Raw genomic sequence first — 72,089 nt, 5'->3', positions numbered from 1 at the left:
GACAAGTTTCTCATAGTTAACAGCTTCAAGCACAGCTTAATAGTGGTTGCAGTAAGCAAGTCTCAGTTTCAACTGTGAAGAGTGGAATTCGATCTGCAGCTTTGACACAATGAGTTACAACAAGAAATCCATTACTAAGACGTCAGAATAAGACAAAGAGGCTTGCCTGGGCCATGAAACACCGCCATTGAAGACTGGAAGAAGGTATTGTAGACTGTTGAATCAAAGTTTGAAATCTTCCATTCCTCACGCAGGATCTTTGTATGTCGTCAAGTAGGTGAAAGAATGGTTCCACAGTGTGAGGCATAAACTGTCAAATACGGAGGAGGAAGTCTGATGGCCTGGAGCTGTTTTGCTTGATCCAGGGTCGGTGACTTGTAAAGAGTTAGAGGCACCCTGATACAATGAGCTGGTTTGAGATGAACTGGAAAGAAGAGTGAAAGCAAAGCAACCTAGAAGTGCCACACATTTATGGGAACTTCTGCAACAGATAGGGGAAGAACTTTCTGAATATTTGGTTTCCATTGTAGAAAGAATGTTTCAGGTGTGTTCAGCTGTTGTATCTGCCAAAGGTGGCTACTTTGATGAGTCAAAAGTTTAGAATCCATTTTGGTCTATGAGTTGATGCCATGCACTCATTCATGCATTTTTTTTTAACTCAAATTGTTTATTTGAACAATGTATTTGAAATTCTCATTCCCACTGTGTCACACTTGGCTGCAAACCATTCCATTCCCACCAGCTGAAGCCAACAGAACCACATCATCTGCAAAAAGTGGAGATAAGATTTTGAAATCACCCAAGTGAAAGCTTTCTATCACCTAGAAATTCTGTCCTTAAAAATTACGAACAGAATCGGTGACAGAGGGCAGCCCTGGCGGAGTCCAACACCTACCGGAATTGAGTCTGACTTATTGCTGGCTATGCAGCCTAAGCTCTCGCAATAGTTGTATAAAGATTGAATGGCCTGTAACAATGGGCCAGACACCCTTTACTCCCAATGCACCTCCCACAGGACTCTCCGAGGGACATGGTTGAATACTCCAAGTCCACAAAACACATATAGACTGGTTGGGCAAACTCACATGCATCATCAACTATCCTTGAGAGTGTAAAAGACCTGTTTCAGTGTTCTTTGACAAAAACCACATTGTTCCTCCTGTTCGAGGTTCAAATAACAGACAGACTCTCTTTTCCAGCACCCTGGTATAGACTTTCCCAGTTGAGAAGCGTGATCCCCCTATAGTTGGAACAGCTGTATAAATGTGCGCTGTAGCAGCAAATAGTTTTTTGACTGTGACATCATGATGTGGTAACTTTGTTTGTATGTACAACCCAGTAATAAAACTGGACAGCTCACATTAAGAAGTGGAAGAATTAGTTCTCAAAGATTGGAACAGAAATTCACAACTGCACTATATTTAAAGTTGTATTAAGAAATCTCATTCATAGATTTATTTGTAGCTATTGTGGGTTTAACAAGAAAAAGATTTGGTACAAATATGGTGGAGACATTTGTACAGCTGTGTTTTTGTAGAAAAAGCATTTGTTCATATATTTTATTTTCCTTATGTTTAATATTTATTTTGCATGATTTTCTTTTTTTTCTTTTCATTTTGGACCAGTGAGTCTAATATTAAGATACTAAAAATATAATGTGTGTAATGTAAAAAATGCAGTTTCACCAAATAATTACTATCTTTTTATATTATTAGCTGATCTCGAGAAAAAAACTAAAAAAACAAAGGAATATTTTTACTGTGATATTTTGAATCCTAACATCTCTGTACTTTGTCTCTTCACTGCATGTTGTTTTCAGATGTTAATTCAGCAGCGTCTCTCACAGTGAGTCCTGACAGAGTGCAACACTTCATCTCTGACTTTGTCTCACTGACCTGTGAGGGAAACTTCACTGAGTGGAGAGTGAGGACTGTTCCACAGGGCGATCCTTCATATTATAATAACTGTTGGATAATGAGTGGATCCACATGTTTAATCTACATATTAAAGTCAGATACTGCAGTGTACTGGTGTGAGTCGTCTGGATCAGGAGTGTTCAGCAGTGCAGTCAACATCACTGCTGTACAGAGTATGTTATTATACATTTTCTTCTTCGATTTTTATGATTTAGACGTCACATTAAAATTTGTCCCAGCTTTGCTGTATGTGAAGTAATTTTATGTGGGAAGACAAACAAAAATGAAAATTTCAGAAGATTTTAGGCACCATAGTATCAAAATATTCTTAAATTATGTTGGTCTCATTTCACTCGATTTTTTCATAATTCAATTTGTCAAAAGTTGTTTATATTTTCTCTCTTCTATTTAAACAACTAAAAAGCTCAGTATGTTTGCCATCAAAGTGTTATTCTTAAAGATCATCATGTAAAAAGGTGCAGTTGTATCAAAGGTTGTGCTGTGTCTGAGTTCCCCTCAGTTCAGAGCCAGTCAGGGAGTTCAAACTTTATTTATTTTACTTGCACTGTGCACAGTGTTGGGTCACAAATTTTGTACCCAGCATGATAACCTTTATCCCACCAATGAGATCGAGCTTTTCAGATTCAATTAAAATCAAATCACTCATAATGATTCTCTGGAAAAGAGTTTAATTCTTAGAACAGAGTTTATTAACTATTTAAGACCTACCACAGAACCAAGTCCGCCAGAGCTTATCTTTATATTTTTACATGCTGTAGCGCCATTTTTTAGAGTATTTCAAGCTGCTATACATCATTACAATCATTGGAAGGGAGGACGAGCAAATACTGGCTGGCCATGACCAGTGTTGGGTAAGTTACTTTAAATTAGTAACTTAGTTACATTACTAGTTACTTCTCTAAAAAAGTAACTCAGTTACTTCAAGTTACTTGTTACTTTCAGAGTAACTAGTTACTAGGGAAAGTAACTTTGGTTTTACTCAGAATTCTCTTGTTAATGTGTTGCTTCCGTAACTGGATACCCAGCAAGACTGCCAGTCTTCTAGCTTGCTTACTTGCCACAAGTGCACTGTGCCACCTACCAATAGAAAGGAAAAAATAATGTGCACATTTCCACTAGAGAAATCCCACGCCTGGACCGTCGTTGACCGCCACCATGATTCTAGCCTGCTTTTTACATCCAACACAAAAACTGCAGTCGTGGTGCTTTTGATTGTACTCAGAACTTGGAAATTCTGCCTTCTGAATAGGAAGATGTAGGTAACACCAGACTGCAGATGAACTGCATACAGAGCTGGACTGGGACAAAAAAATCGTCCCGGGCATTTTGACTAGAGACCGGCCCACCATTATAGGAAAAATCATAAAGCCTTTGAATGAAAATAAACACTGTTGTGACAGTGATGTACACTGTTCTGATGGTATATATGTATCAATCTATCAATTGTTTGTTGTAAGACTCAGATAATTATTTTTTTTTTAAAGCGAGACATTTTAAATGAGAATAATAAAGAAAAGTATTTCTTTGTGCCCCCCCCTTTCCCTGTTAATGCCCTACCTGCCCCCCTGGCAACACTTTGCTAGATCCACCCCTGCACAGTTACCAGCTGTCAGCTACATAGAAAAGGATCCTGGTGTTATTTGTCTCTCAGAAACAGCTCATAACTTCCTTCAACTCATTCATGTCACCTAAAAGGTAAACCTGTTTCTCCATCACCTGTTCAGCTCTGATGATTCAGTAAGGACATCTCCTGGTTTCATCTTCATGTTTCCTCTCACCAGATAACCAAACCGATATCAAGACCAGCAGCTTTACAGCTGTGGCTCCAGCAAACATCAGCTGATACTAGCAATTAATATTAAATAAATTCTAACAACAGCTGATCAAGCTTAAACGTGCTGCTGTTGTTTAACGCGACATCCGCTGGTTTCCTCTTTCTGGCGCAAAGTGGGCGATAAATAAACAAGAGAGAAAAGCCGATCAGCTGATCATTGATCAGTTTCGTGATTGAAGTAGAAACAGGAGAGGAGAGAATGAGAGAAGAAGAGGCAGCTGTGCAGCTTCAGCTTTGTGTCTTTTCATTGTAGCTGAAGTCCGGGACAAACTGTGTTCCTTTTCACCTCAGTACGAAACGCGTAATATTTTCTCTGAATACCAGACGATTCTGTTTTTTTACGGGACGGTTGGCAACTCTAATAATTAACCGTATGAACAAAATAAAGTTCAACATCAGTAACATAGCACCCACCCAGCTGTATAGAAACTCCGTCATGCAAGCTAGCACGCAGTACGAAAAAGTCATCATACCGAAAATAAACTCCACCTAAACTTGGTTTATATCTGACCCAGATAGACTGCAGGTCATAACTTCTTACCTGAAGTTCAGTTCACCTGACACGCGCGGACCCGGCGGCCGCTCGGGTCTCTCCTCTTGCCTCCCTTTTCCTTCATCCACCTGCTGGCCTCCACCACTTGCTAATGTTACTGAATCTGTGGAGCGCCGCGATATCCACCACACCAAGTAACGAGTAACGAGCCTATCTAAATCCCAGTAACGAGTAACGCGTTCCTGGTTTTGGCATAATAACTAGTTACCGTGCTCGTTACCACAATAATAACATAGTTACTGTAACGCGTTACTTAATAACGCGTTAGTCCCAACACTGGCCATGACAGACACTGAGACAGTGCTTCATGGTGCGTGTTTCCGATTGATGTGCTGCCTCCGTTGACCTCCGTTGACTGAGCTCCCAGCAGCATGCAGCGATGCCTAAAATGCCAGCTAAGATACTGAAGTAAAACGGAGTCACCCTGCTAGAGCCCTACCTCTCACAAGTCCAGCTAGCAGCAAGGCACAGTGGTAGGAGTGATGAGGAGGCCGCCACGCAGCTGGTGCTAGCATTATAGGGAGATGAATTGCAAGTACCTTTGGCAAGTACAGCTAGCCAGAAGTGCTGTACTGCTAGAACTACAGCGAGCAGTTCGCGTTGGGTCTTGCTGTAGTTCCTCTCGGCTCAGCCCAGTGCACGGCTTATTTCCAACCCCCAAATTGCTGGCATCTGTGTCCTCAATGGAAGGCTGCTGAGCTTTGGGGTAGGCCAGAACTGGGGCTTTTGTGAGGGCCTCTGTTAGTTGGACAAAGGCCGCTTTGCAGGGGTCACCCCAGCTGAAGGACTGGCTCTTATCTGTCAAGCGGTGGAGGGGGCTGTCGATGGTCGCAAACGCTTTGATGAACCTGCGGTAGTATGAGGCCAGGCCCAAGAAGCTCTGCAGCTCTCTGACGTTCGAAGGTGTTGACCAGACTCTGCAGCACATCAATCGGAAACACTGCACCATGAAGCGCTGTCTCAGCGTCTGTCATGGCCAGCTGGTATTTGCTCGTCCTCCCTTCCAATGGTTGTAATGATGTATATCAGCTTGAAATACTCCCAAAATGGCACTACAGCATGTAAAAATATAAAGATAAGCTCTGGCGGACTTGGTTCTGTGGTAGGTCTTAAATAGTTAACAATTTTTAAAAGTTGACAATTTTGTCGGGTGTGCATTCCAGACATAAACTGCTATTTATGCTAAAAAAGGTTTTTCCTGCGTTCAGGCAACTGAAGCTAGGACCAAAATCTCAGGTGCATACCCAGCTAGGGCTGTTTTCTGTACAGGCATTGAAAGGCCTGGAGACAACATGGGCGTGGGACGGTACAGATAAACACAAATGAATGCTGAGTCAGTGTTGCCAACTCCTCAGTAAGGAAAATCGCTATTGGCTGTCCTAAAAGTCGCTAGAAGTCGCTAAATGACGTCATCACCTAATTTGCATAATTGGTCACGCTAATATAATTGTAACCTATGTTGTTGGAGAGAGAAATAACATCATGGAAGAGACATAAAGTGAGTAAAAAACGTCCTAAATGCATTTAGAGTTTATTTAGAACTACAAATTAAATTTCTTTTAGCAATTATTGTTTTTTTAATGTCACAATTCCAACCCTGCTCCTTTACCCGGGCTTGGACCGGCAAAAGTGACCCAAAATAGGCACTCTGGTGGAGTTACTTTGTGTGTGTGTGTTTATAAGTAGTTTTAAACCTTGTGATCCACAAAACAGCATAAGAGTAAAAGAAGAACTGACTGCGTTACAGCACCAGCTGCTTGTTGAGAGTAAAAGCGATCTGGCGCTTTTCACGTTTTTTAGCGACTTTTTATAGAAAAAAAGTCGCTAGGGGGTCTGAAAACTCGCTAAATATAGCGACAAAGTCGCTAAGTTGGCAACACTGTGCTGAGTAAGGGTCCTATGTGCATACTCTAAAAGTGCTGCGCTGCATTAACCTTATGTTGGACTAGTCACTGTTGGCCATAACAGAATCAAAGGTTACTTATTGGTCCTAATTATTACATTTTCAAACAATATTGATCAACATGTGTTCATACAAAAGGTGGCACAAACTTTTTCACTGATATGATGGTAGATATATTTGTCCTAAATATATGGGCTGTGTGATTTAAACATTCAGGTTAAATGCTTAACACAGTGACTCCTCTATATAAATCGCTTCATTCTAAGTGTGCACAGCATATATGAGGATATATAATTACACAAGATTCATGTGAGTAAATATGACTACATGTCTAGTGTATAAAAGTATATATGTCATAATAAAATCCACAACAGCAGCTCCATGAACTATTCTGCCCCACTTCTCCTCCTGCAGCTGTGTTGAAACATCACATCACTACTACACCAGTCACATATAAACATCATCTGACTGAATAAATTGTATTTTCTTTTCACAGAATATTATAATTATTATCCTTACGATTATGTTCCTATCCTGGTGAGTCCTGTTCATCCTGTGACTGAGGGAGCTTCTGTTAGTCTGAGCTGCAGTTTGACAACACAAAAAATACTTTCCAATGTGTTTTTCTATCACAATGACAAACTAATTCAAAATGATACCCGAGGGGAGCTGAACATCTCTGCAGTGTCAAAGTCTGATGAAGGTTTCTACAAGTGTCAGTACTCAGGAAGAGAGTCAGCACAGAGCTGGATGTCAGTTAAAGGTGAGCAGGATCAAAACAGTGTGTGTTTCAGTAAATGTCTTATTAAGGTTCTCAGTGATCCAGGTTATCATAGTCTAAGGAGCTTGGAAAGAAAAGCGTCTAGACTCTTCTTCTGTTCTAAGGTCAAATGGTGGAGAGCTCACCCGAAAACCTTGGCTGATTGTGACCCACACCCGTTTTCATACCTTGGCTCGTGTGATTAGGTAGAGAATCATTAGGGGCACACTCCCACAGGGCTTAAATCTGGGACTCTCCACCATTTGACCTTAGAACTGAAGAAGCTTCTCAGATAAGAGGTGAAATGTCTACAAGAAACAAAGTCCAGACGCTTTTCTTTCCTCATTATTATAAGGAACATTAAATTGTTTGTTTTAACTTTTGAAGTCAACTTGGTTTATTTTATGAGAACCTCTGTAAAATATAATTATATTTTATTAATACTTAATAATTGTCATTAATCATTACAGTAACTGTGTCAGGAGCTGACAGCTCTTCATCTCCTGTGTGGTTGATGGTTGGACTGGTTTGTGGAGTCTCTCTCATTATTATTCTCCTGCTCTTGTTGTATCGCTGCAGACAGTCCAAGTGTAAGAGCCTCTTCTTTTCATGCTGTATTAGAGAGTTTATTTACTACATACACTTTAATTATTCACACATATACATGTATTCTGATCTCATGACACAAAATATCAGTGGAACAATTTATACATGACAAACATGTGTAATAACATTTGTCTCTTTCACAGATTCCTGCTTCACCAGGTTGGTAAAATACTTTTTATTATTATTTTAAACAAACATCAGTTACTTTTGACTTTATTGTGTTTATTTCCTGTTTCAGGTCGATCCAGTCTGAGAGTCACAGTCCGGGCTCCTCCACAAATCATGGAGTCAACCAGGATGAAACTCATGTGTACGACTCTCCTCAACATGGTCAGTATTTAAACCAATCTTTATTATCATCATTATTAATATTGATCTTCATTAAACATCTCATCTTTTGTGTAACTGTAATAAAATGATTAATGTAACCCTGGCTTATATTTTTCTTTAGGTACTGCTGACGTCTATGAATCAATCAAACAAGTCAAAAACAGAAATGGTACAGTATATGTGCTGAAAAGCACAGAGCAGTTTGAGATGAAATTTATTTTTGATTTAATGAAACTAATTCCATGCGACATGTTTTTACAATCCTGTAAATAAAAATATGAACATTTGAGGACCACATAAATATGAGAATGTCACCTCCTCTCTTATTGATTAAAGATCTTAGAACAAACAGTGATTGCAGAGTGATCAGAAAGTTTTTTAAGTATAAATTCTTTTTTGTGGATTCAATTGATCATTTTAACAGGGGAGCATCATAAACCAGAGGGGAGTGCTTTTTACATCAATGTACAGATGTGAGCTGCAGGTACAGTCACAATAATTTCAGTCAGTGTTTGTACTGAAATGTGTCACTTCATTATGTTTTAGGTAATTATAGGTCAACATGGAAATTAGTTATTCACTTACCAAACTTAGCTACTACATACTACCACTACACCAGAGTTGAATCTTATACACATCGAAGGCCATTCAGAGTTTAGTGAAAGTTTGTCTGCTTCATAAGCAGAATGATATTGTATCATATTGTCCATCTATATGTGACAAAATAAAGAGTGTTGTCATATTTTTACGCTGAAGAAATGTTCTTGCCATCATTTAGAATGTTTTGTTACACCTTCTACATACCTGAGGTATATTTGTTTAACATGAATTGCAAAATCCCACCCTATTGTTGGTTTTTGGCCAGGCCTGGTGTTTCTTATGTATGAAAACAAAGCGATGTGTGTAAATCTATTATTTTATTCTTTTCATCTTAATTAAATCACAGTATATAGTGTATTTAGTGAGATGGCAAAAATAGTTAAACATCAAACAAATGAAATATAAAAACATATATCCATCGTTCGCACTCATTTTATTTGAGTTAAATCCTTCACTTGTCAGCCCTTTCCTCTGGTTGCAGGCGTGCCCCAGGGATCTGTCATGGGGCCCCTTCTTTCCATTATCTACCTTCTTCCTCTTGGAGACGTTTTTCGTAAATATAATATTCAGTGTCACTTTTATGCTGATGACACCCTGTCACGATTCGCTGTGCGCAGGCAGGAAGACGACCCAAAATGCAGGACTCCCAACACACAGAAATGAACTCAGAAAAATGCAGCTTTAGTAGCAGACTCAGGGAAATGATGCAGAACTAAACTAGACTGAGAAAACAAAAGAGCCACAGAAGGGATCACACAGCATGAGGGAGGACACAACACTGACACAGAGAAACACAAGGCTTAAATACACTGGGGAATAACGAGGGGAATGAGACACAGGAGGAGAGCGCAGCTGGGAGAAATCAAACATGACAATACCAAAGGGAAGCAAAACTCAACACATTCACCTAGCACACAGACTTGCAAAGTAAAGTAAAACAGGAAACATGACAGGCACAGACTAGACACTGAACTAAACCTACGAACAAACTCTTAACCAGAATAACACTGAAACCTAGGATTATTCAAAAACGGACAACTAAAGAATCAGAAAATAAACCATAATACAGAAAAATACCAACATACAAGAAACTGAAAATGCTGGGTCAAAATGACCCAGAACCGTGACCAACCCACACTGTAAAATATAACTTGTTGTTTCAACTTAAAAATATGAGGTAAAGGGCTGCCTTAAAATTTTAAGTTAAGTCAAGAAATAGAGTTTGTTCTTATAACGCAACCAATTGTTATCTTAATGAAAAATCACATGTTGTCTAAACTTTCATCTTAGTTTAGTTGACTGAGATTTGTTAGTCAGTTCAACTCCTTTAATTGTCATCTTTACTTGGGAAAACCCTTTCAGCTAAATTAAAATAATCTATTGTTTAAACTCTTGTCCTAGTTCAGTTGACTTGGGTTTTTTAGTTAATTCAAATACTTTAGTAGTTCTTTTAACTTAGGAATCTATTTTAGCTTAACTAACATAATCTGTTAGCTAAGCTGATTTAAGTTTATTAATTAACTGAGCTCCTTAAGGTAGCTGAGTGAACTTGTAAATCAGTTTCATTTTAATTATCAGAGTTGATTGACTGGATGTAAAGAAAATGTGTATTAAACATCTTAAGTTTTGTTTTGTTTTTTAGCTTTCTAACATCCATTTCAGCAAAACTACCTGTTAGGTTTATCTTAGATCTCAGGTTTAAATATCTACATTCCTTTAAATTAATTTTCTGTTGTTTACAGAAAAAAATAAAACCCCACAGATTCCATTAAAGTCTATCTGATCATTTCATACAGAAAGTTTGTTTTAAGAACATGACAAGACATTTACTCATGAGCACCCAACATTCACCATTTATTGTGCCATCTTAGTCATCTGAGAAACAGAAAAATCAGTGACGTAGCTCATCAGGCTCACAATCCATCAAAACTCAAAGGCTGCTCCTGTGAAACAATAAATTTGAACTTGGTCTTGAGCCCAGTTTGGGTGAAGATTAAATTCTGACCAATACTCTAGGAGCAGTAGTGATTCTTGTGAAGTAACAACATAAAGTCTGCATTAATGTAATGTAACACACACTTGCTATTTTAGAAAAGTTATTCTTTACATTTACAAAATTTTTAAACTTCATTGTGCTCAGTCACACCTGTTAGCATAAAACTTGAAATATTAAAATAGTACAAAACCTTTGATAAGTGACAGTAAAGATCAGTTTATAACAAGTAAGACATCAAACTCTTGTATTTGTCTTCGTTTACAATTGCAACAAATTCCACAGAACCAATATCTCTGAAAATGAGTGCATGCTTCTGAAACATTTGATAATATGAATATTTCAGAAACATCAGTTTGAGTCTGCTCAATTGCAAAACAAAAGGAAAACTACTGACTTGCATGAGATAAGCATCTGCAGAGTCCACCATTATATTGTTGTTCACATAAGTTTCTTAAACCATGAACAAATGAGTAATTGTCTAATCTGGAATGTAAAGTGTAGTCATTTAGTGACATACAAAAGTGAGAATGAGAACTTGCAAGAATAAAAAAGCAAACAGTAAAATAAAACTGTCCTTAACACTAAAGCAATTGTATGCTGTGAGCATACAATTACAGTTCTGCATGGCTTTCTGCAAGAGTCTGTTTCTTAAACCATGCACTAGTGAGATGCACTGCCTTCCACCAATGTTCATTAGGATGTTCTGAATGACTTCAAAGATGTCCTTAAGTTCCTTTGGATAGTCTATGTTGAGGGCAAAAAGAAGGCCCATCAGCATGGAAATGGCACTTGAGACATCCCTCAGATTTAGACAGGATTACTGCCGCCTCAAGGACAACCAACACATCGATGATGTCTTCTTCTTTCACCATCGCAATGCCAACTTTCATCCTCTTAGAAAACGTGTCTTCAACACCTGTCGGCTATAAAAGGGTTCAAAGACAAAAAAAAAAAAAAAAAAAATTACACAATTACAATTACACAATATCCCTTGTGCTTAAGAATTCATGTCTTTCCAAAGAAGAGCCATACTGATGCTTTGGATGATGGTGATTGGCTTTGGGTAACACTTATTAGTTGTTAAAGTTTTTCAGAATGAGATATGCACCCCATGTTACAAATCCATTTCTTGCTTTAAACAAAGACCATGTTCATAAATAACTGAGCATGTCTTCAATTGCAGAATTCAAACAAAATTTTCAATTTAAATGGTAAATGGCCTGTATTTGTATAGCGCTTTACTAGTCCTCTAAGGACTCCAAAGTGCTTTACACATTCAGTCATTCACACACATGGGTGGATGACTGAATCGTGACTCAAGAGTTGACAGTTCGTCTTATAATTGGAAGGTTGCGGTTCGAGCCCCAGCTCCGACAGTTTCAGTCGTTGTGTCCTTGGGCAAGACACTTCACCTGTTGCCTACTGGTGGTGGCCAGAGGGCCCGGTGGTGCCAGTGTCCGGCAGCCTCGCCTCTGTCAGTGAGCCCCAGGGCGGCTGTGGCTACAATGTAGCTTGCCATCACCAGTGTGTGAATTTAAATCTACTTATGCTAAATATTGGCTGTGCTCTAAACCAAATCTGGCTGAGAATACATGAAATGTGCAAACTGAAGCTACACTACAGGATCAGATTGTGGCTCCATAGACAATGCTTCTTTAATCAGTTTATTGATTAAAGTTTATTTTTCCCCTATATTAACAGCATGAAAAAGAGCATATAGACATGGCTGAACAGGTTGCATAATTGGCACTGAATGTCAACATCCACCTTTACCCAGCTGCCCAATGACTCTCGGCCAGTAACCTTTAATTGCTTACCCAGTCTACACAGTCTCTTTTCCAGGGTCCAGGACATTTCACCAAAGTATTGCCCCCACAGCTGTAGCAGCCACTGCAGCCCCTTAAATATCCTAATATCTCTGCCATTACAATATACAATGTGAGAAATCAAACATAAAGCTGAAGTGAACAGTACAGCAGCGAAATGTCAAAGACCCTGGTGAAGACATGAATAAACACAAGACACTAATAATATCAATGCTAGCTTGCCAGTTAGTTTCTCTGAAACCCAGACCAAATCCAGTGTCAAAGATCTTGTAATAATACATTTGGTGAGGAAAAAGTACACATGTTATCATGTGGCATCTGTTGTTTCATAGATGCCACATGTTTCATTTAAAATCCATTGTGGTGCTGTCATTATTAAATTTACTAAAAGAAACAATGCTAACCTTCACAGTCTTGAAAGTGTGTGAGGGATCTTCCTTTAGAAAATGAGGTCCTCTGTCCTCTTCCTTTGTGTAGGGCTCTGGTCAAAGAAGTCAAAAGAAAACAAAAACACTTTTTAAACAGTGTTTATGAAGCATGTAGACAGCTCCAAATTCACAGCTTTTTGATACATAATTCCATCAATATATGATTATCATTGGAGATTTTGAATCAGGCTTATCAGGACATTCAAGTAGAATATGATATCCAACCTACCACCAATATACACAGATTCTGTAAAAGGTACCACACTAAATGTCCAGTTGTGAAATATGATCACAGACTTTACTTATCAGCTTTCTTTCAATGAGTTCATCAGTTGAACTGGATAACCTAAAACTTAAACAAAGGATTAGATTTCGCAGTTGAACACTTACATCATCACCGAAGCATCTTATGAGCCTAGTTAGCCCTCCTATGCCGCTCTTGATTTTGTACAGCTCCACGAACCTCTCCATAATGGTCAAGCACAGCAAAAGGAACCCTTTCAGGTCAACAGATGTAAGACGGGCAAATTCTGCTTCAACCTGAGCAACAGAGGAAGAGGGGTGGAGAGTACAGGCAGAATAAAAAAAAAAGATTCTTTGAGACCCAAATTTAAGCAAACAGTCATCTGAGGCCCATTAGAGAAAACACAAACACACAAAAGCAATCAAACAAAAGATGCACTTTACCTGCCGTTCAGCAAACAAGGAAGTTCAGAGAACAATAAGCTCTGTCTTGAAATCTTTTAAAGTAGAATGATTGTGAAAATGACTTATGTGATGTAAAACTTTAGTAAACGTGCGATTAAAAGAACACTGAGTATAAGGACAAGTAACAGTTTCCTTATTCCTCAGATGTTTACCTTGATGAGCAATACTGTTTTAGTCCAACTGCCTCATTAAAGTTACACAACAGGCTTTTTACATTAAAGCCAGCAAGTCCATTACATACTCCCTTTTGAGATCTGAAATACTGTGCACATTCTGTGTATATGTAGTGGACAGCAATTTACCCAAAAGAGCGCAAAGTTTGCAAGTCCACCTCATTTAAATGACAAAGACAGATGTGATCATCTAGACCTGTGAAAATAAATTAATGACAAACTTGCAGTTATGGATGTTATTACAACCACAAGAACCTAAACAGTCTGCTCCATTGCTTTTGTTAATGAATCACTTGTTGGTAACACGTCTGAATATTTAGTTTATGCCACCTGCATGTGATCATCAATAGTGCCATATTACTTCTTAAGAAGTACCCTGACACTACAATCTTTATATCATTTGTTCTACAGAGCTATTAAATTACAATATAATCTGTGGTGTTTCCAGTATGACAAAATGCACAAATTGTAACTTACCATTTGACTCCACTGACAAAAATAAATCCCCAGCATCAAGTTTGGCTTCACAGACCTAAAATAAGTAAAATAAAAATATATGTTATAATTATATTGTTTTCGCCATTTATTCATGTTTGCTAATTTTCTGACATATAAACAATGTTAGTTTTGTTACAATACAGAGAATGCAGTTTAATTAAAAGGTAAATTATGCACAAAAAAAAAAAAAACTTCTGCAGTATACCATGCCAAAATCAGTGTCTCTGATGCCAATTATTTTATCACTACAGCTCTTTTAGTATGGAAACTCACACAAACTAGTCATACTGATCACAAGAGTTCAAAAATAAGTCAAAATAGTGAGCTGTTGTTAAGCATAAAGCATTTCAGGGTAACAAATAACTGCACAATAGAATTAAAGCAAAAAATAAACACACTGGAGGACTATCTGATAAAAACTAATATAATGCTGGTTTGAAGACCATATTTGTCTCAGTCCTCAGTGCACTCTTGCAGCTTAGCATGCAGCAGTTAATAACAACTTAAGTGATTACATAGGGGTAAACAGATGACAACAAGCATCGGAGTCCTGCCAAAAGTTCTTTTGAACCCAGTCAGTTATTGGAAATATTGCCAAAATGAACTTCCACCAAAATACAACAGCCTGTGAACTTGAAAGAAATTTACAAGTACAGAGACAATATGAAATAAGCTTTATTAATTAGCTGAGTTAGCTTGCTAATATCGCAACAGTGGTTGAGTGCACAACCTTAAAGCTAGCGGCACAATACTTGTGATTTGGTCAGTGCCACATTAAACCCATAAAAAGGCCATATGTCAGTTTATTAGGTCAAGTTTGGTCATGACATACAAGCTGGACCTTGTCGGCTAAAGTTACATTAGCTAAAGCAAACATTTCGGTAAAAGAGAAAACACACATCATGCCATAAATTCAAAACATGTTCCAACTTTTGTAGCTCTCTTTCCTTATAGTTATAACCAATGTTACTCACCTTGAAAGCATATTCCAAAGAAGACGATTAGAAAACGTCCAAGTAAAGTGAGCATGTCGTTAACCGCCAATTCCCCATGATGCACCTCGGTAGCAGTCACGTGAGGCAGTTTTGAATCCTGCTGTGTTCAACTTACCCACATTGTCAAGTTCACATAAGTTGCTGATTTAGCTGGACATGAGTTTTCAAGTTAGCTTTTTTTGGTGTAATTGGGACGTTTTTAACTTGTAATTCTATGTTATAACAACAACTTCAGTCATCTATCGTCAAACTGATATAGAATAATATGTTGAAATAACAAACAGCTAGAATTACATTTTACAGTGCAGCTTTATTTGTCCACTAAACCTGATTCTGCTCTACCCCCATCCTCACCCTCTGTTTAGCTGAACTAAATTCATGGTTCTCTTCCAATTTTCTCAAACTCAATAGTAACAAATCTGAGCTTCTCCTGGTAGGCACTAAATAAACACTATCCAGAACTAATAGCTTTTCTATTACAATCAATAACTCGCCGGTCTCTGTTTCCCCATGTGTGAAAAGTCTGGGTGTCATCCTTGATAGTACTCTATCTTTTAACTCACACATCAATAACATCACTCGGTCTACATATTTCCAACTCCGTAACATTAATCGTCTCCGTCCTTTTCTCTCCCCACATGCCACTGCCATTCTTGTTCATAGCCTGGTCACTTCCTGGATCGATTACTGCAACTCTCTTCTTTTTGGTCTTAGTCAAAAATCTATCCATAATTACAAGCCAAAGTAATCTATTACAGGCACTATTAGCATCACTGTTTGAATAACTAGATATGCCTGACAACATATTGCATTGATCTTAGAGTGCCACTGCACTAAAAACCATATATTAGTCTGGACCAAAGCCGAGTTAACAATAAAGCTGTATTTTACTCTAATTACTTCCTTCAATATTATACATGCAAAATTCCCACTCATACATTTCTGATTAAATAACAACAAAGCATGAGCTCATCTCTGTCTGACAGTCAGTTTCATTTAGTCGAGTAACGGCATTGCAGCACAAAACACAGCATTGCTTCAAGTATCCCAGGTGAAGGTAATTTAAAACCACACAAAAAGGAAAAAGTATTAATGATTTTTTACTGATATAGAAGAAGATAGAGAAGTGTTTCAGCTTCACGTTTTCCACAAAAAATGTTCACAACACAGAACGAATTACAAATAATAAGATGTCTGAGACCAGATGTTCACATGAAAGTAAAACCAGACGATATTCTCCTCCACACAGGTACAAAGTCTGTCTGCACCTTCTAAACAAAGCCTGTAAGGATACAGGTAACTTTACACTCTCTGTAAAGACTCAATCACATAAAACAGAACTTCACTTTACATCGAGGGCAGACGATGTTTGTTTTTAAATTAAACTTTATTGTTCTCCAACAGGAAGTCACAGACACCAGGGGCAGTCGGTGACCCCTCACACATCCTTAAAGCTGATATCCACCAGCTTCTCATGTATTCATCCAGCAATGAGCATGATTCCTCATTCCCTCAAACACAAGTATAAACCTTTTTTTTTCTCTCACCACAGAACATCTACAGCTGGGACATAAAAAATATCAAGTTCATTCATGCTGTATATAAAACAGGTTCATATGTGAAATGTATGCAATTATATTTGTGACTTAAGATGAACATTTGTTTTTCTCACCAACAGTTCTACTCAGTAACTGATTTTTTGCATGTTCTCCATCCTTTGTCTTCCAGTTTTACTGATTTGCTTTACGTCTGATTTGTAACTCTCAACAACCCGACATTAATACTTTTATTAAACTTACCAAACTATTTTTAATATGCACTCTAGTTACAGCCTTTTCCACCTCACTTTACATTCAGCTTGTGGTTAATCAACTATCTCAGCTATTAATCCACATTTTTTTGTCTTTATAGTTTTAACAGCTTGTCACTATTTTTAGTCATTATTATTTTTTGTCTGTGATGCCTCCAGAAATCTATGTTTAACTTTAGTCATTTTAACACATTTTTAACATTTCAGCCATAGTTTCAGTGAAATATTCCAACTTTTATCTCCCCTTTTAACCCTTACTTATTTATTATATTCATTTATTTGGACTGTTTCTATTTCTACTGCGTATTATTATTTTAAGCCTCTTCAGCTGCTTAAACTGTGATTTCTGTTCTCAGATCAGTTTAATATTTCCTTGTACTTCCTGTATAACAGAATTACTGTCTGTGGTACTTGTGAATACAAGGACCTGCTCTCCTGTTGCTGTCTCAGGTTGTCTGTATCAAGTATATAAAAAAACTGATGACGACCGAACTTACAAATAAGACTTAACACATAAATAAAGTGTGAATTTTATTTTCTTTTGTGTGTAAAATGTCTCATTTCACACCCAGAGTTAGGAGAAAAACACACATACATATAATGCTTTACAGTGAAACATAAAAAACTGTTTGTAATAATAGAAACTGATCTGACATCAAGCAGATTTTTTGCCAAATGTCGAGTTTCATTTTCTCAGCATGACTGTCCACAGATAAACCTGCTCACCTGTTTTAGAAAGAAAGCCTGTGATCAAAAAATCTGAAATACTGATAAAACTCAGAGTTGTAACCTAATAGATAGAAGCACAGAAGAAGTTTCTGACTGCACTGATTTTGTTTATATTTTTCTGCTTAATAATTTGCATGTCGTCACTTTATTATCGAGTAACAGTGTAATAAATAAAAGTAGAACCATTTACTTGTATGCTCTGTGTCTCTGTTACTTTCTTTTATCAAAATAATTCGCTGCTATGAATATTTGTATTGGCTACACTTGTTTCTGATCTTAGTAAAGACAGTGTAAAGTCATCGAGGATGAGGATGAGGCTCAACAGTACAATAATCAAATATATGGTGATAAATCTTCCAGTTTGATCTGTATTTTTATTGTTTCACCATTTGAGCACCATAAAGCAATTCTTACTTTAAATCTCACATTTTTAGGAGAAATAATTTAGAAATAATCTCACCCAAAAAACAGAAGAAATATTTCCACATTTCCACATATAGGTCACAACATTACTTAAAAAAAAACACACAAAACAAACAAACAAACAAACAAACAAACATGGAGAGGCAAGATTTTAGCTGCAAGTTAAGAAGTTTGTGCTTCTGTGACCAAACATGAACATGAATGAATAAAACTTTGTGGCCTTTTGAAAGTCAGTCTGTACGTGGTTTGGTTCACAAACCATGAAGTATAACTGAAAGTTCTCACACAGCTACAGGCTTATCTGCACCATCTCTGCACTTAAAAAACCCCTCAGTGATATCATGTTTTTCTCCATCAGCCTTTAGAACTGAAATAGTAAGAACAATTCAATTTATTATAGACACTGTGCTTTCATTTCTGCATTATTAACTGGCGAAAAAATCAGATGACACAACTTCCACAGAGTTGAAACTTGATGTCTCTTAAAAACACTTTAGCTCTGGTGTGAGTGTGTTGTCATTTTATTCTTGTTATCTAACCTCAGCATGTGTAAAGAGGAACTGGAAGTTAGATCCAGTTATGAGTGAAATGTTTAACACAACGAAGCAACATGTGGTTTGTTGCAATGCTCTGTGAATTTACTAAGTATGAATTCAAATTTTAAAGTTACTATGGCAACATGAGTAAAAATATAAAAATAAAATTTTTTAAGGAATAATTATTATAACACAATTAGATACACAACAAAACATCCTGGCATCTCACATAATTACAATCCACAGCAAAAATGAAAACAATGAATAAGTGTTGGTAATGGTAGAGTTCATTCACTCATATTGTAGGGACAGGGTAATATCTTCTGACATATCAGTGTACACTGATATGTTTGGCTGTACTTCTGTCAAACCATAGAGTGTATTATTCTGATTTACTTATTTATGTTTACTGAAGGGTGTAAGTTGGGTCATCACAAGTTCTTCATATGGAAGAATTTGTGATGACTCACAGGTTAGTCTCCTGTGTTTGGGTCTCAACCAAACCTAAAACCAGAATTTAACCACAAGGTAAAAACATTCATAGGTCTATGCTGAGCTCAAAAGAACCTTTTTCACCACAGTACTGTATGATGATCTTTCAGCTAACAGTCAAATAAAATCTACATGTTTTTATGCAGCATGAAATAAGAATTTCAACATAGTTTCTCATAATTTTCTTCATTTAAAAGACTGAATATTAAAATACAGCCTGCAAAGCAGAAAAGGTGTTTTGGTACGTCCTCTCCCAGTGACTCCCAGTCTGCTGCAAGTGGAATATTGCAGCGTGATAATGATACACAGGACGCTGCAAAAACTTGTCAGAGTTTAAATGATAAAAAAACTTGACCTGGTCAAATATGTTGACTTCAAGTAAAAGAACACATTTGTATATTATAGAGAAAGGAAACAACACAACGCAAGAAACAAACATCTATGTTTGCAATGCACAGGAAATTAAACATGTCGCACAAGTGCTGCGGTCAAAGCCACAGGCACTGTTTGAGTTTTGTGGAAAAGGGAAGGAAGCACAGAGACACCAATCAGAAGAAAAAACTGTAAAAAAAATACTCTTGTCTTATCTGTACGATACACAACTCTTTTCTGTCTTTCTTTTTCCTGCAGAGTAAAACTGTTTGAGATTATCTGTGGATCAGAGAGCAGCAGGCTGGATGTGACGATGGGGCACTCTTTGCTCTGCATGATGGGCTTTTTCTGTAAGTACACATCTGACATTGTTTGAATGGCAGTGATTAATGAAAATATTTCTGATCTGTGAGAATTACAGTGTGTCACTGCTTTAACCTGTTTACCTGAGAGCTGGAACAAAGCAGACTTGTGAGTTTTTTTTACTGAATGTTGGATGCTGGATCATTTATAGTTACACACTGTGTTACAATTATTTTAGTTATATTGTTTAGTTTGACAAGTAGGAGCACAGAAATTTGATGATTACGATTCATCTTTAAAAAAAGCCTTAATTTATATTGATTTTGATTTCGTCAGTTGTTTAATGTCTGATGAAGTTCTATTCATTATTTTAGTGCTCAGTACAGTCATCCATGGAATGGCTGAAGGTAAGAAATTGTTTTATATCACATATATCACTTGCGACTTTGCAGATGGTTTTCACCTGTCTTTCATTTCCAGTCATGCCCAAATCGTTCCTTTTTTCCTTGTCAGTGTACTTGTTTTGTTCTTTTGTTATCCCTTTTTAAAGACCGATCAGCTGGTAGAGCTCCTTATTATTTATGTAATTTTGTCTCCTGCATTGGGCTTACACCTCTTCACAGATTTGTACAGTGGCACATATTTACATGTCTATGGGCTCTACTGGAAAAAGGACAAAAAATACTTTTTTCCTGTCATTTGGTGTTTGAATGATAGTGACTTTTTGTGTGCGTATTTCAATCTGTGTATAATCAATAAGTAATTTTTATTTAGAGTGATGAAATTTGTTTCTTAAATTGGTAAAAATAAATTACATTTTATATTTTTTTATAATGGCAAAAAAGAAAAATTTAAATCTTGACTAAATGTGTAAATTAATCTGTAAGCATGCATAATGTCTGAACAGTCTTAAAATTTTGCTTAAAGCATTGAAAATACAGGCAAGTAATCAAATTACAACTCATCAGCTTTTCAGCTGTCTGTCTATTTAAACCTGACTTTTGCTGCACTTCTGCTGTGGCAGATTTGCAAATGTGTGTGGAGCTGTACTTAATTCATGCAAGTTCATGCAAGGTGGGCTCATCTGGTCATTCTCAGGTATTCACCTAGTTTTGAAGTCAAGGTTGCAGAAGAAGGGGAGAAATAAACCTGCAGCTGGAATATGTGTGTGACAGATGTGGTGGGTTTGCAGACTTTCTTTGTTCCACTGAGCTCAGAGGCTGTGATCACTATTTCTGATGGAGGCATCTACAAGACTTACTTAACAAACCATGCTTTGTTTTATTTTTGCTCTAAACCCAAGAGCATTAAACTCACAGCCACACTGAGAGTAGAAAGGATAATCATAGCAGCAGTTATACACTGTTCATCTTTAAACTGCAACTACTGTCTGTGGCAGTCCCGTATTATCTAATAAAATCCCCTGTCTTTGTTAGAAATTCTTTTAACTGACCTTTTCCTCTATTTGTCACTTTATTCTACTTTATTCTGTTGCTCCTATAGAGCACTTTAAAATATGGACTTTGAAAAGTGCTTTATAAATGTGTGATTACATTTACATCTTATGTCCTGTCATTGAAGCTGAGATCCAACATGAAAACGCATCAGTTATCCCCAAGTCACAAGGGGGCACAGAAACAACATTTAAATAAAGAATAGATGTTTTGATTATTCCACAGATTTACTAACAGAGGACTTAACCCAAAATGAGAAACACACAGAACTGTCTACTGTAAACTGAGATTACAAACCCAAAAGAAATTAACCAAAAAAACAATAGTTAACCTCCCAAGACTGACCACAAGAGGAGAAAACAGTTTGAAAATAAATGGCAGCTCACTGCTGCTTACGTCTTCAAGACGCAGATCAAACGTTAAAAGTTACAACATAACACTTATGCAACTGGTTGGGCAAATTTTCCTCTGTAAGTGGAAAGCCATTCGCTCTTTATACTGAGGTCCTCTGGCTCGAGCCAGTCACAGCCAGGCACTTACACAGTCCAGTTAACGTGTATTATTTTTATTATTATTATTGTTATATGCACTCTGTGTCTTGCTACCTCATCGTAGCAGAGGGTTGTGTATCCCAGGAACACCAGGTAATCCCTGTTGCTGAGGGTGGTGCACTGAGCTGTGGCTGAAAGGTGGTTGGTGCCTATCCTGGTGGTAACCTCCGAACCAGCTGGTGGACTGCAAAAGTGAAGGGAGCCATCAGGGTGAAGGAGGAGTCCTATCGGGCTTGGTTAGCCCAGTGGTTCCCAAACTTTTTTTGCCAGGCCCCCCTTTTTTACAAGAAAAATGTTCGCCCCCCCACCCTATCCCCCCCGCACAAACACATCCTCCAAACACACACACCCATATTTTGTTTACAAACTCCATTGCGGTTTATTTCACACCTCAAACATTTAGTAAACAATTAAGCAAATACAAGTAAACGGCAATAAATTACAGGTAGTAATAAAATATACTACTAACTCTTTTACGCTACGTCCACACCTACACGGGTATTTTTGAAAACGCAGCTGTTTCTATGGTTTGGGCTTTTCGTCAACACGTAAACGGCGTTGCGATTCACCGAAAACGGAGATTATTTAAAACTCCTTTTTTGCGTTTACGTGTGGACGAGGATAACGGAGTTCGTCACACAACGTCAAAGGTATGTGCCTCTTTTCACGTCATGCTGTGCGCCACGTTATTGTTTACATGAGATAAATTGCAGAATGGCAGATAGAGACAAAATACTGTTGCTGTTAATCTGACTATCTTCAGGTTTTACACGCTTACATATACACACGCAGTTACTGTCCCTCCATTTAGAAAGGCAGAGGTGTCACGGTGTAATTATTTTACGTGTAGTTGTTTTTTTTCCTGTGTAATAATATTCAACATTGCTATCAATACATTTTTCAAAAAATGTCTTTCTGTGCAAAATGGGTTTAAACACATAAACAGCTGTGGGATACTGTTTGTCCGTGATTTGAACCGGGGGAACAAATTACGGCAGGATCAGCCTGATATTATTTGTATCCCGCTGTAACTGTACTGCATAAAGAGCTAACATGTCCAAAATGTCAGGAGTAGTTAGTTATTACAAGAAGTGTTTGTGAACTAAAAATCAAGAATGTGGGATACTGTTTGTCCGTGATTTGGAGAGCCCAGCGCGTGCCCCCGACGCAGGGAAACTAATTTTGCAGGGGAGACCTACCTTGGCACTTGTGCAGGTGAAGCCAAAGGGAAGATATGCTTCACCATATTTTCCTGTCTTTGGCTATGGAAGTTGGTTTGGAAACATATTTGGCGATGCTTCATCTCCTGCTTTGCGTTTATGTGGGAGCCCCGTCAAAAACCTGTCCACAGTATCCAAGCGCTCTTTTTTTTTTCTTTTCATACCGCGCCCCCCCTGCAATGGCTCTGTGCCCCCCCTAGGGGGCGGGCCCCACACTTTGGGAACCTCTGGGTTAGCCTGTGGGACTTTGGAGGCAGCTGATCGGTAGTGGCAGGCAAAGAAAAACATGGCTTGGGCAGTGGCTGAAGGAAAATCCTGGGTGTGGGAGGAGTTCAAAGAAGACAAGGAAAGGGACATTTGGACTTTCTGGATTCTGGCAATTCCAGACACTATTCGGCCTCCCTGGGAAACTGTATACCAGGATGCTGGAAAGGAGCAACTGTCCACTAGTAGAACCTGTTGATGACATTCGACCATATCCCTCAGAGTGTTCTGTGGGAGGTGTTCTGGGAGTATGGGCTGTCTGGCCCGTTGCTACAAGCCATTTGATCCTTATACAACTGTTGCAAGAGCTTGGTTTGCATTGCCAGCAATAGGTCGGACTCAGATGTTGGAATCCTCCAGGGCTGCCCTTTGTCACTGATTTTGTTCATAATTATTAAAGACAGAATTATGATGCGAGTTAAAACTCCTCCACTTCAGGCAGTTTTAAGTATCTCGGGATCTTTTTCACAAGTGAAGGAAGAGGGGAGCGGGGCATCAGTAGACAGATTGATACCGCAGCTGCAGTGATGCGGACGCTGTACTGGTCCATTGTAGTGAAGAGAGTGCTGACCCTAAAAGCTCTAGATTTACTAGTCGATCTATGTCCCCATTCTTACCTATGGTCAAGAGCTTTGGGGAGTGACCAAAAGAACAAGATCAATACAAGCGGTGGAAATGAGCTTTCTCCAAAAAGTGGCAGGCCTCTCTTTTAGAGAGGTGAGGAGCATGGCCAATCGAGAGAGGCTCAGATTAGAGCCGCTACTCCTCCACACTGAAAGGAGCCAGTTTAGGTCAGTCAAACATCTGACAAGGATGCCTCCTGGGTGAGGTGTTCCAGGCATGTTACATCTGTTACATATAATACTACTACTACTAATAATAATAACAATAATAATAATAACAATATCATCATCCCTGCTTTCATGTTTCATGTTGTCAACACCCAATTTTCACCCTAACATTTTGTTGTAGCAGAAATTGAGACTCAACAAACCGGGAAATTTATCTAATATTTTGGAAATGGTTTTGATTCAGTGATTTTCTTTTATGTTTTCTTTCTCTAAACTGAAGATGCAGATACACGAAAGCCCAAACTGAGTAGTGACAAGAAAGCTATTCCAATGGGGGGCAGTGTGAACCTGACCTGTTCAATGAACCCTTCGTCATCTGGATGGAAATTCTTCTGGAAAAGATACAAATCTCATGAAACTGTGACTTCACTGAATGCGGTTTTCTACTCAAATGGACAAATCGGTGTTTCACAGGAGGGACTCTACAGTTGCAGGGGAGGAAGAGGAGAACCAATTCAATACACAGAGTGGAGCGAGTCAATCAAGATTGACAAAATTGGTGAGTTTAAATGTACCTTCCTATAACCCACTACGTCTGATGGTAATTGAACCTTTTGCCTTTCATGTGTTTTTATTGTATTTTCTTGAACATTAACAGTCTCAAACAGGCCTGTTGTGACATTCTTAGCATACTTGTCCATAGGAACATGGCTTGTAAATTCATGACTTGGTTCCTGGGCGGAGATTAAGCAAAAAGGGCTAATTATAAAGTGAAAAACAAAACAACATTAACAGTGGCGAGGGCTAAACTAAAACCTAAACTGGAAACACTATGACCATAACTGCTCACATTCATTTAGGAGCAATTCTCAACTGTTCAAAATACAACCAGATCTTATTAACCTGGGTTACTTTCTCATTACTGATCAATAAACTCACTCATACTTCAAATAAATTATTTGAACCATGCATGTATGTAATTAACTGTAAATACAAATAAACCATAGTGTTGATCAAACTGTTATCATTTCACTGTCATCCAGTTCTTTAAATTGTTCTGATTCAATCATTTTTACTTTTATGTTCTTGTTCTAAACTGAACTGCAGCTAAACCAAAGGCTGAACTGAGAGCTGATAGGACAGCTGTTCCAGTAGGGGGCAGTGTGACCCTGACCTGCTCTGTGAGCCCATCATCATCATCTGGATGGAAATACTACTGGTACAGAAACAGGAAACCTTATGAACCTGTTACAAATGGACAAATCAGTGTCTCAGAGGGAGGACTCTACAGCTGCAGAGGAGGAAGAGGAGAACCAGTTTACTACACAGAGGACAGTGAGTCAGTTTGGATTGACACAACTGGTGAGTTTAAATGTAACTTCCTACAAAGCACTACATCTGATGGTAATTGAACCTTTTGTCTTTCATGTGTTTTTATTGTACTTTCTTGAACATTAACAGTGTCAAACAGGCCTGTTGTGACTCTGTATCCAAACTGGTCTGAGATATACAGAGGAGAGACGATCACTGTCAGATGTGAGATCCATGGAGGAGACACTGAGTGGGATTATGAGTGGGAAACAAACAACATCATAAAACCTCCAAATCAAAGTGAATTCATGATTAGATCTGCTTCATCATCCAACAGTGGAAAGTATCGCTGTAGAGGAAGAATGAAAAGTTCACAATATAAAAAAACAGAGTGGAGTGATTCAGTCACACTGACTGTATCATGTAAGTTAAAGATCTTTCATCCATATTATTTTTGTTAACAAAATAAGCAAGAATATTTATTTTTCTTGAAGCTTTGTATCTGTCTTTTGTAAGAATGGGAATATGTAAGAATTTCACAAATCCAATTCCATTATCGATAAGACTTATGAATTTGATTCCAATTTGATTTTCCTATCGATTCTCATTGGGATATTAAAGACATTACAATTAAAGTGCAAATTAATTGCATGCATTTCCCTTCTTTGTTGTGGTCAGTATTGGGGTAATTACTAGTGATGGGTATTGTTTAGGTTTTATCTGATACCGATGTCAAACCGGTACTTTTGAAACGGTGCCGGTGCTTAAACGGTGCTCAAACCGGTGCTTAAAGAATGGAAAACACAAACTTTGTCCAAAAACCTCTCATGTTTACCTGTTTTTTTGTAAAAAGATAACAATGTTAGCCTTTTCTGCAGCTATAGGGCATATATGGTATCACTCTTGGCTGGAAGCAGTGCTTAAACAATGGAAAAAACACAAACTTTGTCCAAAAACCTCTCATGTTTAGCTGTTTTCCACTTTTTCTTTGGTCATTTTAGCCTTTTTGGCCAGGGTGAAGGAGTATTTGCCATCAAACAAGAAGACAGCCGCATGTAACTACGACGGTGTTTGCTAGTTCACCTTACATGCATTAATGTAATAACGTGGTTAGCCTACTCAACGTAAATTACACACGAACAACATTAAGCTACTCACGCAGAGAAGAACGGCTGCTGCTGCCATCATCATCAGTCATCATTTCTGCTACACTACACTAGGGGCCAGGACTCTCCTCTTCAGGTTCTTGGGGGATGTTGCTAACTCCGGGTCCGATAACAGGCACCACACCCGCAGTAGATGTGCACGGTGTGAGGTCTTGCAGCAAGCTATCAAATACGGTGCATGTCTCGGCTTTTAAAAAAACGCTATACGTCGCCAGGTGTTTCATCAGATTCGAGGTGTTACCTCCTTTGCACAGTATCAGCTTAAAGCACTTGTTGCAGGCTGCTGAGTTTGCATCTTTTGCTGTGAAGTACAGCCAGACTTTGACCGCTTCGCCTTGGGCATTTTTAATCTGTAGCTCGGCCACTAAATGTGTGCTACATTTCGGTCTGGTTACTACCGTTTATGTCAGAACCGGTGCCGATAACGGTACCCATCCCTAGTCATTACTCAATAAAGTAATGACAGAACACAGAACAATTTTCTTAAAATAAATTCAACAAGGTACTTTGTTACTCCAACGAGAAAGTAATTCATTATACAACTTTTGCATCACTTTCACGATTCTCCATAAAATTACTAGAAACACATTATCTCATAATGATCATTTATCAGTATAAATATATAGGCTACATTGCCGCAGACCAACACAAATCCCTTAGTATTTAGGTATGACAACACAGCCAGCAAATAGAGGCTTTAAAGCGAGGTCCTCTTCTAACACTAGTGTAGAAACATGAATATGAAAACATATTCTCATTAGTTAGTTACCTGTTGAAACTTAAGGTCTAGCTGCTGGGCTAGGGTCAGCATATATGCAGCTATCACTCTGGGTTCTTGGCTAGCTGAGCATTAGCATGCTGTCTGTGTAGGTGCTTTTGAAGAGTCAACGTTGTGTTAGCAGTATAATGCAACTGTTTCTATCCTGGATGCAGTCTCTATTTTAACATCTTGATCTCTTTTGTGCAATAAAAATAAAAGAAATGTCCATATCCACACTGTAGGCTGTGCCACCATTTTCCTCCTCCAGCACACAGTCATGGTCCGGAGTCTTGTGACTCTGTGTTTGTGTTTTTTGATTATTAATATACTTTGTTTCAGTTAGTTTCTGGTTATATTTTGGTGATTTCTAGTTTTTAGGTTTATTTCCTGTGCCTCCTAGGTTTAGTCTGTCATGTCTCTAGTGTAGGTTTGCTTCTCTTTGTTTTCTGCTTATGTTATATTTATAGTTCCTAATTTTTTGTCACTATGCTTTCCCTGTCCCACGTTTAGTTACTCTTGTCTCCGTGTTTCATGTAACCATGATTTCCCTAGCCACTCATGTATCCACATCCAGCCCGTTCTCACTCCCGGGGCGTAGCATACCGACGTTTTGTCACGTCCCGCGGCGTTCGTGAGGAACGCGAAAGGTGACCTGCCGCGTTCTGATGGTACGCGGCGGGTTATGGATGAATTTCAGTGGAATGATGGTCCCGTTGGTAATAGACGTTCCAGCCATGTATTCCAGCCCTAAACGTAACGTTATCCCTAACCCTAACCATAACCCTATTCCTAACCTTAACCATCACAGAAATGACATGAAATAGTGTTTTTGAAAGCAATTTTAAGAAAATGAACGAAAATGTGTAGATTGAGTCCAAACGGTTCTCATGTTTTGTCATTTTTCCGATCTCGTCATTTAGGAACGTGTTGGGTACCCGAAAGTGTAAAATGTTGATGATTTGTCACCTAGCGTAAAATATTACGCTTAAGGAGTGAGAACGTGTTGCCACATCACAGTGCTAAGTCTGCATCCTTGTGAATGTCTCTTGGTTCCTGTTTTACTTTGACAGTCTCGTCTTCTGAGTTTTGCTTCCCCTTTGTCTTGTAATGCCAGATTAGGTTCAGCTGCATCTCCCTCCTGTTGTGTATTCCCTCATTTTCAAGTAGTATGTAATATTTAGTTTAATTCAGTTTAATTTCCGTTAGTACTGTTATTTAGCCAAATAAAATGTTGCCTTTGTTAACAATCCACTTAAATTTCTGTTTGTCTGCGCTTCGGTCCACACCTCATTCACTCCATACAATCTGCCCTTGCATATCATGACACACACAAACTCAAATCAACTGATTGTATCACAAGTGGAACCAATAAGGCAAGCAGACTAACAACTCTGAGGAATTACTACTACTGGGATTCGATTCCCATCCCTAGCCTTTTGTGCTGCTCAGGAAATTGTTTTGTTTTCAGTCTGGTAACAAAAACTGTGAAAAGCAGCTTTTTATTCACAGTAAAGAGAAAAAAAACACACCAGAGTAACTTCTCTGCTGTGCAGCTCTAATACATGAAGTGCAGAACAAATGCTGAAGTTAACCTGTGTTAGCTCCTTTAGGGTTAACCAGATTTCTTTCAGCTGCTCTTCAAACTCTAATCAATATAAGTCGACTCAGTTCACTCACTAGACCTGCAGAGTGGCTGGTTAGGAATAATCAGTAACACAGTGAGTTACCAGTACAACACCAACACAATGAATGGAATTACAACACTGAAAGCACAAAATCAGCTGTCCACAGATTTACAGAGAGAACCTTTCACAGTCACAGTCTGGTGTGGAATCAGTTCTTGGATTAAGTCCTCTGTGTGTCGCAGTAACAGAGATTATGGTGGAGTCCTACCACAGTTCAGAAGTGTGAGTCAGTTTCCTGATCTCTGGAATATGAGTTGATCGAGCAGGAACAGAAGATTTCAGCAGAGGTCCAGATCTCCTAGGCGTGGATCACCATTACGGTTCAACAGTCTCAGGTTTCAATGACAAGATAGGCACTCGGCTAATAAACCTGGCCTGTTGTGCTACACAAACACTGACATCTTTGCCGTTTCTCAATTCTCAAAGCACGTGAGTGCGCATCGCGTTCTCGGCGAGTACGTACTGGCCGAGAACGCGATACGTACTCACGTACTTGAGAATTGAGAAACGGCCTTTGTCTGAGTTTCGGACGAAATGCATTCTGGGATATTTAGCTGTACCAAGTCCACACAAGTCACCACCGATGCATGCTCGATAAAACTGGCGGAGCGAGAACACATCCGGGACTTTTTCGCGTTCTCGGTTTGATGCGTACTTCGAATTGGAACAGTACTTGGTCTCTGACTGATGACGTATCACGAGTACACGAGAACACAAGTACGCACAAGTACGCATATTGAGAAAGGCCCCTTGTTCCCAGCATTCCTAACAGCTCAGCTGAAAATCACATCCAAACTGCTCACTGTAATGGCAGCGGTGATGTTCACCGTGCTTATCAGTGTGGCCAAAAGACATCTGTGCACATCGACAGGAAATGTCAGCTTCCACAGCAAAGGAATATAAAACACAGTTAACTGTGCCTGAGACTAACCAAAACAGCAACCCCCCAAAATAAACAAACAAACAAAACAAACAAAACAAAACACTGGAGCCCTGAATCCATAACAACAACTCAAGAGTCCAGCACATAATTCCAGGGGTCGACCCAGAGGTCGGTAGCACAAGAGTCCATAATCAGGTGGGTCAGGAGGCTGACCGCGGGGCCAGGAGTGACACTGGAGCACATCAGGAGGCCAACTGTGGGGAAGGCGGCAGTGAGTGTGGCGAAGCAGGTCTGGAGGTCGGACGCGTGGAAGGGAACGATGGCTGCAGTGTAGGTGTGGCTGACAGTCCTCTGGTGGCTAGGCTGGCGACCGGCGGTGACGTGTGCGAGGACTATCTGGTGGGTTGGCTGGCGGCTGTCAGTGGTGTGTGCATGAACTGGCCAACAGCCGCATGTGCATGAACGAGCAGGCCATGGACGTGGCTTGGCAGGTGCTAGGCACACTGGACATGGCTTGGCAGGACCAGACAAAGGAGGACCAGACAAGCCAGGACCAGGCGAGGCATGACCAGATGAGGGCGTGGCAGCCGCAGGTGGTTGAACAGCTGGCTAGGCGGACTCCCCAGAACAGACAGCCGACGCAGCAGGTGGTGACGCTGCAGGTGATGCGGCAGGATGCTGGACAGGCTCGGCTGGCGTGGAAGTCACCAGTGGCTGCGTGGGTTCTCCAGAACCCCTAGCTGACACTGAAAACTGCTGCGCAGATTCCTCTGCGACCCCAGTGGAGGCTGAAACGAGCTCCTCTGGGGATCCAGAGCAGATTGAGACCTCCGACCCAGCCTCTGGATCCAACCTGATCAAGGTTTCTGTCCCACAGAGGCTCAGTTCGGCCTCACAGCAAACATTTTCTGTGCAATTTTCTATGAAAACATTGTTTACAAGGCTAAATCTTAGCCTTAGAGGCAGCTAGAGCAGTCCTACAAAACATAGCCTTTTCAGTCTTGAAACATGAGAAAGGGGCTGGTTCCGCCACATGAATGACATTCTTAGCATACTTGTCCATAGGAACATGGCTTGTAAGTTCATGACTTGGTTCCTGGGCCCAGATTAAGCAAAAAGGGCTAATTATAAAGTGAAAAACAAAACAACATTAACAGTGGCGAGGGCTAAACTAAAACCTAAACTGGAAACACTATGACCATAACTGCTCACATTCATTTAGGAGCAATTCTCAACTGTTCAAAATACAACCAGATCTTATTAACCAGGCTTACTTTCTCATTACTGATCAATAAACTCACTCATACTTCAAATAAATTATTTGAACCATGCATGTATGTAATTAACTGTAAATACAAATAAACCATAGTGTTGATCAAACTGTTATCATTTCACTGTCATCCAGTTCTTTAAATGGTTCTGATTCAGTCATTTTTACTTTTATGTTCTTGTTCTAAACTGAACTGCAGCTAAACCAAAGGCTGAACTGAGAGCTGATAGGACAGCTGTTCCAGTAGGGGGCAGTGTGACCCTGACCTGCTCTGTGAACCCATCATCATCATCATCATCTGGATGGAAATACTACTGGTACAGAAACAGGAAACCTTATGAACCTCTGACAAATGAACAAATCAGTGTCTCAGAGGGAGGACTCTACAGCTGCAGAGGAGGAAGAGGAGAACCAGTTTACTACACAGAGGACAGTGAGTCAGTTTGGATTGACACAACTGGTGAGTTTAAATGTAACTTCCTACAAAGCACTACATCTGATTGTAATTGAACCTTTTGTCTTTCATGTGTTTTTATTGTACTTTCTTGAACATTAACAGTGTCAAACAGGCCTGTTGTGACTCTGTATCCAAACTGGTCTGAGATATACAGAGGAGAGACGATCACTGTCAGATGTGAGATCCATGGAGGAGACACTGAGTGGGATTATGAGTGGGAAACAAACAGCATCATAAAACCTCCAAATCAAAATGAATACAGGATTAGATCTGCTTCATCATCCAACAGTGGAAACTATCGCTGTAAGGGCAGAATGAAAAGTTCACAGCATAACACAACAGAGTGGAGTGATTCAGTCACACTGACAGTTTCTGACAGTAAGTCATATTTGCTTTAAGCTGTTTGAACACTTTGTAAAATGTGTTTCTGTTCATATAGACTGAGATTATTATTCTTTGTATAAACTGAGCTCACTGTTCAGAGACTGTACTACATGTTCACTGAGAGAAAATCTTTGTTGAACAGATAAACCCCGTCCTGTCCTCACTGTGTCTCCATCATGGCTGAGTCCTGGAGCCTCAGTAACTCTGAACTGTCAGGTTGAACATCCGTCTGCAGGATGGAGCTTCTACTGGTATAAAGCTGTTCCTGATCTATCAGAGAAATCCTCCAGTCATGAGCTGCTACCTGATGGCAGTGGGACTGCACAGGACTCCTACATCATTCATGGACAGACACACACAGCAGGATATATGTGCAGAGCTGGAAGAGGATACCCAGAGTATCACACTGATGACAGTAAATATAAGTTTGTCTGGTCTGCAGGTCAGTTTGTTTCTCTCTGTCGTTTCACTAAGCTCATGTTTTGTAATTAAAAATGACCTATGTTTCACTAAGTTCAGCTGGAAAATACCTCGTGCACTGTAGCAGGAATCTGTGAAACAGACAATATCACAGAACTATGACAGAAACATTACAGCAAAATACTGAAGTATATTCAGGGTGATCTGTATCAGGTGGAAAACACTGAAAATAATGACTCAGAGCTGCAACGGTTTTTAAGTAGCAATTAATTTCAAATACAAACAAACATACAAACATACAGCAAAAAAAAAAAAAAGTTTGTAGGTAGAGTGCTAGCTAAAGGTCCAGCTGCTGTATTTAACAGGGAGACAAAAGATAGAGAGCTAACTTCACTCAGAGATGGAAAAAGATAAAAAAAAAAAGTCAGGATCATCTTAATCATGTCAGTATTCGGCTCCTTTGTTTTCCATTTATTTTACTGTATTTGTGACTCAGGGCTTGTTGTCAGACTCAGTGTTGTCTGTTCTATTAGTGCTGATCAGGGTTAAAGCTGATAAAGTCCTGATAATTATATGTTTTTAACTTGGCCAGTATAATATGAAAAGTTTTAGAAAGAATTCTGCAGAAATATTAAATATTTTTATTAAGAGCTATGATAATGTCAGAGAGTGTGTGAGGATGACCAAAATGCACACAGTGAGGCAGATGGAAGGAGACACGGGGCAGGAACTTAACAGATTCATGATCTTCCTGGTTAAATAAATAAATAAAATAAAAATCGACAAACATTAACAGAGTGACACAATATATATAAAGCAGGGTGATTAGGAGAAGTAGAGACACATGTAGGGGTGTGGGAGTGTACAAGTTGCCCTGAACAACAGAGATGATAGGATCTGGGTCTGTGACCCCCTAGTGCAATGGACCCAGTACTTACAACTGTAAGAATATTTTCACCTGTCTGGCTGCTCCAGCAGCTCCTTCACATATATTCCGGTTTTGATGTGGAGTGTTGTAAGAGTGCTGTCATGATTTGTAGAAGCAAAGAGAACAAACATGTAAGATTTGCTGATGTTAAACTGTCTGTAATAAGGTCACAAATGTCAGACATCTTATTACATGACAGATGATGAAGATATTTGCTTGGGCAACAACAAACATGCACACTGTGGACAAACTGTAGGAAAGCAGGTTTACAGAAACTTCAAGTAGCTTCTAATGTTGCCGTGAGATTATTACTGAGAGACCCAGATGGTTCAGTGGCAGTGAAATGTTTCCAGCTTGAGGAGACAGTACTCTGGAGACATTGGTACAACTTCCTTCATACAGAAAAAAAAATATTTGTTTATGTTCTTTCCATTTTTAATGTTTAATTTTTATTTTATGTGGGTTTTCTGATTTTTTTTTAATTCTGGACCACTTTTATTGGACCCAATTTAAAATATAGGTTATAAAGTTTTCATAATAAAGATCATGGTTTGACCAAACAAACATTGTATCTTACCGAAATATTATCACTGATCTTCAGAACAAAAGCAAACAAACAAATATTTTCACTGTGATATTTTGAATCCTAACATCTGTGAGCTTTGTCTCTTCACTGCATGTTGTTTCCAGATGTTCATTCAGCAGCGTCTCTCACAGTGAGTCCTGACAGAGTGCAACACTTCACCTTTGACTCTGTCTCAGTGACCTGTAAGGGAAACTTCACTGAGTGGAGAGTGAGGAAGTTCTCTGATTACGGCCAAGTGTACTCTGTCTGTACGAAAATGACTGGATCCACATGTAACATCTACACATCAGAGTCAGATACTGCAGTGTACTGGTGTGAGTCTGGATCAGGAGAGTTCAGCAGTGCAGTCAACATCACTGTACAGAGTATGTTATTATACTTTTTTTTTTTCATTTATCCCAGCTTTGCTGTATGTGAAGTAATTCTATGTGGCGGAACAAACAAAAATGAGAATTTCAGACAGTGTTAGGCACTAAAGGATCAAAATATTTTGGCTGTTGGCCTCATTTCACTCGATCTTTCCATAATCCAATTTGCAAAATGTGGAGAGAGCAAAAAAGCTGGGAATTTAAACCTCTAAAAACCTCAATGTGTCTGTCAGCAAAGATTTTTTTTCCTAAAGATAATCATGTAAAAATGTGCAGCTGTATCAAAGGTTGTGCTGTGTGTGAGTTCTCCTCAGTGCAGAACCAGTCAGGGAGTTCAGAGCTGCAAACTTTCTTTATTTTACTTGCACTGTTCACAGCTCCATGAACTATTCTGCTTCACCTCCCCTCCTGCAGCTGTTTTCAAACTACACGTCACTACTACAGCAGTCACATGTAAAATAGTGCATGTATAGTATAGTACGACTCATACAGCTGTTATAAATACACAAGATCAGATCTTCATAATGAAAAGCATTTTTACAATCTGTTTTTATTATTGTATGTCAGCTTTTCTAAAAGTGTGCACCAGCTGATGTGACTGAAACAATTGTGTGTGATTGTTTCACAGATGATGATAATGGTCCTATCCTGGTGAATCCTGTTCATCCTGTGACTGAGGGAGCTTCTGTTAGTCTGAGCTGCAGATTGAAAACACAAAAAATACTTTCCAATGTGTTTTTCTATCACAATGACAAACTTATTCAAAATGATCCCCGAGGGGAGCTGAAGATCTCTGCAGTGTCAAAGTCTGATGAAGGTTTCTACAAGTGTCAGTACTCAGGAAGAGAGTCAGCACAGAGCTGGATGTCAGTTAAAGGTGAGCAGGATCAAAACATTTGATGGATTTTTGTAAATGAGTTTTATGCTTGAGAAGGAACATTAGATTGTCTGTTTAAGGCTTGAAATCACCTGGATCTATTTTGGATCTATTTTGTGAGAACCTTTATAAAATCAAGTTGTAAATTATAAAATATAATTAGACTTTATCAATATTTTATTACTGTTTGTCACTCGTCTGTGTCAGGAGCTGACAGCTCTTCATCTCCTGTGTGGTTGATGGTTGGACTGGTTTGTGGAGTCTCTCTCATTATTATTCTCCTGCTCTTGTTGTATCGCTGCAGACAGTCCAAGTGTAAGAGCCTCTTCTTTTCATGCTGTATTAGAGAGTTTATTTACTACATACACTTTAATTATTCACACATATACATGTATTCTGATCTCATGACACTAAATATCAGTGGAACAATTTATACATGACAAACATGTGTAATAACATTTGTCTCTTTCACAGATTCCTGCTTCACCAGGTTGGTAAAATACTTTTTATTATTGTTTTAAACAAACATCAGTTACTTTTGAGTTTATTGTGTTTATTTCCTGTTTTAGGTCGATCCAGTCTGAGAGTCACAGTCCGGGCTCCTCCACAAATCATGGAGTCAACCAGGATGAAACTCATGTGTACGACTCTCTTCAATATGGTCAGTATTTAAACTGATCTTTATTATCATTATTAATATTGACTTTTAAAAAACCTCCATTAACACAAACATTTCTCAGGTTCAGTTTGTGTTCAGCTGTTTTTCAAAGAACATTTAAAGATCTTACATTCCTGGTTTTGACTCACACAGTGTTTCTGTTTTTGCTCTGATCTTTAGTGTAACTGTAATAAAATGATTAATGTGAGCCTGACTTGTTTTTTTTCTTTAGGTACTGCTGACATCTATGAATCAGTCACACAAGTGAAAAACAGAAATGGTACAGTATATGTGCTGGAAAGCACAGAGCAGTTAGAGATGAAACTTATTTTGATTTAAAGAAACTTATTCCATGCGACATGTTTTTACAGTCCTGTAAATAAAATTATGAACATTTCAGGAGCAGATGAATATCAAAATGTCACCTCTTTTTTAAATGACTTTAAAGATCTTAGAACAAAGAGTGAGTCCAGAAAAACCAAGCAGCTTAAAAACAAAACAAACATCCTTCAAAAATATCTTTTTTTTTTTTCCTTTGTGGATGAATTTGATCATCTTCACAGGGGAACACGACACACCAGAGGAGAGTGCTGTTTACTACAATGAAGATGCGATGCAGGTACAGTCACAACAGTCTCATGCAGTGTTTGTTTTGTTAGATCTCCACCTCACAGAAACACATAATGTTCAGACTAGAGATGGCACGATACCACTTTTTTATGTCCGATACCGATACCGATATCATAAATTTGGATATCTGCCGATACCGATATGAATCCGATATAGAGTGTTTTTTAATCAATAAAACTGTTTTTAATATCTTGCTGCATTTTGTATAAGTTCATACTCAAGTTTAAATAAACAATAACACTAAAGCTATTCTGTTATACCTGTATGTAAAAAATATACTGCACCCAAAATATTTCATATTTCAGCAACACTGATCAATCTAATAAACTTAAACCTACTCCATCCTCCCTATTCTGGTATTTTAAAGAGTACTTAGCAGAAATATTAAGCAACCTAACTAATAGGGTTGCAAACTCCCAGCAAAAAAAAAAATAGGAACCACCCCCACCCTCCACCTCATGATGCTTAATCGACGTAATCAACTTTAATTTGATGCAGGGTGAAAAAAAATGCACAGAATTAAATTATTTTTCAAGAATAATTAAATAGATTCAACATCTTTCTTCAACAGAATTGCAGACTGCACAGATGGTACTTTCCCAAAGGAAAAAGTACTATAGCTTACTAGGGTATATTAGACTTAACAGTTATTATATACAGTAATGGACTTCTATATATTTTACATCAGATTAAAACTTTGGGTGTAAGATTCAGATAATTATTTATTAAAAGCTAGACATTTTAAATCAGAATAAGAAAGAAAAGTATGTCTTTGTGCCCCTTTTCCCTGTTCATGCCCCTATCGGCCCCTGGCTAAACTTTGCTAGATCCGCCCCTGCACAGTTACCAGCCGTCAGCTACGTAGAAAAGGATCCTGGTGTAGAAAGTAATATTAAATAAATTCTAACAACAGCTTATCAAGCTTAAACGTGCTGCTGTTGTCCAGCCGCTGGTTTCCTCTTTCTGGTGCAAAGTGGGCCAAAAACAAAGAAGAGAGACGGACTCGCGACAGAAAAGCCGATCAGCTGATCATTGATCAGTTTCACGATTGAAGTAGCTGCAGGAAGGTGAGGGAGGGAGAGAGAGAGGCAGTCGCTCCATATATCGGTTGTTAAGCTTAACGTGGGAATGCTTTACAAACATTCAGAGATGAACTTACACACTTGCTTTACTTCTCTCTGGGATAACTTCCTCGGAGATGAAATGCTGGTTTGGTAGCGAGGCTACAAATACACACAGCCGCTCTATCAGGTGAGCACACTGCTCCGACGTGCTACGGTTATGAGCCGAGTTACGCCGTGTCGCAAGTTTTGTGAGGTGTTTTTTTTTTTATATTTAATGTATCGGATTACATTTTTAATTTCTAGCAGATATCCGATCCAGTAATTTACGTCAGTATCGGACCGATACCGATACGTAATATCGGATCGGTCCATCTCTAGTTCAGACACACTGGATACAAAGTCTGAGCTTCCTGGATGCTGTTATCACCTGCTGGCTGACTAACAGCTACTTTGAAACCAGTTTTACACAAAAGCTTTTTCTCCAGCTGCCAAGCTCAGCTCTGTATCACCTGCTCTGAAGATTAGGCCACTTAAATGTGTAAAGAAGAAAATACATTTAATTTCATTTTCACATGTTTTGCACAAAAAAATGTTTACAATACAGAACACATAGCAAATGATACCATGTGTATATCAGAGACCACATGTTTAAATCAATGAAAGTAAACCAAGATGATTTCCTCCTCCACACAGGTGCAGAGGTGTGTCTGAGGGCTGCACCTCCTAAACAAAGCCTATAAGGTACAGTTAGCTTTACGCTCTCTGTAAACACTCAAACACACAGAACAGAACTTCACTTTACATTGAGGGAAGACGATGTTTTTATAATAAATGTTATTGTTTTCCAACAGGAAGCCACAGATGGGACAGGCACGAGGTGCAGCCAGTGACCCCATTAAACTGATGTTTTACTGTCCTTATTTTCCTCGAGTTATTGGTTCTGTTATTAGTTACCTAATATAGACTATTGTGAGTCGTTTGACTGAAACTAACCAACCAACCCAGTGATGTCATGCTCTGTATTGACAGAAGATGGCAATACCTGTGTTTTTATACCTTTAAGACCTTATTTCTTAAATCCAGCTTCACAGACAGAGTTACATCTGTGTCCATTTTAATGCTGAACACCTTGTTGAGTCTGTGTTTCCACAAGCCCCGCTAGTTTAGAGACTTATTCATCATGAACGAAAGAAGACAGTCAGTGATCGATCGATTTACTTGCAAGGGAGGCCTCGTCGGTATCTCAGGAACGCACGTCGAATCCTACCACAAAATGACCCCAAATCCGGCCTCCGCTTGCTGCCTTTTATTGGGAAAACAGTTCACACAATACAAATCACAGTAAAAGCACCGCCCACCGTGAAACCCCCCAAATGGTTCTAAGACAAGGCACTATATGTGTGTATGTGTGAACATCTGTATGCATGTGCAAGAACATGTGTGTGTGTGTGTGTGTGTGTGTGTGTGTGTGTGTGTGTGTGTATGTATGCATGTGGGAATGTGTGTGTGTGTGTGTGTGTTTGAGTGAGTGTGTGAGAATGTGTGTCTCTCTGTGTGCATGACTTCCAACTGTTTCTAACAATATCCTTAGTCATAAAATGGTAACCTCCCCCACACCCAATATATGGTTCAATTCCTGTATTGGTTCACCATGCACAACACAGTGAAGCCACAAAAGGGCAGGAAGCTTACCACACAAGAATCAGATCTTTCAGATAGGATGTATCTGCAATAAAACCTCCCCCAGCACAGAGTGGCTGGAGAGGTGGTCAGAGACAAAGGAATGGCTTTGATCCTACTGCTTGAACTAAGACTTTACAAATTTAAGAACCACAATGACACATTCAACAATTTGACTTAACACACCTGATGTGACATTTTCACACATTAATTTTTCACATTAACTGATTTTTGTTTTTTGTATGTTTGCCATCCTCCATCTTCCAGTTTTACTGATTTGGTTCATGTAAACAATTCTGATGGTTTAATGTTAATCAAAATATGTTATTCTGCTCAGTTGTTGAGAATTACTTGTTTTCTGTTCTGTTGCCAAACTGCCTGTCAGTTTCATATAGACATTAATTTGCTCTTGTTCAGTTGCCAAGTTGCTGCTCAGTTGCTTTAAGTCAAAGTTCATCTCAGTTCATCTCCTCTGTTGAGTTTCCAAGCTGTCTTTTAGAATATTTTATTCTCAGAGTCACTCATCTTCTGCTCAGTTGTCTAAAGTCAAGACTGTCTCTCTGTCCTTTGTTGTCTGTATTCTTTTTTCTTCTGTCAGGATGTCAAACTCTTTTATTTCTGAGACCTTCTCTGTTTACTGATCAAACTCCTCCTCAGTTTTCTTACGTTGCTCCTTTTAGTTTTTATCTTGCTGCTGTTTGCTGAGGAAAACTTTCTATGCTTGTTTGAACAAGTATTCACTCTCTAAGAAAAAAGAACACAATGATCGGGACTGTGTGAGCTACAATCTTATAACCACTTTCTGTGGCTGACCTCTCAGCTAACCCTTTGTGGCATTATCTCATAATAAGAATTATCCATTCATTATTTTTCCCTTTACAGTATTATACTAAACAATAGTAAACTGGTCTGTTTCCTGATATCAACTGATGTTATTGTAAAATCTTTGGTTGTGTTGTTCTGTTATTCCGCTGCCTGTGCTCTCTGTAAAATTATTAAAAGACAGTTGTGGTAATGAGCTGAATTAGATCCTAGAAACGTGTGACTGCAACACTTTAAATATGCATTAAAACACACTCCACTCTTTACTATTTCATCTAACATGTGGAAAAGAAGAATGTGGTTTTTGATTCATAAAAACAGTTTCACTGCTTGACTTTGATTTTGTTTAAATTCTTTTGCCTAAAAATTTTTTTTGATAAATTCACCCACATAGCAAGCCGGTCTGGCCCAGATCTAGTATCAAGCCCCCACTGCTGGCTGACTTCTTGCGTGATAGGATGTATGTCTATGGGCAGAAATCTGTGCCATCAGAAACTGAATTTGAATAAGTTAAATTTGAATTTGAATTGCTCAGATTGAATCTGAATTGTAACTTGAATAAATGCTTTTAAAAACTGAATATGAATTAGCCTACTTTGAAATTCAATTTATTGGTTTGAAAATGATCATCACTAAATTGAAATTGAATTTTATATACTGAAAATGAATTCATTTGCTTTGAAACCGCATTTTATCCTTTAAAAATTTGGCTCTCAAATAATTTCAGTTTCACTCCCACCATTCAATTTCAGTTCCAAAATTCAGTTTTTTGGGACTTACATCCGGTTCCGGTTCAAGCGCAGATTAATAGAACTACGTTTTACTAGCGGACCGAAAGTGTTACTGACGGGAATCTACAGCATCTTGAGCTGAATTAAGACTCCAGAAGTCATTCGTCATGTCGAATGACCAGCGGATAAACTCCCAGGTTGGTAATAAATGTATTACATGTATAAGAACAAGCGTCATGTTAACAAATGATAGCCATACAGTAACTTTTATGCTTGTCGCAGTTGTTAGCTAAAAACGCTAATTTAGCGTAGTTTGCCCTGAATTCAGTTTTGACAAACAAATATGATCGACTGTTTCTAGTAGAATTCCAAAGTTGTCATCTTGTACCCTGTCAGAGCCCTGTATGCTTGCAGAGACCCCTACAGTAGGGAAACATGCAAAACAGTGTCCAAACCTTTGTATTTTAGCTTTATTTATGTCTTACACAGCATCCCAACTCTTTAGCTATGTCAGGGTTCCTGGGTCGGTGACCCAGTGTTTTCAGTTTTGTCACGTTTAGGTTATGTTTACATTATGTTGCCACATCAATCTTCTCACTTCCTGCTTTTCCTGTGTCAGCTCGTCTCTTGTGTTATTAGCCAGATTATGTTCAGCTGTGTACTCACCAGTCTCTCATTATCATCCTCATCAGTCTGTGTATTTAAGTCCTCTGTTTCCACTCGTTCACTGTCGTGTCATTGATGTTTATGTCGTCTCTCCACATGTATGTTCAGATCAGTCAGCCAGCCATTCAGTCCTTCAGTCAGTCAGTCCTTCAGTCCTTCATTCGTTCATTCAGTCATTCAGTCAGCCATTTCAGTTCATATTCTGTTCATCCAACCTACTTACAATAAACACCATTATCCTGCACCGTGAGTCCAGCGTTTGGGTCATCTCTTCCTCGCCTCCACACACGACACTCCTGACAAGCTAACTTAATAACTTTAGCTAAAGTGAATAATTAGTCTAATTCATTAGTGCAGCATTACTGGATCACCTCTGTTTGAAGTGACATAATATGATATACAACTATCACTGAAACAGCAAACTTTATAAATAAACAAACACTTCTCATTGTCTAAACGTTTGGCCACAGCTGTAGATTACACTATCAGTGCTTCACAGTGTTGGGTAAGTTACTTTAAATTAGTAACCTAGTTACATTACTAGTTACTTCTATCAAAAGTAACTCAGTTACTTCAAGTTACTCGTTACTTTCAAAGTAACTAGTTACTAGAGAAAGTAACTTTGGTTTTACCCAGAATTCTCTTATTAATGTGTTGCTTCCCTAACTGGATACCCAGCAAGGATGCCAGTCTTCTAGCTTGCTTACATGTTAGCACTATCCTGCCACAAGTACACTGTGCCACCTAATGGCCTGAACCTAAAATGGTTAAAATGGCAGTGTAGTAGTGCTAGTGCAAGTTAATGATGAAATGAATGAACTAAATTAGAAATTAACAAAGTTTGTTTTATGTTTCACTTTTTTATCTGTCTGTTTTAATCTATTTCTATTGTTTCAACCCTCTACGAATGCAAATACATCATTTTGGGGTTGTTACGGCAGTGTTATATATCTAATCATTGTACGTAGTATCACTAGAAAGAAGCAGTGGATAACAAAACAAAACATACAGTGTGTTGAAACTTTTGAAAGATATTTATTTTTGCCATTTAAATGGACAGAAAGTATGCTTTTAGCAGTGCCAACATTAAACTGTAACTCAGACCATTTAGGAGCTGTAGGTATCAAAGTGGGTATCAAAGTGCAAAAAATGTAGTGCAAAAATGATTTAACATAAACACGGTGAGGTTTGTCCATTCTTTGTAAAGTTAACTGAACCTAACTTTGTAAACTTAACTGCTGAATTGCACCAACTGGAGACCTCATGTTCAGTAATAAAAGTATTTTCAGAGAAAGAGAAGAGAAATAAAATTAATTATAAGTATTTTCAGCCCCACAAACAGAAATAAAATAAATAATAAGTATTTTCAGCTTCATAAACAGTCAAACCAAAATATATTCCTCCATACAGGCCATGTACATAAATAAAATAAAATTGTATTTTAAGTGCTTCAGGAGCCCAAGTTTCACTTGGAAATATTGACCTACTTTACCTTGTAGAGCACCACTGAAGGCAACACATCATCATCATATGAGAACTACTCAACTTTGGTTCCATCAAACCAACAATTGTACCTCAAGAGGAAAAGCTTCTCAAACTTATGATCAGACAACTTGTTCCTCTTTGGAGTGAGAATCAGGTTTCCCAGGCTGAAAAGCCTTTCAACTGGGGCACTTGAAGGAGTGGCTGCATTAAGTTTAAGAGAGAGTTTCTTTATCATCGGGAAATGATTCAGAGAGTCTAACCCTGTTGCTCCTGATTTGAGGTACTCGGCTACCTCACCTTCAGCAGTGGCATATATGTCCTCATTCGCTTCAAAGGAGAAGAACTCATCCTCTTTGCTAGAACCCGGGTGCTGTGTTGTGTTGGTGGCGCTGGTACCTGGTTGTAGCTGATCTTGCTCAGGGAGAAGTTTTCGACACTCTACCAGCAGACGTGCCTTTGCAAGGTCCTTCCGCGCCTGGTCATGTAACCAACGAAGCTTAAATTTTGGTAGTGTCACAGCAGCCAGCAAAGCATCTTCACTTCCAAGGACATGTGCAAACCTTGTTTTGACTGCCTGTAATAACGACACAGCAAGAGTGGAAAAAACATTTTTGCATGAGAAAGTATGCATTGTTTCAACATTAAATTAATTAAACATTAACAGCATGCTGTAGTTTTATATAGAATGTATTTTAATTTGTAAATAGTGTGTATTTTACTACGTTGTATTTATTTTATTTATTTATTGGGGTTAAGTATCTATAACTGTAACAGCATTCACTTGCTTGTGACACAACAGCACAGCACAATATAAAAAGCAATTGAGTAATACATTTCATTAAAGATAAACACAAATGAAAATATCATCTCTTACCTGGACAACTGCATCTGGTAGCCCAACAAGAATTTGCAGACCATTTTTTACAGCCAGAGTCTTGGTCATCAGCAATTCCAGTGTGGGTAGGAGTGTGCCATAAAAACAATGGTCTTCTCCTTGAAGAATGTCCAGTGCCACAGTAAGTGGTTTCATGACTGCACAGTACTCTCTGATACACTGATGCTCCCTCTAATTGAAACATTTTAACTGTAATGTGGATGAGATTGTGTTCAGCTCCACCAAAGGTATCTTTGAAATTCTCTCCAGAGCATAATAGAATGAGTTCCACAGCCCTGCACATTTTGTGGTGGCACTTCTGTAGATGGTTTTTGTTGCAGCTTCAGACAATAGCCACTTCTCCACATCAGTGCAAGAGATAAGATTCATTGTGTGCGATGCACATCTCTGATGTGGCGGTAATGAAATTGCATCATCAGCATCATCAGCACCATTCTGCAGCACATCCCCAATCGAAACAAAAGTCACCTCATCCTCCTCATATTCAGAGTCATCTGACTGAGGTGGTGGCTGGTACACTTTAAAAGCCTTGGCAAAATTGGAGCCATTATCCGTTACAGTTGATGTGATTTTAAACGATAGGCCATGAGATGAGTTAATGTTGTCCAGCTCAGATGCAATACTGTCATACGTATGTCGACCCATAAATGGCCTGCATGCCAGCGCTGCTTTCTCACGTTTCATGTTTTGTGCATTTATCCAATGCGCGGTCACACCAAGAAAACTTTTATTATGCACAGTCCAAATGTCTGCTGTTGTGGAGATGTATTCTACCATGTCAAGTGTATTTTTGAGCTCTGACTCCATGTTGGCATATTCTTGGTCTAGGAAACTGGAAAATGTCTTTCTGGATGGTGTGTTGGGTCTAAACTCAGACCCCGCTAATTCTAGAGACTTATTCCCGTGAAAGAAAAACAAGGCAACAGCGGTCGATCGTTTTCACTTGCAAGGGAGGTATCGTCTGTGTCTCACACGAAAATGACCCCAACGATGACCTCCTCCTGCTGCCTTTTATTGAGAGACAGTTCACACAAGAAGTAACGCCCACATAGTTCTAAGACAAGGCTTTGTATGTATATGTGTGAATTTCTATATGTAAGTAGGAATGTGTGTGTGTGTGTGTGTGTGTGTGTGTGTGTGTGTGTGTGTGTGTGTGTGTGTGTGTGTGTGAGAGACCTCCTGCTGACCAAAAGGGTCGTAAACGCAGGAAGCTTACATCAAAGGAAGTAGATCTTCCAGATAGGATGTATCTGCAATAAACATTACAGCCCCTCATCCAGAACCCCGAGAATCTGGGGAGGGGTCTGTGGAATTCCTTTCATCCCACAGTTAAACAATGTAGAAATGGATGGTAAGCATAAAAAATGACAAACATTCAACAATTCACTCTAACAGGTGCCTTCCCAGCTCTCCCTTGCACAGGTATATGACTAATCAGTTGTCTGAAAGCATGGGAGTCAATCGTTGAGATGGGTTTCATGTCTTCCACAACATACCTGGCAATCAGCCTGTGTAGCTGGGGCTGTGTCACGGTTTGCGGGTGCAAGCCGTGTAGGAATTAATTAGGACCAGGCAGCGACAGCTCAAGTGCAGGTGAGAATTTATTAACAGTGATACAAATAAACAGAAATGGCGGGTGACACTAACCGGTAAACCTAAACTGGGAAAACTAACAAAGCAAACCAGACACGAAGATGCAGGGAGGTCCGAGGAAACACACATGGAGAGACGCAGGGAGACCGAAGGGAAACAACACAGACGAACCAGCAACGAGGACGAGTGAACACACACAATAAATACACACCAGTAATCAGGGGGATGGGAAACAGGAGGGAACACACCTGGGAGACATAACAGCTGACGAGGTGGGGGAAACGTAAACAGGACACACTGACATAAGACACAGACCGTCACAATAAAACAGGAACTACACATACAAGGACACACACGGGCCGAACAGAGAAAACACTACACAGAAGAAGAACAGAACAAAAATCACACTAAATAGAAAAAACACAAAACGCTGGGTCAAATGGACCCAGGATCATGACAGGCTGGGTGATGGACTGTGCAGCAGGCTGTCCGAAATCAAGCTTTCCATACACACTACACAGTCTACACACACTGCAGTCAGTGGGCTAAGCAAAGCAGTAATACTCTCACTAACGAATCAACTTGCCCCCACTCTCATGCAGGCTATCAACCGTGACTAGGATCCAACACCTAACTTTAGTTATTTTAGGAGTCCCCGGTTCCCAGGTTACCACCCTGGACCTCCCTCCTCACGGGAATCACCCTTGCGTCCGAGAGTGAGCGGGGCAGCCAAGCCTGGAACACAGACAGCCCTCAGCCGGTGACGAGGCCTTAAACCCGCTTTCTAACTAAATAGTAACGAATGGCTCCTGCTTTAACGTACGGGGGCGGATCACAACACCACCTCTTTTTACCTAATAACTAAGACGGATCAAACACCGCTTCTTTTACCTACTGAGTGAATTTACACTGGGATACGCTCAACTTAGCGAACAGATAATTTAGGCTTTATTCAATATGCACACTTCGAAAATAAACAGGTGGTGCTTACCTTTTCAAATGAGTGAGCTAGCTCTCTGGTCGCCTCGTTTTCACAATCTCAGCTCTGCCAATTCATCCTCTCTGAGCCTCGAGCGAATCCCGGGTTTTCGGCACCAAAACTGTTACGTAAAGCAGTTTCACCCCAGTTCTTTTTTTCCCCTCGGGCATCCAGAGACAGCACCGGACTCAATAGTCATTTTACCAAACCTTAATTCATCTTCAGTTACGCATGCATCTTCTAAAAGGGGAGATGTGCAAGGCCGGTGTCCCTCTGCAGATCTTCACTTCTTTGTTTGTTACAACCAGTTTTATAGAAGCGACCCCATCGTAAAACCTACTTGGTGTGTTGCAAACTCTGTGTTTGTGTATGTATGTGCGAGCACGTGAGTGCCTGTGTGTGCGCGTACCTGTGTATTTATGTGAGTGCACGTAAGTGAGTGTGCGTGTGGGTGTGTGAGTGTAACAGTATAGCACTGTGTGTGTGTGTCTCTGTGTCTGTGACTTCCTGCCGGTCATAAAAGTAATCTCCCCTCAACCAAGCTAAACCAAATTCCTTTACAAAACAGAGTTAAGATATTACAGGCACTGAGACCCCCACTCTGCATCCACTGGGCCATTGGCTTCTTGTTGTCTTACATTTACAGATAAGCATGTGGAGAGTCTCCTGCAAACCTACTTCTAAGTTATGACAATTATGAGCGTTTATTAGATTCAGGTAAAAGCATCAGCATCAACATCAGTATCCCCCAACTGTAGCTTCCTGTCTCCTTTTATGACAGCAGACCCCCAGTGTCCATAAATTCCTTTCCCTCTACACAATTACACACTCTCAAGCCTATAACTAAACCAAACTGAAACACACGGACAAATCCTTCCCTATTCCTCTGATCTACTGCTGGACCCTCTTATCTAAACAAATTTAACACATCATATTGTAATAATTGTTTTCTTGTACTCACATATGACACAGGGCTAACACAGACAACCATTTGCAGTCACATTCACACCAGTTGGAAGAAAATAACATAAAAAAAAAATAATAATTTTTTTTAGGACATTAAAGATCAAACTGCAAACATGACAATAAAGAGGAATGTCTTTGTTCTTCTGAGCAGCTACAGCGCCGTCAAGCTTGTAAAGGGTTGCTGGTGGTTACTCTCTATTCTCCCACAGGTTTATTTTTAATCAACTGAACTGTCTCATTTTTGTCTGGGCCACGTAGAAGAAAGGAAATGCAGCCTGTGGTTTGAGATAACAGTTTGTGTAGCATCAGCATGCAGCAAACATAAGGAAGGGACCAAATCCTAAAGCATACAGCGCTCTATTGTCCTCTTCTACCTCTGATGAGGACCATATTTTTGAATATTAACATGTCCGCAAGATGTGAAACTTTAATGATTCAGACATTGAACATATGCAGAAACTGTCAGAAAGTGAAAACTCTGACCTGTAGATCAGACCGTGAAAGGAAGGATCACGTATCTGCACCATCTCTGCACTGAAACAAACCTCAATGATATTTTGTTGTTTTCTTCATCAGCTTGCAGAGTTAAAATGAGGAAGAACAATTCATTATAGAAACTGTGCTTTTATTGCTACATTAACTATTTACAGGTATTAGAGTAAAAAAAAAAAAGATTAGAAAACATCTTACTGTAACAGTGGCAGGGCTGACAGGTGGGGAGGTCCAGATTAGTAAGAAGTAGAAGAAAGAAAGAGAAAGAGAAAAAAGTAGGAAATAACAGAAAAGAATAAAATAAAAGACAAAGCACAAGTGTAGAACAGCAGGTCACCAACTGCTGCACTTGTTGTCACAGACTTGCTGGGGCAGAGTGTAAGAAGTGAAGGTGGACCCAAGTGCAGACACGCAAAATAACAAAACTTAATATTTGCTGAGAACGAGACGTTTATTAAAGGCTGGACTTAGAGATACAAAACAAACGTAAAGGCAAAACTAAGTCATAACCAAAACTGGATGAACGAAGCATAACAGAACCGTGGAACATGGACATGGAAACCTGGCATAAATTCATAATCCTGGAGACATGGAGACAAGGTAAAATAACAGACGCTCGGACAAGGAATGAACGAACACACACAGACCAAAAGCACACAGGAGGTGATCTGGGGAAGTGGAAACACATGGGGAAACAGGTGACACAAATGAACATAATGACATCGCAGTGGAAGAGTAAAACTAAACACAATGAACACAGGAACACAAGACCTCTTCAAAATAAAACAGGAAACATAATGAGACGCAGACATGACAACAAGAACTTGACAACACAAGACATGCAGACACGAAACACATGAAAGGCGACGGAGACTTAACACAGGGGTTGACGACACGAGGGGAACCTAATAACAAAGAACTATAATGACAACCTAGGCATGATAGAAATAAATTTAGAAAACCTAAAGGACTTAAACATAAAAATAAACTAAAACTAAAAACGCTGGGTCAAAATGGCCCAGGATCGTGACACTTGTAACGATACACAAAACAAACAGCACCTGAAAGAGAGCAGAAGGAAGACAGAGCCCCCATGAGGAGAGCCTCTGAGAACCAGAAGCAGCAGGCAGCCGACCCTCCCAGACACCAGGGACCTGTGAATAGCTGAGGACAGGGCCCAGGGCTGTGATCACATGCACATACCACACAAGGACAAACAACCATCCACATCAACCCACTGCTCTAAAACACTTCAAAAACTCTGGTGTGAATGTGGTGTCATCTTATTCTTGTTATCAAACCTCAGTAAATGTAAAGGGGAACTGGAAGTTTGGTCCAGTTATAAGTGAAATGTTTAACACGATGAAGCAACATGTGGTTTGTTGCAAAGCTTTGTGCATTTACTCAGTGTGCGTTCAAGTTTTAATATTACTATGGCAACATGAGTAAAAATAAAGGTAAACCAAACAATCTAGCCAAACCATTATTATTGTTTTTATTTTTAATAAATACCTGCCATCCACAGTAAAACTGAAAACAACAGGTAATACACCATAGTATCTTCTGATACAGGTAAGTCTCTACCACAGGTAAGTCTTTGTGTGCCTGTGATCAGTTATCTGTAACTCAGTTTTCTTCATTTGTTACCATCGAGGCCTGAAACTATCAGCTTCATAATAAAGGTCACCTTTGTTTGGTACTCTGAGTCCTGCTCTGGATGTGGGTCTGCTTTTTGAACTAACTGTGAACAGAATCAATTGATCTTGGTTGGTAACTTGTGGTGCTCAACACAAACATCATTATTACAGTGTTTCAATCATTATTTCACATCATCAGTTTGTTTTATTTTATTGTGTTTACATGTAGTCAGAGGCTAAGGTCAGTGTGCATCTGCACATACATGTCAAAGCAAGACAAAGAACAGTCTGCAGAATAAATGAGTTCCTACTTTACTTTGAAATGAAAACACATTATAAAAATAACTTTGAATTTAATGAATTTAACTTTTACTTTAGTTGGTGAAACATAACGGTCTTTAGTCTCACTTCAACCACACACTGAGTCATTTCCTGTGTTTGGGTCTCCACCAAACTTCAAACTAGAATTTAACCACAAGGTGAAAACTTTCACAGGTCTGAGGTCAAAGGAGCCTTTTCACTATAGTACTGCATGATGATGTTTCAGCTAAGAGTCAAATAAAATAAACACATTTTAATGCAGTCTAAAGTAAATATTTAACTTAATCATAATTCATCTGTTAAACAATCAAAAGGAGAAAAAAATTCTTTAAAAAGGCTTTTGTGAAAATACAGGCACCAAAGTAGAAAAAGTTTTATGATATATTCACTCTCAGTGACTCCTGGTCTGCAGAGACCTGCCAGGAGAGAAAAATTACTGTATATTGCCCCCAAAAAATCCCCCAAAAGGGCAAAACATGTCTCCTGACGTGAAGCAACAGAACAGTTTTGTATATTATAGAGAAAAGAAACAACACAACAGAAGAAACAAACTTCTATGTTTGCAGTGGACAGGAAATATAAATATGTCAACCTACTGCTGTGGTCAAAGCTATAGGAGCTGTTTGAGTTTGTGTGTGAAAGGGCAGGAAGCACAGAGAGACCAATCAGAAGAAGAAACTGTAGAAAAACTCTTGTCATGTTAAACACAACTTCTCTTTTTTCTGCAAAGTAAAGGTGGAAGGCTTTCACTTCGGTGGTCTCAGGATTCAGATTATCTGTGGATCAGAGTGCAGCAGGCTGGATGAGACAATGGGGCAGTGTTTGCTCTGCATGATGGGCTTTTTCTGTAAGTACACATCTGACATTGTTTGAATGGCAGCGATTAATGAAAATGTTTCTGATCTGTCAGAATTACAGTGTGTCACTGCTTTAACCTGTTTACCTGGTTACAAAGCAGACTTGTGATTCTTTAAGTGTTTAAATGTTTGATACACTGCTGCTTTTTGCGTCACTTAGGCTACGTTCACACTGCAGGTCTTAATGCTCAATTCCGATTTTTTGATCAAATCCGATTTTTTGGTCTGCTTGTTCACACTACAAATAAAATGTGACAGCAAACGCGCTCTAGTGTGAACCCTCAAAGCGGCCCGCATGCACAAAGGAAAACGTCACACACAGCGCGCTCTGTTTAGACACAAACCAAACAGTATTGTTTGACTGATGGACCTTAATATAAAGACTTGTTTCGGACTTTACGTTTCCCAATTTTGCTTTAAGTTATAAAGTTATTTTGTTATTTACATATGGCCTAATAATTATCCTTATTGCTGTTTTAGAGGAGCGGTGCTTTAAAGGATAGTTGCAGATTTCTGTCAGAATCTGCAGATTATACAGTACAAATAAAATGTTCACGTTTCTCCAACGCTGTCTTCCCAACAGTTTCACTAACATCTACACTGGATGGCCAGAAAGCGTTCACGATGTCTTCTCAGGCGCTTCTCTGGCGCTGATAATTGGCATCTGTCTTGTGTCAGTGACGTAAAAGATGGATTTAATGCGACATGACCGTTCAAACAGCAGTCGCTTTCCAAAACAGCAGATATGTATCGGATTCAGTACCACATACAAAAGTGATTTGAAAATATCGGATTTGTCCTGTTCACACTGTCATACCATGATCGGATATGGGTCACATAGGGTCAAAAAAGTCAGATTTGATGCGCTTTCGCCTGCAGTGTGAGCGTAGCCTTATAGTTACACACTGTGTTACAATAGTTTGAGTTACTATGGTTAGAGCCTATTTGACAAACAGAAGTACAGAAATTTGGTGATTACTGTTCATCTTTAACCCTAGAACACTATTGCTATAAATAGTAACACAATCACTAATGCCAGGTGATTTTTACCCGATATAATATAACCAATAAAAAGTAATCAAATATATCAAAATATGACAACACATGACAAATTAGAGTGGTCTTCTTTTACTTTCAACTGTGCCATGTCTAACAAAATGAAAAAAAAAACCCCTCCTAAAACAAAATAATGACTCTGGAAAGCTGGTCTTTGGTCCACCCATTCCTGGGACATTTGAGACTTCCCTAGTGAAGGCACAGGCTCCTCGACACGCAAACAGCTGCAGGAGAGAGAAATCATGTAAATGTATTTGCTCGGGTGTAAATTACCCAGCGATAGTGTTCTAGGGTTAAAAAGGTCTTAATTTATTTTAGTTGTGATTCTGTCAGTTCTGTCTGATGAGGATTTATTCAATATTTTAGTGCTCAGTACAGTCATCTGTGGAAACGCTGAAGGTAAGAAATACTGCTTTTATTCCAGTTCATATGTAGATGTTATCTCCTTTACTGTACTCAATAATATCCTCCCTGTGATAAAAAAAAAATACAAAAAATAATGGATACACCAAAATTAAATCTGTTTTAAGTGGACTGACACTGGCTCGGGAGGTAGAGCAGGGACTTTTCTAAGTAGAAGGTTGATAGTTGAATTCCTGGCTGCTCCAGTAAGCATGCCAACTGTTCTTGGTTGCTCATGTTCACTAGAAAACACTTGTGCATAGAAAAAAAGTCCTTGTGTGAATGAGGCATGTTGTATCAAGCACTTTCAGAGCTCAGGAAAATTAGAAAAGCATTATTAAGAACCCGTCCATTTACTATGTTAATGAAAAACTGCTCTGAGCTTACATTAGTCTGTTACCTTTCTACAGATTATTTCACATTTTTTTAAAAAAAGTATTTTTACAGGACAGCTTAATGAGTGCAGGGTAAATTCAGATAATTCAAATGTGAAAACTTAATCAACCACAGATCAGTCAGTCAGAGTCCTGCCTGAAGATTTTAATGAATCTTATTATGAATTCTTACTCTCAGTTATTTATAGTGGCATGGTGTGCTGTCTGCCTCATTGTCCTCATGGATAAACCTCTAAAAGCTGTTAAAGTTATAAATGAATAAGGTTTCACATACACAAGAGTAACAAGTGAAAGAAACTAGACAAAGTACCATCGATACAGATTTATTTATTTGTGACTGTCATAGCCTTTCATCGTCTTCCTCTTAGTGCTTCTTCCTCGTCTCTGTTGTCTTTTTAGTATTTGTTCTTTGATGATTTCCTCTTTAATTTGAAGGTTTGATTTCTTTTATGCTTTGTGTTATTTTTCTTCCTCCTTTATGATTTTCCTGTTTGTTTTCACTTTGTAAAGATGGCACCAACACACGGTTGGGTCCATCTTTGGAGAGTTTATTTATAGATTCCACAAGCAGTGTCTCTTAGTCTCCAACTTGGAGCCGACCTCAGCACACACCAGTGCACTGGTCTCCCACCTCGATGGCTGTCTCCAAATTGTTTCAAAGAACCCGACCTACCCGATCCATGTAGGGCAGGTCCTTCGAAGGCCCTTCATAGGCTGGAAGTGAGTGGCTGTGAAATTGGACAGTCTTCTAGCCTTTGTTCAAGTCTGCCCTTACTTCCACGTTTTTCCAGTCACTGGCGCCACAGCGTAAAATTTTTTAAATGGACCCAGAAATGTTGCTCTGTTTTTTTGTACATTTTTAATTCTCGAGGAGCTTGAAAAACGTTATAATATTAATAATAATAATAATGATGGATTGCATTTATATAGCGCTTTTCTAAGCACTCAGAGCACAATTCCACTATTCATTCACTCTCACATTCACACACTGGTGGAGGCAAGCTACAGTTGTAGCCACAGCTGCCCTGGGGCAGACTGACAGGAGCAAGGCTGCCATATCGCGCCATCCGCCCCTCTGGTCAACACCAGTACGCGGTAGGGTAAAGTGTCTTGCCCAAGGACACAACGACCAGGAGAGAGAGAGCAGGGGGATCGAACCTTCTGGTTACAGATGAGCTTCCCAATCCCCTGAGCCACGGTCGTATGGTTATCGAAGGCATGTTTTGTACCTTAGGCTCATCAGAGACAATCATATTCAGATAAAATAATTTTCTTTAATCTACATGCATTTAGGAATTACTTAGCTAATTACATGGATAATTTCAGTGACTGAATGATTGCCGGTCATTTGCATTCGCACACATTTACTGTATTATATAAAATATGTGAACTAAATCTCTTTGAAACCTATAGAAGAACATTGCTGTTTATTTTCTATTATTCATTTGATTTTGTAAGTTATTTGTTTACATAGATGGGCAGTAAAAATGTCACAAAGATGAAAACAGGGTTATTTTTGAGTTCACAAAAACGCTTTGTTACACAGAAGTGTATAAAAGTTAAGTCCAGACCCTTGTACTGCTGGATTAACCTGAGTGTCCCAGTCCTGGACCGTTATTTTTTTTTTCCCCGTTTGGTTCTTTATAATTGTTGTCTGAAGGCCAACGGATTTACTTTATCAAGTGGATCATCACGGCTTTGCCATATTGGTCCATTTGATCGACCTTTGTTGTTGTTATTTATTTTATTTTATTTTCAGTTGTTACAGACGGGACAGACATGGCTCGGTTATAAGAAAGGGAGAAAGAAAGATGAAGGAAAAGAAAAACAGAGGGGAAGATGGACAGTGAGAAAGGGCACTTAAAAAGTCCATCCATCCATCCATTTTCTTCCGCTTATCCGGGGCCAGGTCGCGGGGGCAGCACCCCAAGCAGAGAAGCCCAGACCTCCCTCTCCGCAGCCACCTCCTCCAGCTTATCCGGGGGAACACCAAGGCGTTCCCAGGCCAGCCGAGAGATATAATCTCTCCAGCGTGTCCTGGGTCTGCCCCCGGGCCTCCTCCCTGGTGATACGATTACAAAATCAATCATCAACCTGTGGCCTAGAGTGTCCTGGTGCCACATGCACTTATGGACACTCTTATGTTCGAACATGGTGTTCGTTATGGCCAAACTGTGGTTTGCACAGAAGTCCAATAACAAAACACCACTCAGGTTCAGATCCGGGAGGCCGTTCCTCCCAATCACGCCCTTCCAGGTCTCACTGTCTTTGCCCACGTGAGCATTGAAGTCTCCCAGTAGGGCAACAGAGTCCCCAGGGGGAGCACCCTCCAGTGCCCCACCCAGGGACTCCAAGAAGGCTGGGTACTCTGAACTGCCACTCGCCGCATAAGCACAGATGACAGTCATGACCCGTTCCGTGACCTGAAGGTGAAGGGAACAAACCCTCTTGTCCACTGGGAGAAACCCCAACATACCAGCAGTAAGCCGAGGGGATACCAAGATACCCACCCCAGCCCGACGCCTCTCACCAGGGGCAACTCCAGACTGAGACAGAGTCCAGCCCCTCTCCAGGAGACTGGTTCCAGAGCCCAGGCCGTGCGTTGAGGTGAGCCCGACTATATCTAGCCGGGACCTCTCAACCTCATGCACTAGCTCAGGCTCCTTCCCCACCAGAGAGGTGACATTCCATGTCCCAATTGCCAGTCTTGGTAGCCGGGAATTGGTCCGCCAGCACCTCCACTCCTGGCCGCAGCTCGACTCACATTGCACCCGACCCCTACGGTGCCTCCTGCGGGTGATGGCCCTGCAGGAAGATGGGCCCATGTCCCTTTTTCATGCTGTGCCCGGCCGGGCCCCATGGACTAAGGCCCGGCCACCAGACGCTCGCCCTCAGGCACCCTACCCAGGACTGGTTCCAGGGTGGGGCCCCAGTAACCCTATCCCGGGCAGGGGGAACTGTTCCCTCGATGGTCTTTTCATAGGGGTCTTCTGAATCGCTCTTTGACTGGTCCCTCACCCAGGACCAATTTGCCATGGGAGACCCTACCAGGGGGCAAAAGCCCCCAGACAACATAGCCCCTGGGATCCCTGGGACACACAAACCCCTGCACCACGATAAGGTAGCGATTCACGGAGGGGCACAAAGATAAAAAAGATTAACAAAATTTGGACAGTCTTCGTCCCGTCGCTGTGATGTAATTGCCTTCAAATGCAGCCATGAATGAATTTGGACACAGCCATAGAGTATGAGCTCAGAAAAACCTCATCTTTTAGCTCTAAGAGTGCAATCTCTAACTCTGATGGAGGCATCTACACCTGCAGAGGAAGGAGAAGAAACACAAATTTAGTCACAACTGAAAGTGATTTATTCATCATCCAGAACACTGATGACTTTAACATTTTTTAAATTAAAAAAGGACTTCTCTGAGTTATGGAGGGAATCACTGTTCAAACCAGTAATTAGAACACTAAATGTGTCAAATTATTAATTATTAGGCTCAGTGCGAAACTTGTTATTGTTGATTTTTAAGAAGAGCAATGAAAACCAAGACAGATTTTTATTGATTTTACATTTCTATAATTCTGTTAATGTGATATTTTTATTTATTATTGTGATTTATTATTAATTATATTATATTTATTTTATTTTGATCAGAGGGTGCTGTGACACCGTTAGAACCCCAATTTCTAAAGGCCTTGTGTCAAAACGGGCTTCATGTACTAACAGTGCATATGCATACATTTTTCTACTGAATGTTTTATGAACTCATCCTTATCTTTTAAGGATTTGATGATATTTTCACAACTGAATTTGTTTGGACTTCAATAACTGCTGGCTTTTTTGCAGTCACTCCACTCTAATGTTATGAATTTTTATGGTTGTCTTCTCCTAACTGGATCATTTTAATGTAAACAGTTCCCATTAAGCCCACTGTGACCCTGCAGCCATCCTGGACTCAGATATACAGCGGTGAGATAGTCACTGTGAGATGTGAGATTCTGGAAAGTGAAGGAGCTCAGTGGATGTATGAATGGAGACGAGGCCAGTCAAACATAGGTCAAACATCCAATGAATACAAAATCATCAGCGCTACTGAGTCTCATGGTGGAGGATACAGCTGCCGGGGCAGAAGAGGCTCTTCCTGGACAGAGTGGAGCAATATCACCTCATTAATTGTATTATGTAAGTTGGACATATTTCCCTCATTTTGACTTATATTGCACAATGTTTGATCCAAAAACACAACAAAATACTTTGTCTTTCAATAAAACTGCAGGTTTTGTTTTTATTTTAGTATCAAAAGTAGTGTAAAACAGCTTTTAATGTTTTATATAAAATATACAGTGATCACTCAATGAAACGTCTGGACATGAAAAATATATTCAGTAGGTTTGATGAAAAAGGAAATACAAATGTAATTATCCCAGTTTCTTCACTTCAGTTGTTGCGCATGTGAAGTTTTCATCACTGCAGCTCAGTGTCATGATGCAGTTCTTTTGTTTTAGCAGTTTTCTTTTTTCTAATTCCTCAAAGTTTCCATTTGAGTACAATTTGGCCTCATTTTAGGAGAGACTGCTCTGCTACGTTAGCCTTTCTCTAACTGCTGGTATGTTTACTAATAGCAGCAGTTTGGTTTAAAAAAAAAAAAAACTTAATTATTTAAATTTGCTAATTTAAATATCATGAATTTTGGGCAAAGAAGAATTGAATTTTTACACTGAATGAAGATTATTTTCTTTAAAACTGAACTCAGATAAATGTTTTTACAAAAGTTTTTCTTTGACAGTCTAATTTGGACTTTGGTGCCACATGTAGACTTTGTATTTCTGTTTTAAGTTAATGAAACTTCGGAGCTGTAGGCATTTTATACAACCATTCACATCTATGGGCAGTTTAGGATCACCAGTTAAACTATCTGCATGTCGTTGGACTGAAGGAGGAAGCCTTTAGATCCATACAGACCCACGGGGGGGGGGGGACATGCACACAGAAAGGCCTGGTGGATTGAAACCCAGGACCTTCTTGCTGTAATGCAACAGTGCTAACTGACAGCTCTGGATTATATGTTCATAAACGTATAAATATGCAAATGTAAAGATGTAGAAATAAGTAAATAGTGGGATATTTGAGTATAAAATGTATTTTTACAATTGTAACCTGGGTTAAAAAAAATGCATAAATAGTAAAAGATAAGTGAAGTCTAAAAATATTGTAGTGGGCCAAGGCTGTTCGGGGTTTTGTTATTGACAGTTATGTTCTGTTGCCATGGTTACAGGTGACGCTCTCTCTGCGACTGTGTGTTTCCAGGTGAGAGAGCGCCATTTTTGTGTTGTTGTTGTTGTTGCTGTGCTGTGGCCACGCTGAGCAGTTGGCTAGCGGCAGTGTTCTCCAGTAAAAGCAGAATAAACGGCTGTGCTCCCTGGCTAACACGGCGGGGAAGCAAGACCGAACGAAACCTCTGTCTCCTCCTTGTCTGAGCTCGCCACATTGGTGTCAGAAGTGTGATAGCTCACCCTCGCCAGAATGGAGAGAGACACTCAGAGGCTGGAGCAAGCCGTCGAGGAGAGCATTCGCTGCTTGGGAAGTGAGCGATTGAAGAGAGAGCAAGCGAGCGGCCATGTAAGTCCCCCGACCGGTCCTGACGAGGCGAGCGCACCGCGGCAGCGGCCCATCGCGACCGACGCTGGGACAGTGCTTCATGGGCTGCCTTTGTCGACCGACACGCCTGGCCCCCGACAGCGAGCAGTGATGCCTGCAACGCCAGCTAAGGTACCGAAATACAACGGGCTAACCCCGCTAGAGCCCTACCTCTCACAAGTACGGCTAGCTGCGAGGCATAATGGCTGGAGCGATGAAGAGGCTGCTACACACCTAGCGCTAGCAGGAGGAGGAGCTTAGCCTTCATGCTTTCCTACGAGGACTTTTCCCAGAGCGACTACGCCAACACGTCCGCCTGGCCATGCCTCAGACTCTCCGTGAGGCGCTCCTTGAGGCTGAAAGGGCCGAGCTTGTGCTCACATCGCGACCTGACCAGCAGTTGCGCCCCCCAAACTACCCTCAAATCAGAGCCGCAGACTGCGACAGTGAGGGGGAGGTCGTGGGGATATGCCAGCCGCAGCCCTCGGTGCGTGGAGGCGTCCCTGTCGACCGACCGACCGCTGCTACCGGTGTGATGAGCCTGGCCACGTGGCGCGCGACTGCCGAGCGCCCGCCCCAAAGGCCAGAACTATGTGGCCTCAGGGGGATGAGAGGGGGAGCGGTACAGCGAGGGGACCACCGCTCCAGCTTCCTGCCCCCCTCCAAGAACGATGCATGGTGGCGGGCCTAGTCGGGCACCTCAAGGGACTCTACCTGAGCTGCTGTGTTGAGGACCAGCCCTGCCAGGCCCTGGTGAACACGGGGTCCACCATTTCCCTAATACGACCTGGTGTGTTTCCTGGAACATCCGGGCCGCTTGTGATGGGTTGGTTGCCCACCGACACCCAGCTGATGACAGTGACGGGGGAGAGAACTGACATGCGGGGGAAGAAACCGTTGCGGATCCGAGTGAAGGATCTGGAGCTGGTGCACGACTTCTGGCTTGCTGACATCCAAGATCAGTGCATCATCGGCCTTGATCTGCTGACCCGCTGGGGGACCTGCGTTGACACCGCGAAGCTGGCTATCACTCTTGGTACAGAGACTCTGGCCCTCCAGTGCGGCCAAAAGCAGGGAACCAGAGACTGCAGGCAGACGCGGCTGGTTCAGCACACCATCGACACCGGCTCTGCTCAACCCATCTGTCTGCGCCCATGCCAGCTGCCCCTCTCGAAACGGCAGGGAGAGCGGGCCCAGGAGGCACGGGGCGTGGCTACTGCTCAGGCCACAGCCGGCGGAGGGGGATGGCTCTCGTTGACCATGCAGCAGCTGAAGCAGGAGCAGGAGGCTGATGCGACATTGGTTCAGGTGGGGGCCTGGCTGGAGGCAGCACGACACCCAGGCTGGACAGGGGTGTCAGGACAGGGGCCCGAAGTGAAGGCCTACTACTCCCAGTACAACAATCTGGAAACCCACGACGGCCTCCTGTACCGGAGATGGCGGGTCCCCTAACAGGGCAAGGATCTCCCGCAGCTGTTGGTGTCTCGCAGGCTCGCAGGTGCTCGAGCTTGTCCACCGAGCTTGTCCACGGCTCGGTGGGGGCCAGCCACTATGGGAATGCTAAAACTCTCCGTCGTCTCAGGGGACAATTCTACTGGCCTGGTTGTCGACGGGATGTGGAACTTCATGTGCACTGCTGTAACACCTGTACGGCACGGAAGGGCCCCACTCAACGCTCCACTGTCCCCCTGCAGCAGCATCGGGTGGGGCCCGATGGGAGAGTGGGAGGAGACGTCCTAGGGCCTTTCCCGTCCCGAGGCAGGAAACCGGCGCGTGTCGGTGGCCAGGGACTGCTACAGGAGGCTGAGGGAGCGGCCGCGAGTGGTTCATGACTACACCCACCAGGCCCAGGTCAGCGCCGGAGTACGACAGAAAAGAGCCTGCGACACCAGGTGCCGAGGGGGAGCTTTTGTGCCTGGCGACAAGGTTTGGGTGTACTGCCCGGTTCGCAAGAGAGGGGTGTCCCCCAGGCGGTGCGGTCACTTGCAAGGGCCGGCGGAAGTCGTGGGACGGCTAACAGAAGTGGTGTACCGGATCCGCATGCCGGGCCCAGGGCACGTGGCGGTGTTGCACCAGGACAGGCTCTCACCGTACCGCCCGCCCGCTCCAGCAGCCGCCGGGGCAGGGGATGCTGGTGGCACCCCAGGTTCTCATCCAAGTGACTCTTCCCCTGCTGGTCGAGATCGGCCTGCGCGCCACCGAAGAAGACACATGGACATTTGCAGGACTTTGTGTTGGTTAATGGGGTTGTCGGGGACGACTGACCCCTTAGGTGGGGGCTATGTAGCGGGCCAGGGCTGTTCGGGGTTTTGTTATTGACAGTTATGTTCTGTTGCCATGGTTACAGGTGACGCTCTCTCTGCGACTGTGTGTTTCCGGGTGAGAGAGCGCCATTTTTGTGTTGTTGTTGTTGTTGCTGTGCTGTGGCCACGCTGAGCAGTTGGCTAGCGGCAGTGTTCTCCAGTAAAAGCAGAATAAACGGCTGTGCTCCCTGGCTAACACGGCGGGGAAGCAAGACCGAACGAAACCTCTGTCTCCTCCTTGTCTGAGCTCGCCACAATATAAATAGTAAAGAGATAATTTCATTTATTTAATTTTGTTATTTATTAAAAGGTCAAAGTTCATGTAAAATGATTAAAAAACATGTTTACACTGTTTAAAATAAGTTTTCTTTCTTTTGTTGTGACTTGCTTGTGAAAACTGTAATTTCCTACCGGGTTATGGCCTGTGACGGTAGCACAGGGTGGAAAGAGAAAAAAAGAGCGCAAGGATGGAGGGTGTGGTGCGTAAATTACACAGAGCAGTCGGAGAAGTTAGCTTGTTTTCATGTGCTATCAGTAAGTGAGTTTAGACTTTTCAGAACGACAAGTCATAGTTTGTGTCGGTTAGCTAGTGACAAGACAGTAAAGTTTCAGCGTGAAGAAGGTGAAGACAACCTGTTGCCTGGATTAATCTGGTGGGAGTTGCATGTTTCACAAGGTACTGAGTTGATTCATTTTTTGCTCTTTGAGTGAAATACTTCCAGTTTGGAGATCGTTTTGGATTTATACGTTCTGGAGCAATACAGGCCTGCAACGTAGGGTTTAATTTAGCCGGCTTTATGTTTAGTTTGGGACAGTATAACCTGTGGTTTTAATTGTATGTGAAGATTCCTTGTACAGCTGGTACAGTGCTGTGTGTGGTTTTTTTGGGTTGCTTGAATGCCTAACCCTGCCGGGTTATTATTTTATTGTTTTTCATTATTTTGGTAAATGAAAAGAGGGTTGCAATTGTCTACTTTACATTGTGTATGGCATGATTTACTACACTGTTAGACACTGGTGTTCATTTTAGCGTGTAGTGCTACTTTTAAGAGGTAAGCTTCATTGATCCCAAATAATAGAAGTTACAAAGTTACACTGGGAAAAGAACCCAGAGCCCACTTATTTAATAGCGTTGCATAAATAAGGGCTACAAAATGTAAATTCTGAGAAACTGAAGTTGTTTACATGATATTGTGTTTTTATGTGTTGATGTTCAGTCTCACAGTTTAGATTTGTGCACACCTGGTTGTTTCCAGTCACTCTGCTGGTAGATTCTAAATATCAGTAAATTAGCAGGTTTAATGTGTTTGTTTTTATTAAACTTCTTATTGTTGATTTTCAGTCAAATTGACACTAGGATGAAAAAATGTGATTACCATTAACAAGAGCAATAAAACCAAGACAGCTTTAATGATCATTTTATATTTCTATAAGCCTGCTGATGGTATATTTTTTTATTTGAACAGCTCCTCCTAAGCCCACTGTGACCCTGCAGCCATCCTGGACTCAGATATACAGAGATACCACGGTCACTGTCAGATGTGAGATCCAAGGAGGTGAAGGAGCTCAGTGGACGTATGAATGGAGACAAAACCAGTTAAACACACCTCCAACATCCAGTGTATATACAATCAACAGAGTTACTGAGTCTGATGGTGGAGAATACAGCTGCCGGGGCAGAAGAAGCTCTTCCTGGACAGAGTGGAGTGATAGCACCCCATTGAAAGTAATAGGTGAGTTGGACATATTTCACACATTTTAATTTATACTGCACAATGTTTCATCAACTCAACCAAACACTTTGTCTTTCAATGGCACTGTAGGTTTCTTTTGTGTTTAGGATCAGAAGTAGTTTATAATAATAAAAATTAATGAAAAAGGTGTTCGTGAGTGTTATAATGTCTTTAATGATACTACAGCTAGAAGAACCTCCAGTGTAGAACAGATCCATTAGTGAATCAGTGGTTTAAGGTTCAGTTCATGGAAAATCATTGAGAGCCACAAGAACCTGTTTGTTATACAATAACTACAAGTGTGACACACTCCAATGTCCCAAATCAGCAACTGCACCAGTTTCACATGATGACCTCATCAGAACTTTTAGAAAATGTTTCTCACATGATAATTTCTTCCAGTCTTCTTAATCTGCTGTCAACTCATGAAAAAATAATCTGTAATTTTTGGAATCTGAACAAAAGATGATAACTGTGCAAAGTAAAGATTTGTACATTTTACTAAAAATGTTGTGTTACAGTTTGAAATAGACTCTACTCTTATGTCATAAACAGCAGAGTTTTTATGTTTTTCTTTGTCTCCTAACTGAATCATTCTTATGTGAACAGTTCCCATTAAGCCCACTCTGACCCTGCAGCCATCCTGGACTCAGATATACAGCGGTGAGACAGTCACTGTCACATGTGAGATTCAGGGAGGTGAAGGAGCTCAGTGGACGTATGAATGGAGACCAGCCAAGTTAAACACACCTCAAACATCCAATGAATACAAAATCACAGTTACTGAGTCTGACAGTGGAGGATACAGCTGCCGGGGCAGAAGGGACTATTCTTTAACATACTGGAGTAATATCATCAGACTGACTGTATCATGTAAGTTGGAGATGTTTCATCCACCTCTAATACATGAAGTGCAGAACAAATGATGAACCTGTTTCAGCTGGTAAACCACTAAGAACAACAGTTACATCCAATATTTTCTCTTATGTATTTGTATTATTTTTATTTTTTTTTTAACTTCCTGTTGCACCAACATATGATGCAGTTACTTCAGGTGTTTTTAACACGTTCTATCTATATTTGAAATGAATCTTAGAGGTTTCAGGTTTTAGTTAAAGAGTCTGATCTCATGAACAACACACACTGCATCTTTTTCACTTAATGAACTCTGAACTGCAGACGACAATATGGTCTCATTTTATTGGACGCCAGTCTGTGCTGGTATGTTAATAATTCAGATTAATGATATTAATTATAACTTATCACTCACACTCTACCGAAGGATTTTCATTTTACCACTAAAATGATCTGAACCAAATTAATAAAAGCTCATTAATGTCAGACTTTTTTGGCAAATGCAGAAAAATTAATTTCCACAAACCTTTTGACTTGTTAGGATTTGCATAACTTAAAGACTCAGAATTAATCAGAATTAGTCAGAATTAATCTGTCATCTAAAGTCAGATAAAAATAAATATCTTGAACCTACTCTTGTTGGGTTCAGTTAGGATCATAAGGAGACTGGCAGTGGTAACTCAACTTAGAGAAGAAAACCTCAACTCAAAATGAGACACTGACAACAACTTAAAGGAAAAAATTTGTTTTGAGTGTATTCAACCATTTATATTGCTCAGAAACATGAACAAAAAACATTTAAGTGTATCAGGTACACTGTCCATTTCAGTTGAGTGCACTTATTATTCAATATTTGACACAAAAAATATAGAAAAACTTTCCAGTGCACATTAATTTATGATCAAACTCACAGAATAATATAAATTAAAGTAGAGCAACAATATAAATAAATATCTCTCTCTGTCCAGTTCAGGTTATTTTGAACTCTTATCTGTGTTAACTACTTGTTAACCTGTGTTAGCTCCTTCAGGGTTAACCAGCTTTCTTTCAGCTGCTCTTCAAACTCTGATCAATATAAGTCGACTCAGTTCACTCACTAGACCTGCAGAGTGGCTGGTTAGTTATAATCAGTAACACAGTGAGTTACCAGTACAACACCAACACTATGAATGGAATTACAACACTGAACGCACAAAATCAGTTGTCCACAGATTTACAGAGAAAACCTTTCACAGTCACAGTCTGGTGTGGAATCAGTTCTTGGATTAAGTCCTCTGTGTGTCGCAGTAACAGAGATTATGGTGGAGTCCTACCACAGTTCAGAAGTGTGAGTCAGTTTCCTGATCTCTGGAATATGAGTTGATCCAGCAGGAACAGAAGATTTCAGTGGAAGTTCAGATCTGCTAGGCGTGGATCACCATCGAGGTTCAACAGTCTCAGATTTCAGTTCCGAGATCTGCACTCGGCTAATAAACCTGATCTGTTGTGCAACACAAACACTGAAGTCTTATTCCAGCATTCCTAACAGCTCAGCTGGAAATCACATCCAAACTGCTAATTGTAATGGCAGCAATGTGACTTCAACATCAGATTTAGTAAAGAACACGAGCACATCCTAACTGACACCAAAGAAAACCAACTGTGACTCACCAAATCCTCATTCAAACTCCATCAAACAGATTTTATCCACAAGGACTGAAGTTGGACACCATCACTGTCAAAGACTGGAAATAAAAATGCATCTGTTCACAACTTGCTCTGTTGTTGAATCTCTTCCCCTCACTCAGGTTTCTCCTGCTTGCTGTGGTTACACTGATTGGCTGTTACTGATAAATTTAATAAAGGAACAATACAAAAAAAAAACAAAAGTACAAAATAACACTACTGAAATTAATCCTGCTTACACTCATTTAGGAAGAAATCTCAAATGTTCAAAATACAATCAGATCATATTAACCAAGTTACTTTCTCATTATGGATCAATAAACTTAGTCATGCTTCAAATTAATTATTCGAACCATGCATGTATGTAATTAACTGTAAATACGAATAAGTCATAGTGTTGATCAAACTGTTATCATTTACATATTTCCATCCAGTTCTTTAAATTGTTCTGATTCAGTCATTGACTTTTATGTTCTTGTTCTAAACTGAACTGCAGCTAAACCAAAGGCTGAACTGAGAGCTGATAGGACAGCTGTTCCAGTAGGGGGCAGTGTGACCCTGACCTGCTCTGTGAGCCCATCATCATCATCATCATCATCATCTAGATGGAAATACTACTGGTACAGAGATTGGAAATCTAATGAAGCTTTGACAAATGGACAAATCAGTGTCTCAGACGGAGGACTCTACAGCTGCAGAGGAGGAAGAGGAGAACCAGTTTACTACACAGAGTACAGTGAGTCAGTCAGGATTGACACAACTGGTGAGTTTATATGTAACTTTTGACAAAGCACTACATCTGATGGTAACTGAACCTTTTTCTTGTCATTTATTGTTTTTATTGGACTTTCTTGAACATTAACAGTGTCAAACAGGCCTGTTGTGACTCTGTATCCAAACTGGTCTGAGATATACAGAGGAGAGACGATCACTGTCAGATGTGAGATCCATGGAGGAGACACTGAGTGGGATTATGAGTGGGAAACAAACAGCATCATAAAACCTCCAAATCAAAATGAATACAGGATTGGATCTGCTTCATCATCCAACAGTGGAAACTATCGCTGTAAGGGCAGAATGAAAAGTTCACGGTATAAAACAACAGAGTGGAGTGATTCAGTCACACTGACAGTTTCTGACAGTAAGTCATATTTGCTTTAAGCTGTTTGAACACTTTGTAAAATGTGTTTCTGTTCATATAGACTGAGATTATTATTCTTTGTATAAACTGAGCTCACTGTTCAGAGACTGTACTACATGTTCACTGAGAGAAAATCTTTGTTGAACAGATAAACCCCGTCCTGTCCTCACTGTGTCTCCATCATGGCTGAGTCCTGGAGCCTCAGTAACTCTGAACTGTCAGGTTGAACATCCGTCTGCAGGATGGAGCTTCTACTGGTATAAAGCTGTTCCTGATCTATCAGAGAAATCCTCCAGTTATGAGCTGCTACCTGATGGCAGTGGGACTGCACAGGACTCCTACATCATTCATGGACAGACACACACAGCAGGATATGTGTGCAGAGCTGGAAGAGGAGACCCAGAGTATCACACTGATCACAGTCAACCAAAGTTTGTCTGGTCTGCAGGTCAGTTTGTTTCTCTCTGTCCTTTCAATAAGCTCATGTTAGGTCATCATTTTTATTCACCAAGTTTTAGACCATTAAAATCTCATCTCCATGACAACCATTGATGTCTGTGTACATTAAAACTCCCCAAAAGAAGAACTGAACTGAATATTTTCCTTTCTCTCTGTGATCAAACCAAACTGAATTTCCTTGTTTCCTTTTCTTATTTTTCACTTTTTATTTATTGTGATAACATGAAAAACAAAAGACATCTATGAGATTTTAAATGTTTTCTCTTTGAATACTTTTACTTTGATATTTAAACTCATGTTACTGTTTGTACTGATTATTTTTACTTAGTGCACAGACAGGATTTACACAGTTAAGACTCTTTGTTTAGTGCTCAGGTAGGTGTTCAGATAAAAAAGTCAAATATAGTTAATAAAGAAACAAAGATGTCAGCAGGCAGGTTAACAGCTCTGACAAATACAAGAAAAACACTGACTACAGATGGACGCTAGAAGAAGACGTCACAAATAACAGCTGCTCTTATTGTTCATTTCAAATATCCTTCAAAGGTTTTTAGTTTTGGTCCTGCTGCTGCAAAATATCTCACTGTAGAAGGAATCTGTGAAACAGACAATATCACAGAGTTATGACAGAAACATTACAGCAAATGACTGAAGTGTGTTCAGAGTGATCTGTATCAGGTGGATGATGCTGAGAGTGATGACTCAAAGCTCATGATGTCACATGACGTGTACCAAGCTCTACATGAGCTGCCAGCAGATAAAGCATGTGGGTTAGATCATCTTAAACATGTCAGTATTCGGCTCCTGTGTTTTCCACTGATTTGACTGTCTGTGTGATTCAGGGCTTGTTGTCAGACTCAGTGTTGTCTGTTCTATTAGTGCTGATCAGGGTTAAAGCTGGTAAAGTCCTGATAATTATACGTCTTTAACCTCAGCCAGTATAATATGAAAAGTTTTAGAAAGAATTCTGCTGCCAGATTAAACATGTTTATTAACTCCACTGATAACCAGCTTGGCTTTAAATCTAAACATGGCACTGATTTGTGTTTATATTGAAGGAAACTGTAAACAAATATTGAGGAAATAACTCATCAGTTTATATGTTTCACTGATGCCTCCAAAGTTTTTGATGGTGTAAAAGTTATTTTTTGGTGTGAGTCAAAGAGGGGATCAAAAATCATGAGAGTCACTGGTGTGCCAGTTTGAAGTAAAATGGGGTGATAGCATTTCAGTCCTGTTTGGGAGTTTTTGTCGAAAAATGGTCTGTATGTATTCTTCTATTCTTTTTTTGTTTAATATTTATTTTATGTGAATTTCTTTATGTGGGTCTATAATAAAGATAATAAAGTTTTCAAAAGAAAAATCATAGTTTGACCAAAAAACACTGCATTTTACTGAAATATTATCACTAATCTTCACAAAAAATCTTCAAACAAATATTTTCACTGTGATATTTTGAATCCTAACATCTGTGAGCTTTGTCTCTTCACTGCATGTTGTTTCCAGATGTTCATTCAGCAGCGTCTCTCACAGTGAGTCCTGACAGAGTGCAACACTTCACCTCTGACTCTGTCTCACTGACCTGTGAGGGAAACTTCACTGAGTGGAGAGTGAGGAAGTTCTCTGAGGACGGCCGACTGTACTCTGACTGTAGGAGAATGACTGGATCCACATGTAACATCAACACATCAAAGTCAGATACTGGAGTGTACTGGTGTGAGTCTGGATCAGGAGAGTTCAGCAGTGCAGTCAACATCACTGTACAGAGTATGTTATTATACATTTACTTCTTGGATTTGAATGATTTAGACGTCACATGAACATTTGTCCCAGCTTTGCTGTATGTGAAGTAATTCTATGTGACAAAACAAACAAAAAAGAGAATTTCAGACAATTTCAGGCAACGAAGCATCAAAATAGTCTTGGTTCTTGGTGTCATTTCACTCAATCTTTTCATAATCCTGTTTGTCAAAATTTGTCAACAGTAATTTATATTTTCTCATTCAGAATAAAACTCTAAAAAGTTCAACATCTCTGTCATCAGATAAGATGAACTTCTATAGTCTCCATTCAGAGAAATTTAGTGGAACACGTCATGCAAAATATCACAAAAATACAAACATTTACAATTTCACCTTTAACCATTCAATAATGTTATCGATAATAATTTGACTCCTGCAGGGAAGACTAAGGGAGCATCCCAACTATATTTCCAGTCCACTTAATCAAATTTTGAATTTGGGGTCTGAGCTTGACAGAAAATTTGACAAACCATGTAATGATATCATTGGACAACAGATTCAACAATCTCCCTGTACAATAGTAACATGATGCATTTATTTACTCCATGGACCCTCAGCCTTCTAAAAAAATACAAGCACTGACTACACGAATGATCCACATGATGAACCCACTGTAACTGAACATCTAAACACTGAAATGTTGTCACTTGTTCAAACTTCTCTCCAGTCATTAAAACCAGGCTGAGATCTCCGAAAGGAAAATCTCAGAAAATCTCTTTGAAGCCAAGTCTGCATGTAGATCATGAGACACGACTCACAGCTTTTTCTAAAAGTGTGCACCAGCTGGTCTGACTTAAACAACTGTGTGTGATTGTGTCACAGATGATGGTAATGGTCCTATCCTGGTGAGTCCTGTTCATCCTGTGACTGAGGGAGCTTCTGTTAGTCTGAGCTGCAGTTTGAAAACACAAAAAATACTTTCCAATGTGTTTTTCTATCACAATGACAAACTTATTCAAAATGATACGCGAGGGGAGCTGAACATCTCTGCAGTGTCAAAGTCTGATGAAGGTTTCTACAAGTGTCAGTACTCAGGAAGAGAGTCAGCACAGAGCTGGATGTCAGTTAAAGGTGAGCAGCATCAAAACATTTGATGGATTTTTATAAATGATTTTCATGCTTGAGAAGGAAAATTAGATTGTCTGTTTAAAGGCTTGAAGTCACCTGGATCTATTTTGTAAGAACTTTTATAAAATCATGTTGTGAAATATGCAATGAAATAATTATACTTTATTAATACTCAATTACAGTAACTGTGTCAGGAGCTGACAGCTTTTTATCTCCTGTGTGGTTGATGGTTGGACTGGTTTGTGGAGTCTCTCTCATTATTATTCTCCAGCTATTGTTGCATCGCTGCAGACAGTCCAAGTGTAAGAGCCTCTTCTTTTTATGCTGTATTAGAGAGTTTATTTACTACATACACTTTAATTATTCACACATATACATGTATTCTGATCTCATGACACTAAATATCAGTGGAACAATTTATACATACTTTGTCACATGGTGTGAGCAGAATCATCTGCAGCTCAACGTGGCAAAGACCAAGGAATTGATAGTGGACGTCAGGAAGACCAGGAAACACTTAACCCCTGTTTCAATCCAAGGGGTCAGTGTTGACATTGTGGAGGACTATAAATACCTTGGAGTACACACTGACAATAAACTGGACTGGGCTACAAACACCACAGCACTTTACAGAAAGGGCCAGAGTCGTCTCTATTTTTTGAGGCGACTGAGGTCCTTCAACATCTGCCAGAAAATGCTCAGGATTTTCTATGAGTCTGTTGTGGCCAGTGCGATCCTCTATGTTGTTGCATGCTGGGGGAGCAGGCTGAGGGTCGCAGATGCCAACAGACTCGATAAACTGATCCGTAAGGCCAGTAATGTTGTGGGGATGGAGCTGGACTCCCTCAAGGTGGTGTCGGAGAGGCGGATGTTGTCTAAAATAAAGACAGTGTTGGATAACACCTCCCACCCACTCCATGACATGCTGGTCAGTCACAGGAGCACGTTCAGTGAAAGACTGAGAGTACCAAAAAGCACCACTGAACGACACAGGAAATCATTCCTGCCTGTGGCCATCTCCCTGTACAACTCATCCACTTAACACACTGTTTACTGCAACAGCTACACCCTTCTTGCACATGTTCTTCCTTTTTGAGCTATTTATTAATAGTGACTTTTATGTATATATGCCTGTATATATTGTGCTATTCTTAGTTCGTGTATTGTCTGTCTTTGTTAATGTTTGTTTATAATGGAGCACTGTAACGAAAAATAATTTCCCCTAGGGATCAATAAAGTATTCTGATTCTGATCACAAACATGTGTAATAACATTTGTCTCTCTCACAGGTTCCTGCTTCACCAGGTTGGTAAAATACTTTTTTATTATTATTTTAAACAAACATCAGTTACTTTTGAGTTTATTGTGTTTATTTTTATGTTTTAGGTCGATCCAGTCTGAGAGTCACAGTCCGGGCTCCTCCACAAATCATGGAGTCAACCAGGATGAAACTCATGTGTACGACTCTGTTCATCCTGGTCAGCACTTAAACTGATCTTTATTATCATTATTAATATTGACTTTTATTAAACCTCCATTAACACAAACATTTATTAGGTTCAGTTTGTGTTCAGCAGCTTTTCAAAGAACATTTAAAGATCTTACAGTCCTGGTTTTGACTCACACAGTGTTTCTGTTTTTGCTCTGATCTTTAGTGTAACTGTAATAAAATGATTAATGTGAGCCTGGCTTGTATTTTTCTTTAGGTACTGCTGACATCTATGCATCAGTCACACGTGAAAAACAGAAATGGTACAGTATATGTGCTGAAAAGCAGAGAGCAGTTAGAGACGAAACTTGTTTTTGATTTAATGAAACTAATTCCATGTGACATGTTTTTATAATATTTCAGTCGCAGATGACTACGAGGACATCACCTACCTACTCTCTTAATGAGTTTAAAGATCTTAGAAGAGTGAGTACATAAAAGATTTTAATTTTAAAGAAAACCTAGTTTAGAAAGTTTTGATTAGTATTAAGTAAATTTTTGTGTGTGTGGGGGGGGGTCTGGCAGCAATTTTCTCATGTTAGAAAAGACATTTATTTACAGACATTTATTCAAATGTATTATTTTACTAATTTCATCTTTTTAAATCTTTTTATTTAGTGAGATGGCATAAACAGTTAAACACCAAACAAATGAAAAATAAAAAAAATATTCATAGTTCTGTGCAAGCTACATGTTTACTGTACCAGCCAAAATAATCTATTAAAGGCGCTATTATCATCACCGTTTGAATAACCCACATGGACAGATATGCTACAGCACATTACAGTGATAGCAAAGTGCCACTGCACTAAAAACCATATATTAGTCTGGACCAAAGCCAAGTGGATAATAAAGTTGTATTTTACTCTAATTACTTCTTTCAATATTAAGCATGCAAACTTATCACTTGGATTATTTCTGATTAAACTGAACAAAGTACGAGCTTACAGTGCCTTTAAAAAGTATTCATAGCCGTTGAACTTCTACACATTTTGTCACCTGTTTTTTATTGATATTTTCTGTGATATACCAATGCAATGTAGCACATAATTGTGAAGTGGTATGAAAATGAGCACATAAAAATCTGAAAAGTGTGACGTGCATTTGTTTTCAGCCACCTATACTCTGATACCCCAAACTAAATCCAGTACATTCAATTGCCTTCAGAAGTCACCTATTGAGATAATAGAGTTCACCTGTGTGTCATTATAAATCAGAGGTTCCCAAAGTGTGGGGCCTGCCCCTGGGGGCGCAGAGCCATTGCATTGGGGGGCGCGGTATGAAGAGAACAACAACAAAAAAAAAAACAAAAACGCTTGGACACTGCTAGCATAATGGACAGGTTTTTGACAGGGCTCCTACACAAACACAAAGCAGAAGATAAAGCATCGCTAAGTATGTTTCCAAACCTACCTCCT

At 39.9% G+C, this 72,089-nt stretch overlaps 1 protein-coding gene and 2 long non-coding RNA genes across 3 annotated transcripts; all 3 read left to right on the top strand.

The window, feature by feature from the left end:
* The first annotated feature begins 31,604 nt into the window (after positions 1 to 31,604).
* LOC120439249 lies at positions 31,605 to 32,371 on the top strand. Its single transcript, XR_005612495.1, has 3 exons — positions 31,605 to 31,627; positions 31,727 to 32,002; positions 32,151 to 32,371. It is a non-coding gene; the product is annotated as an uncharacterized LOC120439249 (long non-coding RNA).
* A 3,014-nt stretch (positions 32,372 to 35,385) lies between these two features.
* LOC116316860 lies at positions 35,386 to 35,814 on the top strand. Its single transcript, XR_004199197.2, has 3 exons — positions 35,386 to 35,502; positions 35,662 to 35,677; positions 35,757 to 35,814. It is a non-coding gene; the product is annotated as an uncharacterized LOC116316860 (long non-coding RNA).
* Positions 35,815 to 52,098: 16,284 nt separating this feature from the next.
* On the top strand, positions 52,099 to 71,075 carry LOC120433482 (Fc receptor-like protein 5). The gene is made up of 14 exons (XM_039599761.1): positions 52,099 to 52,118; positions 56,435 to 56,701; positions 61,926 to 62,192; positions 62,802 to 63,065; positions 65,209 to 65,475; positions 65,578 to 65,853; positions 66,002 to 66,301; positions 67,819 to 68,079; positions 68,937 to 69,185; positions 69,365 to 69,484; positions 70,472 to 70,487; positions 70,569 to 70,660; positions 70,889 to 70,918; positions 71,035 to 71,075. Exons 2-14 carry the CDS (start codon positions 56,542 to 56,544, stop codon positions 71,073 to 71,075), a joined length of 2,343 nt encoding a protein of 780 aa, XP_039455695.1. The 5' UTR covers positions 52,099 to 52,118; positions 56,435 to 56,541.
* Positions 71,076 to 72,089: the final 1,014 nt, after the last annotated feature.

The sequence above is a fragment of the Oreochromis aureus genome, linkage group 3 (assembly GCF_013358895.1).
Source record: "Oreochromis aureus strain Israel breed Guangdong linkage group 3, ZZ_aureus, whole genome shotgun sequence".
NCBI classification, from domain to species: Eukaryota; Metazoa; Chordata; class Actinopteri; order Cichliformes; family Cichlidae; genus Oreochromis; species Oreochromis aureus.
Note: the sequence above shows the minus strand (reverse complement) of the source record. Positions and strands in the feature narration are given on the sequence as shown.

Bases quoted from the DNA above. Each gene is read 5' to 3' on its own strand.
- LOC120433482 (XM_039599761.1), top strand. From the start codon at position 56,542: ATGTATGAATGGAGACGAGGCCAGTCAAACATAGGTCAAACATCCAAT. The intron at 62,193-62,801 runs GTGAGTTGGACA...TTATGTGAACAG, and splicing joins CACCCCATTGAAAGTAATAG to TTCCCATTAAGCCCACTCTG. The intron at 70,919-71,034 runs GTGAAAAACAGA...ATAATATTTCAG, and splicing joins CATCTATGCATCAGTCACAC to TCGCAGATGACTACGAGGAC.